Raw genomic sequence first — 72089 nt, forward strand, 5'->3', positions numbered from 1 at the left:
GGAGCCATCCCTCCTTCACACCGGGAGCACGTTTCAAAATTAATGCAATAGAAACAAGTTCGGGGAGAGCCTTAATCTGGCTGGATATGAAAGTATAAGGGCGCTATTTTGCAAACTTGTTGCGGCATCAATAAAACTTGAGAGTGAGTGCAGTGAAGGAGAAAATCTCTTAAACTAGAAAATGAGCCTCCGACTTATTGGGAGACTTGCCCCTGGTCCAAGCTACCGAACGCGTCAAGTAAAGTCGTCACTTCTCCACATGGCGTCAGAACATCACTTTGCAGGAAATGACCAGCTTGGCTTTTTTTTCTGCTTCGAGCAAAAATATATAAATTCTGCAATCGATCGACTGCAGAGAAGGAGGGACCGCCGTCAATCCGATTTCGAGAATCCAGCTGGGAAATCGACGTTAAAAGAAGGGCAATCGCCCTCAACCCGGTTGAAATTGAGTGGGCGTACTCTTTTCTAACTTGAGATCTCTCCCTACTTCAAAAGTGAAGCCTTTCGAGCAAAAGTCAAGCGGCGCAAGAAAGTCGAACTTTCCTTCTCCTCTCGCCTTGGACTTGGAGCAAGGTGAGTGAAAGAGGTGACCTGTGGATTGTTTGCCTAAAATGCATTGTTTGTATCAACTCACCAAACTACCCCTATTTTTAAAAAAAAATCAAACACCTGCCAGAACTTAAACTCCACTCTGTGCAATAAAGGCAGTAAGAAACCCCGCGGGGTTTCTTACTGCCTTTATTGCACAGAGTGGAGTTTAAGTTCTGGAAGACAGTGAATCTGTAAAATCCCCTTTGTGTTAAATAGCCGGTGATCTCCAGCCAGTCCCGCTAGTCTCTGGGCGAACAGGACGAACAAGTTGTTAGGCTCAGGGGGACGGTTTTTACAGTTTCAGTCTCATCTGGAGTCCCACTCTCTCACTTAGAAGAAGGCAAGGAAGTTAAAACGAAAGAGACGAGATTGGCGAGAAGAGAACCGAAGAGTAGAAAATAAGTAATTGCCAGCAATAGCCGGAATTGGCTTTGTTTTATTGAAATAATTTAGGTGACTGTATTGCGCGCTGGTTTCTGATCCTCGGCCAGCATGTAGAAGCATCCAATATATCAAAGGCTTCCAGTCTGTACAAAATACATTCTTTCACTGGTTGCCCCATCTTAATATGCAATGTAAACCATTCGGCTGTTGGGACCATGCTAATGTTAGGCTATATTTAAAAACCAATGCTTAAAATTATGTTTTTTTCTTTGAGGAACTCCAGAGTGTATTGGCACAGCGGATATCTACTTAATGCTAATATATGGTAGAGTTATTTTAGCACCAGGTGAGTCTGACCTCTTGATATCTTTATTCCAGATTGTGCCCATTAGGGTCTTAAAACCTCTTCAATCGGTTGGTTAAGATCGATCATTTCTCAGCCATGAGCCCCTTCCCATCCTGGATCATTGTCGCCGGAGTAATGGCCTTGGCGCAAGAATCGCGCTGCTGGATCTTGCCCAACGCGTCGCATTTCGAAAGTTTGCTTAAATATGAACGAGGCAAACCCTACTCCAGGAGCAAGCGAGCCATCACACAGATCGACAAAGATGAGATTTTGCAACTTCACAACCACCTGAGGGGACAGGTCTACCCTTCATCCTCCAACATGGAGTACATGGTGAGTGGATGCCTGGGGTTTGTGTAACACTCCTGGGTGATCCGGGAGACCACAGATCTCACCAGATCTCACCATCAATGGGTACTCGGGCTGGACATCACGTTAGTGTCCCATAAATGGAAGGGCATGGGGGGAAATTCTCAAATAAATTAATAAAAACAGAACACACCTTGGATACATCTGGGCTGAGGAAATGGAAATCTGTCATTTCAGTCTTCATTTTGTTTATTTTCTCCTTTCCTGGCGTCATTTTTTCCCATTTCAAGCTTGCTTGAAAGTTAAGACCGCTTGTGTGTGTGTGGGAGAGAGAATAGCCCTGGGTGGATGTCATTGTATGTTGTGTGAAGTACAGAATTACTATCTGAAATTCCCTTTTTTTGCTTTCCAATTTATTGATCATTACAGGAAAAGAACAAGGGACGGTCCATGCACTCCTGCACGGGACGGTCCATGCACTCGTGTATGGGATGGTCCATGCACTCCTGCACGGGACGGTCCATGCACTCCTGCACGGGACGGTCCATACACTCCTGCACGGGACGGTCCATACACTCCTGCACGGGACGGTCCATACACTCCTGCACGGGACGGTCCATGCACTCCTGTATGGGATAGTCCATGCACTCCTGCACGGGACGGTCCATGCACTCCTGCACGGGACGGTCCATGCACTCCTGCACGGGACGGTCCATGCACTCCTGCACGGGACGGTCCATGCACTCGTGTATGGGACGGTCCATGCACTCCTGCACGGGACGGTCCATGCACTCCTGCACGGGACGGTCCATGCACTCCTGCACGGGACGGTCCATGCACTCCTGCACGGGATGGTCCATGCACTCCTGTACGGGACGGTCCATGCAATCCTGTATGGGACGGTCCATGCACTCCTGCACGGGACGGTCCATGCACTGCTGCACGGGACGGTCCATGCACTCGTGTATGGGACGGTCCATGCACTCCCGCATTAGGGCTCGGCTGCACTTGTCCTGTCCCTAAAGCTCCGCATTAAGGGACATGACATCTTCCTCTCCATATATATATTGATGGGAGCGATGCTTGCACGCGTCTGATTTGCCCAGAGCAGCATGCCATCTTTCTGGTGATGCAAATCTAGTAGAATAAACACGAGGAAGTATGAAGAAACCATATTTTTATTGGCTTCTGCAACGCCAAGCCCATTAAATCCCGTTGTTTATCACACCTTTCCAATGTTTGCTCAGGAATTCCATCTGGCTCAAGACTTATTTTTCACGTCGTGACTGTTTCTAGTAGATTTTGGGTACCGTCAGAACAAAATTATAACCCACGTGAAGAAGTCACGAGTAAGCAATAAATAAAAGAGCGGGGGAAAGAATTGATAAGTATTTGTAGAAGTAACGATATAATTTTCTCCACTCTTTTCAGAACAGTTACTTGATAAAACTAAACATTTTAATATTAAATACTCAGTGAAGGCCCCTGATTTATCTTTTCCCCCACCAACTAAATGTATTCTTAAAGGGAATTTTATGTAGATTAGATGCAGAACTGAAAAAGTATAAGGAGACGGTTAAAAGGAACATTTAGAGGGGTTGGTAGAGATCTAAATTAATAACTCCATCACTCTCAGAATTACTGTGTTTCCACCTTTAATTCAGATAATTCTCAAACATTATTACTGCATTAAACTGAAATGGTATGTGGGAATGAATGAACAGTAAATGTAAAAGCCTATAATAAAACTGACTGACATTTATAAAACCATATGTTTGGGTTGTTATAGCGAATGTTTTAACTGTATCTAGGTGTTTCTCCTGACTCAATGAATCTTCATTTGTATATTATTCAATGTATGGTGTGTTGTTTTGTAGGAGTGGGATAATGAACTGGAGAGGTCTGCTGAAAGCTGGGCCCATGAATGCGTCTGGGATCATGGTCCTGCCCACCTGCTCAGATCAATAGGTCAGAACCTGGCAGTGCACTGGGGAAGGTGAGAGTCTTGGATAGGCACGTTATATTACACTTATATCAAAACGCATTACAACATGGCTTGCATGGATCAGATTGAAACAAGTACAGGGTTACAAACAATGACGTACAGGAAAAGACCCTCTGGTCCATCCAGCCTGTCCCACAAATTGTGATACCTTGTGAATCACAATATTATACACTCCCCATGTGATCTCCTGGGAGAGGCAAAAAAACATAAAAACCCAGGTCAATTGGAGAAAAAAATAATCTGGGAAATTCCTCTCTGACAACATCCCCCCACCCCCCTTAGGCAATCCAAAGAATCTTTATATGGAAAAATGTTATGGTCCAACAGTTGTTTTATAATATATTAAAAACCTTACATATTTTGTCAACTTATTCCATAATAAATTCCTGTGTCAACATTTGTAATGAAAACAACAAAAGTAAACTGTCATTCTGTAATTACATCCTCCCACCAATGGTGGCATAGTAGCACCTCAGTTTTACATCTCCTCAGCCTGTACTGCGGAGAAATGACTATGCTCCAACCAGCTCCACCACACTGCATCCCAAATTGCTATTTAACTATATATCTTATATAAAAAATTAAATTACACACACTTGCTGTCTTACAAAACCTTGTACATTGTCACACTTTTGTGTTAACTTTTTACCATTATAAATTTCTATGTCCACATTTATAATAGGTTTTGCTTGTGAAAACTCATTACCCTGTAACTGCACCATCTGACCAGCTGGTGGCTTCCCCCCACAAATTGCTCAAAATATTTTCTGAAAAATTATCTTTCACAAATTTGACTGTCACTCTTTCTTAGTAACTGAAATTTCTAATATCCAAAGTAAAGGTTTTAAAAAATAAAATAAAAAATATGTATTTCACAGTAAAATTATTAAATGTATCCATTAAATTGTCTCTTTAGTGCCTGCATTCAAGTTTTTACTTGAAGACCTCAGGCTCTTCCAAAAGCTTGGGGTTGGATTTGATATTTTTGCCCAGAGATGTGATGCCGTGAGCTGAATTTGGATTGTGTAATCTGATCATGTGCAGTGTACCTAATGTCCCAGGATGCATCAGCACTGTTCAGTCAGCTGCATTGATGGAATATTTTTCCTCAGCTTCTAGCACTATTCACCCTGTTGTTATTCTTCAAATACTTTTGAAAAACCAGAGGATAAATTTCAAAATGTTATTGAGGTAAAGTTTATATTGAGTTTTTTTTTAAAAAGAGAGGCTGTGTGTGTTTGTGTGTGAGACAGTGAGAAAAATGACAACATACAAATTGTAGCTTTTGTTTTGTATTCTATAAGACTCAGAAAGTGTGTTAAGTTGAGGAAGAGAAACTGAGGTCAGAAAAAATGAGAGACGGTGACAGACAGAGGGTAAAATAGTATGTCTTGTTCATGCTAATATTAGTTTAATCTTTAAAAAGAAACATCAGTTGATTGTTGAAGCCAACTAATTATATCAGCTGCGTTTTGTTGACATTAGGAAAGGTAGTTGCTAATTGCTAACACCTGTGAGTCAGGGAGAGAGAGCGAGAGAGACAGACAGACAGACAAGTGTTGAAATTTGAAAGCAAACAAAGCCATTTTGAAGGAAACAAATAGAATAGGAGGTGCTGGAGGAGGCAGGCAGCTTGAGAGTGAGGGGACTTCTGGCTTCTTGCCACCTGCCTTGGGATTGGAGTGGGAATGGACTGGATGGGGGGGTTAAAGATGAGGTGAGTGATAGCAGAGCAAGAGGGAGGGAAGTATACAGGGGCGGAATGGGTAGTTCAAAGGTGGGGTGGTGATGGGAGTGAGGGGTGGTAGGAAGGGGAAGATGTAATGGAAAAGTGAAGGTGTAGGAGACACGATGTAAACAAGAGGGTAGGCAAAGCATGAATGATTGGGGATGGGAATGTGAAGGGAGCTGCTGAGGAGCACGGCTTCCCTCCAACCCTCACCCCACATGTAGCTTGCAGCCATTGGTAGCTCCTATCCCTGCCACACCATGCCCTGTCATCCATGACCACCCATCCGAAAGAAAAGAAAAATGTCAGAAGAAAATGAAAAGAGGACAGAGAGAGAAGCATAGATTTAGAGTGAGAAGAAAAGAGTGAGAGTAGCAGAAGAGCAGAGAAGGAGAGAGACAGACAGACAGACAGACAGAAGCAGAAGATTGGTACAGTAGTGTAGGTGGTTATGTGGTTATGTTAGAATCATAGAATCGTTATAGCAAAGAATGAGCCCATTTGGCCCATTGAGCCCATGCCGGCTCTTTGTAAGAGCAATCCGGTTTGTACCATTCCCCCGCTCTTTCCCCGTAGCCCTGCAAATTTTATTCCCTTCAAGTATTTATTCAATTCCTTTTTGAAAGCCATGATTGAATCTGCTTCCTCCACCCTGTCAGTTAGCACATTCTAGATCACAAATACTCACTGCATAAAAAAGCTTTTCCTCACATCGCTTTTGGTTCTTTTGCCAATCACCTTAAATTTGTGTTCTCTGGTTCTCGACCCTTCCACCAATGGGAACAGTTTCTCTTTATTTACTTTATCTAAACTCTTCATGATTTTGAACACGTCTATCAAATCTCCTCTCAACCTTCTCTGCTCTAAGGAGAACAACCCCAGCTTCTCCAGTCTATCCACATAACTGAAGTCCCTCATCCCTGGAACCATTCTAGTAAATCTTTTCTGCACCCTCTCTAAAGCCTTCACATTCTTCCTAAAGTGCGGTGTCCAGAATTGCACTCAGTACTCCAGTTGTGGAGTTATTGGACTCCATGTTATTGGACTTGTAATGCAGAGGCTTGGACTAATAACCCTGAGAATGTGAGTTCAAATCCCACCATGGCAGTTGGGAATTTGAATTCAATTAAAATACATTTGAAAAGCTGGCATGAGCTAAAAGTGATCATGATTGGTCAGATTGTTGTAAAAACTCAACTGGAAGGAAACCTCTCATCCTTACCCGGCCTAGCCTATATGTGACTCCAGTCCCACACTAATGTGGTTGACTCTTAACTGCCCTATGTATCAAAAATTCAGGGAAACGAGGAATAAATGGCCACAACCTGAGATTAAATTAAAAAAAGAGAGACAGGTAAGCAAAAGACCATATTCTCTGACTTACTGTCTGTAACACCACATGAGATCAACTAGTAATATATTAAAAAATCTTACATTTGCATGCACTTATAAATTCTCCTTCTTATAATGGAAACTGCCTATGTAAACTTGTCACACTGTAATTACACCCTCCTGCCAGTGACGGCATTGTAGCACCTCAGTTTAGCTTCTCACAACTCCTCAGAGAAATGCCTTTGGTCCAAACATCTCTACTTCTCTGCATCCCAAATTGCTGCAAGTTTTGCTACTTAACTAAATAATAATATAAAATCAAAGTATTATTATATAAAAGTAAGGACAGAACTTGAGACTTTAAAAAGTGGATAGAATTATGTCTGCACACACCCTGGTCGAATTATACCCTGCTCTCTAACCCTGCTTCACCCGAAGACTACACATTATCTTGACTCACGGTGTAATGGGAGATCAACTAGTATTTAGATAAATTTAAGATGTTTTGAAACTGTATTTGAACTATGTGCGACAAAATGGGGCAACTCTTAACTTTGTGTGACAGTGTAAAACGGGTGATAGTGAATTAGCAGCCTATTTTACATCTCTCTCGATTTTTATTTCCATTGAAGTCGAAAATCACAAAAATCGGAAGCGATGTAAATGGGTTGCTGATTTGCTATCACCCGTTTTACGCTATCACATAAAGTTAAGATTTTTTTTTTATTCGTTAATGGGATGTGGGTGTCCCTGGTGAGGCCAGCATTTATTGCCCATCCCTAATTGCCCTTGAGAAGGTGGTGGTGAGCCGCCTTCTTGAACCGCTGCAGTCCGTGAGGTGAAGGTTCTCCCTCAGTGCTGTTAGGTAGGGAGTTCCAGGATTTTGACCCAGCGACGATGAAGGAACGGCGATATATTTCCAAGTCGGGATGGTGTTGTTCCCATGTGCCTGCTGCCCTTGTCCTTCTAGGTGGTAGAGGTCGCGGGTTTGGAAGGTGCTGTCGAAGAAGCCTTGGCGAGTTGCTGCAGTGCATCCTGTGGATGGTACACACTGCAGCCACAGTGCGCCGGTGGTGAAGGAAGTGAATGTTTAGGGTGGTGGATGGGATGCCAATCAAACGGGCTGCTTTGTCCTGGATGGTGTTGAGCTTCTTGAGTGTTGTTGGAGCTGCACTCATCCAAGCAAGTGGAGAGTATTCCATCACACTCCTGACTTGTGCCTTGTAGATGGTGGAAAGGCTTTGGGGAATCAGGAGGTGAGTCACTCGCCACAGAATACCCAGCCTCTGACCTGCTTTTGTAGCCACAGTATTTATGTGGCTGGTCCAGTTAAGTTTCTGGTCAATGGTGACCCCCAGGATGTTGATTGTGGGGTATTCGGCGATGGTAATGCCGTTGAATGTCATGGGGAGGTGGTTGGACTCTCTCTTGTTGGAGATGGTCATTGCCTGGCACTTGTCTGGTGCGAATGTTACTTGCCGCTTATCAGCCCAAGCCCGGATATTGTCCAGGTCTTGCTGCATGCGGGCACGGTCTGCTTCATTATCTGAGGGGTTGCAAATGGAACTGAACACTGTGCAATCATCAGCGCACATCTCCATTTCTGACCTTATGATGGAGGGAAGGCCATTGATTAAGCAGCTGAAGATGGTTGGGCCTAGGATACTGCCCTGAGGAACTCCTGCAGCAATGTCCTGAGGCTGAGATGATTGGCCTCCAACAACCACTACCATCTTCCATTGTGCTAGGTCTGACTCCAGCCACTGGAGAATTTTCCCCCTGATTCCCATTGACTTCAATTTTACTAGGGCTCCTTGGTGCCACACTCGGTCAAATGCTGCCTTGATGTCAAGGGCAGTCACTCTCACCTCCCCTCTGAAATTCAGTTCTTTTGTCCATGTTTGGACCAAGGCTGTAATGAGGTCTGGAGCCGAGTGGTCCTGGCGGAACCCAAACTGAGCATCGGTGAGCAGGTTATTGGTGAGTAAGTGCCGCTTGATAGCACTGTCGATGACACCTTCCATCACTTTACTGATGATTGAGAGTAGACTGATGGGGCAGTAATTGGCCGGATTGGATTTGTCCTGCTTTTTGTGGACAGGTAATACCTGATCAATTTTCCACATTGTCGGGTAGATGTCAGTGTTGTAGTGTACTGGAACAGTTTGGTTAGAAGTGCGGCTCGTTCTGAAGCACAAGTCTTCAGCACTACAGCTGGGATGTTGTCGGGACCCATAGCCTTTGCTGTATCCAGTGCACTCAGCTGTTTCTTGATATCACGTGGAGTGAATTGAACTGGCTGAAGACTGGCTTCTGTGATGGTGGGGATATCAGGAGGAGGCCCAGATGGATCATCCACTCGGCACTTCTGGCTGAAGATGGTTGCAAACGCTTCAGTCTTGTCTTTTGCACACATGTGCTGGGCTCTGCCATCATTGAGGATGGGGATGTTTGCAGATCCTCCTCCTCCCATTAGTTGTTTAATTGTCCACCACCATTCACGACTGGATGTGGCAGGACTGCAGAGGTTTGATCTGATCAGTTGGTTGTGGAATCGCTTAGCTCTGTCTATAGCATGTTGCTTCTGCTGTTTAGCATGCATGTAGTCCTGAGTTGTAGCTTCACCAGGTTGGCACCTCATTTTTAGGTACGCCTGGTGCTGCTCCTGGCATGCTCTTCTACACTCCTCATTGAACCAGGGTTGATCCCCTGGCTTGTTGGTAATGGTAGAGTGAGGAATATGCCGGGCCATGAGGTTACAGATTGTGCTGGAATACAATTCTGCTGCTACTGATAGCCCACAGCACCTCATGGATGCCCAGTTTTGAGCTGCCTAGGGGGTATTTATGAATCTGAATCATCAATAATATGACTTGTAATTAATGCCTGTGACCGATTAGTGTTTCTGTTGTTTCAGGTATCGTTCTCCAGCTTTCCATGTTCAAGCATGGTATGATGAAGTCAAAGATTACACCTACCCATATCCACACGAGTGCAATCCTTGGTGCCCTGAAAGATGTTCTGGTGCAATGTGCACCCACTACACACAAGTAGGTAGAACGTCCAATAACTAGATTACATTCCAAAACAAATGCACAAATTGTTTTTAAAAATGTGCTTTACAGCTTGTTGGCTGAATGGTTAATCTGAAGAGCAAAAAGTTTGTGGATTCTGGTTGGGAATTTTTATGGATTACATTACTTCTAATAAATATATAGTTCATTAGAAGCAACTGCATGTTAATCTGGGAAACACTCAGCGGGCCAGGCAGCATCTGTGGTGAAAGAAACAGAGTTAACCTTTCTTCAGAACTGGAAGAATTTAAAGATTTAACAGTTTTTAAGCAAGTACAGAGCCAGGCAAAGGGGGAGAGGGGGAAGGGAGGAAAGAGCAAAAGGGAAGGTCTGTGATTGAGTGGAGGACAGGAGTGATTAAATGATAAAAGGGATGATGGTGCAAGGCAAGGAAGGTGGTAATGGGACAAGTAAAGAAACAAGAGATGGGTCTAGAGGAGCTGTAAATGGCAACAGCAGAACCATTACCAGCACCTGCTGTCTGAAAAAATGTGAGCAGTGGTTATGATCTCAAGTTATTGAAATCAATGTTGAGTCCGGAAGGTTGTAATGAAAAGATGAGGTGCTGTTCCTCAAGCTTCCGTTGAGCTTCATTGGAACAGTGTAGCAGGCTGAGGACAGAGAGTCTTGTTCGTGGATCTTGGGAAGGAGGTAGAAACGGGCTGTGTGGGGTTGGGGGACCATGAGGTTGGAAGCCATGGGGGCAAGATCTCCAGAGGAGATGAGGTCAGTGATGGCCTGAGAAACTATGGCTTGATGTTCGGTGGTGGGGTCATGGTCCAGGGGGAGGTAGGAGGAGGTGTCGGTGAGTTGGAGTTCAGCCTCCGCAAGTTAGAGGTCTGTTCGCCAAACAACAACAGTGCTGCCCTTGTCAGCAGGTTTAATGACAATGTCTTACTTGTACTTCTTTCAATTTAGTATACTGTATTTGCTGCTCGCAATGTGATCTCCTCTACATTGGGGAGACCGAACGCAGATTGGGTGATTGCTTTTCTGAACACCTCTGCTCAGTCCCCAAGTGTGACCCTGACCTTCGGTCGCTTACCATTTTAATTCTCTATCCCACTCCCACTCTGACCTCTCCAACCTCAGCCTCCTACATTGTTCCAATGAAGCTCAACGGAAGCTTGAGGAACAGCACCTCATCTTTCGATTAGGCACTTTACAACCTTCCGGACTCAACATTGATTTCAATAACTTCAGATCATAACCACTGCTTCCATTTTTTTGGACAGCAGGTGCTGGTTATGATCCTGCTGTTGCCATTTACAGCTCCTCTGGACCCATCTTTTGCTTCATTGTTTGTCCCATTACCACCCTCCTTACCTTGCACCATCATCCCGTTTGTCATTGAATCACTCCTGCGCTCCACCCTATCACAGACCATCCATTTTGTTCTTTGCTCCCCTCCCCTTCCTTCCTCTCCCCCTTTGCCTGCCTCTGTACTTACTTAAAAACTGTTAAACCTTTAACTTCTTCTAGTTCTGACCAAAGGTCATCGACCTGAAACGTTAACTCTGTTTCTTTCTTCATAGCTGCTGCCTGACCTGCTGAGTGTTTCCAGCATTCTGTTTTTATTTCAGATTTCCAGCATCCGCAGTACTTTTCTTTTGCATTTTAATCTTTGTTGCTATATGTATACAGTGGATAAGTGAGCAAGAAAGATTAATCTTCAGAAGGAGATGAGTGAAATTGTCTGTGATAAAGATTTACAGCTAAAATAATGATTAGTGGGCCAATTACAAAGCAAAACAGTTTTGGTTTTGCCACAATACAAACTGTGTGGTATAAGTTGGACTTGAAGTTTCCTGAATCAAACTGAGGCAGGTGGCATTGGATTACATTGAAGAGGCAGTCTCGGGGTTTGTTTGCTAGTTGCAGTATTTCTACAGCTGTTATGAAACAAAGTTTTAAAATTTCCCAGGCAGTGCGTTGGACTTCCAGGGAGCCTCAGAAACATTGTTTTCAACCGTATTAATGTTAGTGGTCAGCTGACTGTCTGTTAATGTTAAAGTTTAATCGACATACAGATGTTGGTGACTGTGTGCTTGCATTATGTATTGTATAATTGCGCACAAACATTTTTGTGGTGTTTATATATATATGGTACACATGAGACACAATTGTTAACTATTTTTAATGTCGATCACTGGTTTGAGATATTTGGAGCAAAGAAAGTGATATGTGAGAATAAGGAGCACTATGTGGGACAAAAATTGTCAGTCTGGGGAACACAGCACACAATGGGATACAGGCCAGCAGACAATGTGGAGGAGATACTGACGGTTGGTCCATCTGGCACTAGCTGTTCTCTCCAAGTTGTAAAAGGAATACATGTGCAACTTCTCACTTGTTGCTGTGTCCAGGCTGTATTCCAGTTAGCAAGGGTTTTTTTTTAGGCAGTGACTTTAGTGCCAATATTTTAAATGGATAAACAACCTTCAGTAGAATGTGAATAATATTTTAATTGTCACAATATCCCATTGTAAGATGATACTTGTCTCGAGCCTTGGGAAGCAATCACTGGAAGCCAATCAACCTGGGCTTGGAGTTTACTGTGACTTGCAGCAAATTTCAGATGAAGTGATTTCTTATACGGCTGGGTACTAAAGCTTCAAATGAGTTTTTCTTGGATATCCTGCAGTCTCTCTTCAGTCAGGGGTGTAAACTTGTTTTGCAGGTTTCAGATTTTTGGAAACTAAATTTGCCTGAGACTTTTATTCTTAAATTCAAAAAAGAGGTTCAGACAGTACTGTCATGCTGTTCCTAGTGTTCTTATCTACAAACTATGATATTTACATTGAGTAAAGGTTATTGTACCTTGCAATGGGCTGTATCTCGATTCATTTCAGAATTACGAATGGGTTTCCCACCGGATCATCTGCATTTGATTGCGTTTCACCAACCCACTGCCCTGAACATCTGCAGACCATTCACTCACAGATCTGACCATTAACCATTCCGTTATCTTCCAACTTGGCCTTTTGCCAAAGAAGAATTCAGTGTTTTCCCTTTCTCAATCCTGTGTATACACTCTTGCTGATCCCTAATCCCATTTCCTCCTATAATCCCTTACTAGAGATTATGTGCTGTTGATTATTTTGCAATCTGTTAAATCAAACTTTTGGTCTGAATGAGTCAAGCTAGTCAACTAAGTTGCCTTTCCTTTTTAAAACCCTCATTGAAATTACTGGTGCTTATTTTCACTCAGTTAGCAATGACTTATTATCTATGCACACAAAGTACTTAGAGCCCGATGCTCTGTTTAACATCTATTTTGTATTTTTTCTTAGTTGGTGTGGGCAACAACTAACAGAGTTGGCTGCGCTGTCCATGTCTGCGGAAGAATGAATGTATGGGGAGAAATCTGGGAAAATGCTGTCTATTTAGTATGCAATTATTCACCAAAGTAAGCTATTTATCATCACTATATAATTTATTTTGATTTATGGTTATTTAATTGATAAATGGAGATGTAACATGAAATCCTTGGATCTGTCTAACACTTGTGTTTCTTTTACAATGCAATGGCAAATGCCTGCTTATTTAAGCAAATAATTAAAATGTATTTGTTATCCTGCATCAAGCGTGCATATATCAAGTTACACGATGCTTCATTTACTTGGTCAAAGAAACAGATGTGAGGGAGTAAATCCACCATTTTGTTTTAATCCCGATGCTGATGTACATGCTTGTTTTCCCCACTGCCAGTTTTGCTCATGGTGCACATTTTTACATTACCTCGTCTTTGGGACTCTTTGAAACTTTTATAGGTTATACAAACTGCAGTTTATAGCTTCTCTTCACACGCATCCACTAGTTTTTAAAAAATGTTTTTAGAACATTTCCTGTCAAAGACACACTGACATTCATTTGTGGACTCGCCCAATGGCCCAATTGCATGGTATGGTGCTGAGCCAAATAGACAAATAAGCTGCCAGGTTTGATGCCTTTTCCATAATGAGTTAGTCGGTCTAAACTGGAGCAGCACTGGGAGTGCCAACATTGGCTTTCAGCATCCTCATGTTGGGGAGATGGAAATCAGCCTGGAATCCATTCACAGTCCAGTGACATTGCTGGAAAATTTGCATATGTATACATCGGGAAAGAACCATTTTGGACTTGGCTATGATGCCTTTCACGGTTGAATAACCTGCCAACACTCACTGTCTATTTTGACATGACCAATGGCTGCTGACACGGAACCATAACCCAGCACGAGTCACTGCCCACAGGAGAAGAAGGAAAAAAAATGCAGGGGTGGGTGGATGGGGGGGAGGCAACATTTATTTTTAATTCATTGCTGCTGCCTTCTTTTGTTTAGGCATGGTTACATTTTTTTTGCTTGGACAAGTGTAGTAACTGATTTCCAGATAACTAGTGAGGTCCTTCTCTCACCTGTCACCTTGAACCACTCCCCTGTCAGAATTGAAAGTGGTGAGAAATGGCAGGTTCCCCTTCTGTACCCCTTACATTTATTACTGTGATTGATAAGTGGAGCATTGTATTGTATTACATGATGATGGCAGTTCTTGCTCAAGATTATACACAAGTTTGGAACCTGTATTTGGATAACATAGGAACATAGGAACAGGAGTAGGCCATTCAGCCCCTCTGTTCACCCCTTCATTTAAGAAACAAAGACATGCAGATTCATCACACAATTTTATGTTAGATTATTTCGTTTGAACTGAATTTGAATTAACTGGATATTTTTTCTGTTTTGAACTAACCAGAGGGAATTGGATCGGAGAAGCTCCTTACAAGCATGGCCGGCCATGCTCAGAGTGTCCACCCAGCTATGGTGGAGGCTGCAAGAACAATCTCTGCTACAAAGGTATATAAAACTATTGTACTGGTCCCAATAAAAGGAATCAGCAAAGAAACTTCTCACTCCCTCCTCTAAAAATAAACTATCGCTATCTTTAGCAAGGTACATGGATTATTGTATTTGACTGTGGATAAGTGTTCACTTATGTTTTGTTGAACATATTATTAGTCTAATAAGGTGGGTCACTGTGTTAGTATAATACTGTGCCTACAAACAGAACACAAGCAGGTGTAAGGTCTCAATCAAAGGGTGTCTTTCAGGTGAAAAAAAGAGTGAGTTGAAATGAGAAGGTGGAAGGAAAGGCCAGGGTTCAAAGATGATGGAGTCTGAAATACAGTGTTGGGAGTAAAGGAGACAAGCAAAGTGCTTAAGCAGAGGAACTGATAATTGACTTAAAGCCTTCAGCAAGGATATGAAAATAAGAACATAACATTTGGAATGAGAAAAGTGTAATTGGCCCATTAAACTTGCTTAATCCAGAGTCCATGTATGATTTTTCTGTCAGGGAATTAAAGCAGCCCCTCCCATACCAATATAAGGGAATCAAAGTAAGAGATTAGGACACAGCAATAATTGTAACAAAGGGAAGTTTAAGCAAAAGGAGAAGAGGACACCATTTTGCACTAACAAGAGAAGAAATGTATACAAAAATGAAGAGTTTTTGAATGGCATAATCTGTATTTTATTATTATTTGTACAAAAAAGACTGAAGGAAAAGTGAAAAATGGTGATCATCACAATAAATTGCTATAATCATTTATAATTTATTTATTCTTTCCACTGACAATTTAAATTTAATTGAATTCAACATTCTTACAATTAGTTTATTTGAATACCATATTTCTTATAAAGGTTCACTTTTGTAACACTGGAACAGCCAGCACAGCATTTTATATTGGCTACACGATGTCTGGTTTACTAAAGGGGTTTAAAATTTACTTTAGTGGCCAGACATAAATATGGCCTTTAGAAAAAAAGAACTGGTGTAGTCAAAATCACATTATGTGGTTTCCAATATATTTTTCTATTTGCTATAAGTAAAAGATTTCAATGTTTGATTCTTCCTACTCAGCCTAAATTAATATAATTTTTAGTCTACTAATTTTAAGTTCTTAATCCAGTTGATTTTGGCTTGCATAATCTACTTCTGTGATGAATAGCTGCTTGTTTCTAAACAGAACATTCCATTTGGAGCTGCCAGCTACTTTTTTAACAGTTGATTTGACACTAAATGAACTTTATGAGCAGAATTGGGAGTTTTTTTTCACCTAAGTTCATTCCTGCTAGGGACAAATAAGCTGGCATCCAAATGCAATGGAACACAACCAAATCAAAGAATCAGGAAAAGTACTCGAGGGCTCCCTCCATGACTCAGACCAGACCAGAAAGGTCCCAGGTTCAATCCCCATTTTGTGCCGAGTTGTCTGATGTGACCTAATTTATCTGTAGGGCCACTAAATTTGTCTTATAGAGGGGAAAAATTGGCCAAGATTCCTGCTCCATATCACAATGCAAAGACCACTGCTGGAAGTGAGTGCGTTTGCAAACATCGGGTGTGGTCAGGGTTGAGATTGGATGCAATGCTTCCTGTGGTTTGAATAGCCTGCTGCCACTGAGGCCAAGATTGTACTCTGTAATCCTATCCAACTGTGGATGGAACTGTGGTGGAGAATGAGAGAAAACTTGGGTGGTGAAGTCTACTGCCACCTCACTGACCTGACTTGGAATTCCTTCCCCCCACGTCCATCAGGAGTGCCGTGGAAGGAGAGGGCCTTGTACTGGTCTCTTCTCCCTCCAGTCTGGGCTGATGAACTCCGCCCTAAAGAGGTTAATTCCGGCCTTAATGTCAAAACTTGCATATTGATAATGGTCACTCAGGACAGGTGGGTTCTGGAGGGCAAGCAGCACTCATGGAACCTTATCTGAGGAATGAACCAATGGCTTCAGGAGAGGAGGGGAGAAAATTGGTGAGGAAAAAAAAGGGAAAGCATTCTGGGTGTAAATGGGGATAGAAAGAGGAATCTAATTATTGGAAGCTGGATAATGTATACCTTTATAACCAATGTAAGCTGGTATGGGAATCTGTTTGGTGATACATTATCCAGTCAGTTTAACTTTGATGATGACCAGGCCTAGTTTAATGCTAGTCCCAGGTACCCACTATTACCTATAAACATCTCAATACCTCAAAAGTATGCATGCAGAAGACTCTGCTAATATATTCAGATGCAGCATTTCCGTTCATAAAACTAGACTGTACATCTAGATGCAAAATATTTTTGACTTCAATGAGCTTAATTTACTCAGATTAACATTTGTATTTCCATACACAATGCCTTCGCTTTTTGATATGTAAAGTTAAATTAGGTTAGATTGAACTAGCTATTGTTTTATTATAACTATGCATGCTTTACTTGACACCAGGAAATCTGATGTATTTGACTTCTAAAGTATTTGAAACCTCAAAGATGTCCATTTACATTTGGAGGTGTTGTGGTGTGTGTCACACAGCATAGGGGCTAAGGCACTTATTTAACAAAGGTGTGGTCAGTGGTTCAGATAGTGTCTGAGGCATGTATCCAGCTGCTAATACTTGTGTGGATTTTGCTAGTTGTTTGCTGGTGTTATCAGATGAACTTCCAATCTCAGGGGGGAAAAAATTGACATTTCTTTGTGTTCTCCCAGAATATAGGCCTTTAATTATCTAAGGTGAGTTGTATTATCAGCAGTGGAAGTTGCATTGGTATCTACAGGCTACGAATCAAGCCTTCCAATTGCTGCAGGGCACATTGAAGTAAATGGGGTGGAAGCTGAGAAGTAGAAAAAAATACAGGAAAATAAAAAGTGAAAAAAGATCTTCGTTCTCTGCATCTGAATTAAATTCCTTGTCCATTTGTACAAAATATTATTTAACTTTATTTCAACATTTGTTTTTAGACAATGCTATGGGAAGACCACAACCCGAACAAACCAATGAAGTAGAGCCTCCCCAGATCAATATCGATGAATTAATCCCATGGACAGTGCCACAGCCCCAACCAAAACCAAAACCACAACCAAAACCAAAACCACAACCAAAGGAGGACACTGGCAGCAAGGAGTACATGAGTAAGGATGCATTTAAGCTATATGCCTAGTCCACTTAAATGCTACAGAATTCTTCAAAAGTTTTATGTGCCCTTAGAAAAAAAATTTGCACAGGTCTTGAGTGTCTCAGGAGCGCAGGTGAAGATAGGCCTTTGTTGGAATGTGGAATTCCAAATAAGATTCAGAAGCTGAGAGTGGGCTAATTAGCACTTAGTTAGTAGTTTAGCAATAAAAAATTTGCAAGGCTGGTCCATTTACTTACAAAAGGGATTCCCATTGGAGCTCTGAAAGATGACCGTAACCATGCACATGGTAATGCACTATGCTAGGAACCTTTACGCTCGCTGCCACAAGGCTTCTTGGAATAGGGATCTCATAGTCCCATGAGTGCCCCTCATATTTATAATTAGTACAGAAATGCATACATTATCATTATTCATTAGCGCCTAGGAATATTAGGTCTCCTTGTTTGTCTATACCAGTCTTTTCCAGTTCTTGTCTAGCTGTGGAGTTATATTTCTACCTTCTGGATCAGCATTTTCTCTCTTGTCCATCATTCCATCCCCCTTTCTCACAGGGTAATACTTCTTTGCTCCCCTAACATTCAGAATTCTTTGCTCATCCTCATTGTAATAGGTAACAGTTAATGCTTCCTAGCTACTATTGTCCAATAGTACTCAGCACTTTCCCGTCATGTGCCCAGCATGAGAACAGTGCATGTACTTAAGTTGATAAAGCCTTGAGAAGGTATACTGGATTCTGGGTTTTATAAGTAGAGGTATAGAGTACAAAAGCAGGGAAGTTATGCTAAACTTTTACAAATCACTGGTAAAGCCTCAGCTGGAATATTGTGTCCAATTCTGGGTACCACACTTTAGGAAGGATGTCAAGGCTTTGGAGAGGGTGCAGAGGAGATTTAAAGAAAGAAAGACCTGCCCCTATATAATGCTTTTCACGACCTCATGGCATCCCAAAGTGCTTTACAGCCAATGAAGTATTTTTGAAGTCTAGTCACTGTTGTAATGTAGGAAACATGGCAGCCAATTTGCATACAGCAAGGTCCCACAAACAGTAATGTGATAATGACCAGATAATCTGTTTTCAGTGATGTTGGTTGAGGGATAAATATTGACCAAGACACCAGGGATGACTCCTCTGCTCTTCTTTGAAATAGTGCTGTGGGATCTGTTACGTCCACCTGAGAGGGCAGACAGGACCTTAGTTTAATGTTTCATCTAAAAGACGGCACCTCCAACAATGCAACATTCCCTCATTACTGCACTGGAGTGTCAGCCTAGATTTTGCACTCAAATCTCTGGAGTGGGACAATGAACCCATGCTCAGAGGCAAGAGTGCTACCATCTGAGCCACGGCTGACATTTAGTGGAATGATATCAGGGATGAGGGACTTCAGTTATGTGGAGAGATTAAAGAAGCTGGGGTTGTTCTCCTTAGAGCAGAGAAGGTTAAGGGGGGATTTAATTGAGGTTTTCAAAATTATGAAGGGCTTTGATAGAATAAATAGGGAGAAACTGTTTCTACTGGCAGGAGGATCGGTAATCAGAGGACACAGATTTAAGGTAATTGGCAAAAGAATCAGAGAGGAGATGAGGAGAATTTTTTTTATGCAGCGAGTTGTTATGATCTGGAATTCGTGGAATGATATAGAATTTACGGCACAGAAACAGGCCATTCGGCCCAACTAGCCTATGCCGGTGTTTATGCTCCACACAAGCCTCCTCCCACCCTACTTCATTTAACCCTATCTGCATATCCTTCAATTCCTTTCTCCCTCATGTACTTATCGAGCTGCCCCTTAAAAATATCCGTGCTATTCGCCTCAACTACTCCATGCGGTAGCAAGTTCCACATTCTAACGACTCATTGCCTGAAAGGGTGGTGGAAACAGATTTAATAGTAACGTTCAAAAAAGAATTGGATATATTCTTGAAAAAGACCAATTTGCAAGGCTATGGGGAAAGAGCAGAGGAGTCGGACTAACTGGATAGCTCTAACCAAGAGCTGGCACAGGCATGATGGGACGAATGGACTCCTTCTGTGTTGTAAGATTCTATGATTCTATGGTTCTATACTCTTTACAGAAAACCACACATCGATTTTAACCCATTTGTTGCCACATTCCCCACCTCATAACCCTGGGATCTTTTCTAAAGGTTTCTCCATCTTCATTCCACCTCATGTTCCCTGAGCACCTGTAGCCTTGACGGTTCCGATCTATGAGCCTCACCTACTCCTCATTAACGCTGTAGTTTCCATGACACTCTTCCTGTACCTCACCTGTCTTAGGGTCTATTTAACCAAACAAACCAAGATGGTTAAGATTACTATCATAGCTCCCATGGTAAACGCTCTGTATTGCTCTATATCAGCAATCTGCTGCTTCATAAGCACCATATGTTTCTGGGAGGTGTTACTTTGCTCCAGGATAGATTTAACACTCAGTGATAGTGAGAGTATTGGGTGTCTGAATCTAACTACTGCCCTAAGCGCCTTTGCTTGGTGGGTCATGTTTACCTGAATTTCAGTTACATTGTGGGCCTGCACAGTCACCAATACTTTATCCCCAACTTGGAGACTTCGGCTGGTGTAAAGCAAAACAGTGGCTCATGGACTGGGCAATTGGCCACCCCGTACGTGACTGAGTAGTGGTGATGCAGTATTTTCCCTGCTCTGTATATGCAGTATTTGTTTGATTTGGGCCCCATTTCTCAACTTGTACGGTACAGCTGGGGGTTTCTTCATGCATAGTGAAGCCACAAGTTGGCGAGGTGCTCTGTAGCACATCAGAATGGCACGGCCAGCTCCACCTTTTGTGGTATCTGGGGCTTTCCAGACTCCCTATTCCCCTCTTACCAGTGTTGTTGGATGATTTACATATTGTTTCAGGACATTGGAGGCCCAGGAATTCTCCAATACTCCACTTTAAACAGGTTTATCATTCCCAGTCAGGAACAGGACAGCCACCACTATCTGCATTAACCCAATTGCATCGCTGATCTGGCTCCAAGCTTTCTGGGCATAATAAACTGCTCTGTACTGCCTTGTTTTACACCGAACTTGGGTCTGATTATGTTCATTAGTTATAACTTTTGGGATCCGATTGTTCCCTATGTTGTTTAACCCTTTTTGGATCTAGAGAAACCCTCCATACGAGCTGCACATTATGGCTTTTGATATGTTCTTGTTTTTCTACTCATTGTTGTTTAATAATCTCATTAATCTTATCCTGAACGTTCCCCATCTCAAGTGCTATCTCCTTCACCGATATAAACACATTCTGTTGTTCCCGGAATGCCTGTTTACTCCTTTAATTATTCCCTTCATTTGCTTTCTCATTGCGCTGTTATGTTCCCACAATGATTTTATGTCTATCCGGTTCTGGCTGCAGTATCTGCTGTTGCTCCTATTCCTAACCATTCTCCTAAATCACTCTTTTTTCCTTCCGTCTTCCAAACCTGCAGACATTACCAAAGGCTAAGGTTCATCCGCATTATCCTGATTAAACTCGCGCAGCAGTTCTCTAACCATTTGCAGATGCGATTGCTCATGCTTTTGAGTCCACAAGCCTTTAAGTTACAGCAGTGAAATTGAACAAAACTGGAGCAATTTCAAAGCAAACATTGTCATATAAGCTTCATGAGTTTTAGTAACTAAAGTCCATTCTTTGGGCCACTTTTGATATCATCCGGGCATTTCAGTTCATCTGGCTCATTCACCAATTTTGCTCACTGTGGTAGGGAACCATTCCCCACAAACTCACAGTTTCAACCCTTCCTTGTTTTTGTTTATTCTCCAAAATGTTATTTTATGGTTTTCCAGGTTATCGGTTCTATGCCTGTTAACACTACTGGATCTCTTCCTTGCACCAACACCTTTCTGGCAAAGGCTGCTCCATAACTCTGTGAAGCTACCTTCATGTAAAAGAAATACTCTCAGTTGTCCTCTGCCACCACCGAGAACCACAATCATCTGTAATAAAGAACAGTAAATCTACTGGGGCTCTTGTGGCGAGTCCTTGAATGGTTTAATCTTCATAGCATGCAATGCCTTTGACAATTTTCTGATTTCCTTCTGTCCCTTGGGGAGCGCAGTTGCTAAATATCCACTCAAATTAATTCCTGAAACTTAAAATTTATTAAAGCATGACATCTTTACATTCAGCACTTAGCAAATGTTGTTGCTTTGGGAATATTCAAGTAGAAATGATCTGATACTAGGAAATATTTTTAAAAATCATGCTGCCTGTGGAAGTAAAGAGTTTATCTTCTCTACAACACTGACAGTGAAAAGGGAGCAGAGCTAGCATCATGGCAGCATCTCCAGACTCACACAGTTATCAAGTGAATTTAAAGAAACTTTGCCAAATTGAAAAGGGAACAATCAATTTAGATTTTTAGTAAAGGCACAAAAGTTTTCACGATTTCTAACATTGCCATCTTAAGCGACAGTACCACGGGTATACTGTATAACTAAATAAGTAGAAGGATTCTAAAATTAAAGAACTTGCATTCTTAAAAAATGCAGAACTGTTAAAACAATTAGTTAATTGACTACATTATCACCATCACTATCGTTAACCTTCCTGTGTAACACAATCCTGTTGGGGAAGACAGGATTTTAGTTTGTTCATCTCAATTAAAATAAAAAGTGATATTTCCAGCCCTATCTCATGCATACATGAAGATTTGAGACAAAGCAAAATCTCCTAAGATTCTGGGGGCGCTATATTAAGTTGAAATGAATGTCTTGTTCCTTAACTAATTTTTCTCAGATATTCACATTGTTCAATACTTAACATAAAAACTCCAGTTACCTTAATCACACAACATTCAGTCCTTATTTGCTCTTATCCACCTTAAATTATTGATTCCCTGCCATGGACGATGAAGTTAGAAGTGTCAATTGCTACGTTACAATCCCAGGTCATGAACCAGAGACTGTTCACATAATTTACTTAACCAGTTTTCTACAGTGGCAACCATAAAAAACACTATTCATAATTTAATAATTTGATCAGACATTTGGGGTAATTGTGACTTTGTGCAATAGTGTAAAATGGTAGATATCTGATCAGCCGCCTGTTTCCAGCTCAAATTGGAAGTGATGTATAATGAGCGGCTGATCAGATATGGCCCGTTTTACACTATCACCCAACGTCAAAATTACCCCCTTGGTCTGTAAACTCAGGTCAGTTAGCCTTGATTACTCCTAAACTCAGGTCAGTTAGCCTCGATTATTCCTAAATTCAGGTCAGTTCGCCTCAATTACTCCTAAACTCAGGTCAGTTAGCCTCAATTACTCCTAAACTCAAGTCAGTTAGCCTCAATTACTCCTAAACTCAGGTCAGTTAACCTCAATTACTCCTAAACTCAAGTCAGTTAGCCTCAATTACTCCTAAACTCAGGTCAGTTAGCCTCAATTACTCCTAAACTCAGGTTAGTTAGCCTCAATTACTCCAATTCAGTTCAGACCTAAAAACGGAGAAAGTCAATATCTCAAAATAACTCATACATGTACACATATATCCAATGCAGACAAACAAAGATTGAAATTTGAAATATTTGTCTTGTAGGAAAAACCAAGTCTCAAATATTTGTAACAGTCTTCATGTTAACTAAACTAAGGTTTACGAAAGGGTTAACACTGCAGACTGAGAAAGGGGCGGAGCTAGGTGCAACCAGCAACTCCAAGAAGCAAACAGTTTCACACACATTTTTAAAAAGACTACGCTGAAAACAAAAGAAGTTTTGTAGCCTATTAATTTATTCTTTTTCTCTCATTTCAATTTTATCTTTCAATTTATGACATTTGCTACACTCGGTAAAAGTAACCAAGGGTCCTTTACATGATTGCATTACAGCCTTTGTCTGCTGTGAAAGAGCTACAATTAACTCCTCATCCTGCTGTCTAAAATGTTTCACCTTCTCCGTTGGTGGAAAGAAGAGGTATAGTGATATGAAGTACAGGGGGGAAGGGGACGCTGGGGAGCCAGTCGAGAATCTCAGTCTCTTTCTTATTCAACCTCCAGAACTGCCACGACTGCCTCTCTCCCTGCTGGTTCCATATTCTGCCCAAACATGCCTCTGAGCTCTTCTGCTTCCATTTCCCATTCCTCCAGTGTTTGAGCTTCTTATTTTCTGTCTCCGCCTCCTCTATTCACCATTTAAGTTTCTCATTTTCAATTTCTAATTCCTCGTATCCTCACACTTCTTTAATAAGTGCTTCGCCCGAGGTAGAACACTGAGCTCGCAGCTCAGCCACCTTTCCTCTTAATTCCTGAACCTCTCTCTCACCCTCATCTAAGAGGATAACTCATTGTTGTGTCTCCTACACTCAGATATCAGGCACGTAACTCGGTCTGGAAAAGTGTTTGCTACCACAAACAGGCCCTGCACCATTGCGGCCTTTGTCTTGCTCTTCCCTGCCTTGAGCTTACTGAAGAAGTCACTCTCTAGGGCCTGGGCAAGTTCCGTCAGTGGGTCTCCCTTCTTCATCAGGGCCCCTACATTTAATGAACCTCTGCCATGTCTGGAGAAGTACTTGTCGATATATCCTCCTGACTTCTCGATTATGCATCCCCCCCCACCCCAGAACAATTACTGCGCTACCAATATACCTGTAACTAGGTTGCAATACCTGATATCGGATACACTTTTCGTGTCCTTGTCGTGGTCACCAGCTGTTGGAATGTAACAATCTTTAAGCCATTTGTTGCCAACAGCCTTCACTCCATGTCACTATAGCTTAAGGTTTGAGTCCAGGAAGGGGCTGATATTTGTGTGAAGAATCATTTTAGTTCGCAGCAACATACAGCATTCAACTTTAATGAGAGGAAGATGGCTGTCCAGTCCCTTTGCTTATAGATGGAACCTTGTTGTTGGCTGATACTCAGAGCAGCCTGTGGTTTTGGAAGCCACAAAAAGAGCCTGATCGTCCAGCTGCAAGAGACTAGTGCAGAGACAAGAATTTGTAAAACCCTGAGAAACAAAAGCACAATAACTTTTCTTTTAAAGTCATGAGTAAGATAAACAAATCCTACACTCAAAAATGCTGACTGAGGGGGGAGCAATTACTTCCCGAAAGTTATTGCAGCCCAATCATTTTGCATTGACTTACTCATGTCATGCACTTGGGAGGCACCATCCTTGGCCCTTACTGGGGTCTTGGAACAGCTCAATTCGGGTTCTCAGAAGGAAATTTTGTTGCACAATTCAAATAATGCAATACTTTCAACTAGAACCAGGCTGTTCTGCAGAGAACAACAGACTGGCTGATACCATTGGCTTTGTTGGAATGGATTCCCTTATTTTGCTCAATGTTGAAGATAACGCATTTGTCTTTGAGTGTGGCAGTTTGATGACCTAATACTCTGCCTGACCTGGCCTCTCCAACCCAACATGTATCTCCGTTCCCCTGACTACAGCTTCCCAGTGTGTAGCTGGAAGGTGGTGGTCCCAGTGCAGAAGGCTACAAGCGGACCCAGAAAAAAACTGGCAAATCAATTATCTGCAGAGCAAAACCTACCGCAAATTATGTGACTAGACTTGGCATATTTTCCTGGTATTAAAATAGACATAGCTTGTTTAAGGCACTATTTACATATGGGTTAGCATTTTTTTAAATAACTATTGTATACATATATTTACTTATATTTTCTAGCCTGTTTCTTCATAAGCAAACAACTATTCTAAATCATTTGTTTTCAATCTAAATATATTTTATTTAATATATAAAACATGGAATTACGTGGAGGTTTTTTTGGTGTGAATTATATACTATAACATATAGTAAAAAGGCACTCTAGAATCCACACTGTGGATTTTTTGCAGGTCGAAAGAAGCTGTGTGGAAATGAATGCTATAGAATGAATGGCTCATTTTGGTCAAATATAAGTTATGTAAGGATCAATTACTTGAACAAAACAGGTAATTTGATTGACATATTGAAATACAGTGCCCCCTTCACATTCCCACTGTCTGCAGTCAGAACAGATGTAATGGTTTGCGAGTGGCTTTTTGTTTACAAATGGCCTACTCGTCTGATTTTGCACAAAATGCACCATAATTATACCCTTCAATCTTTTCCGCAAGTTGGTGCCGATGCCAACACCTATCAAAGTTACGAAAATGGTGAGGTTCAGCAACCAATGTTTTGGAAAGAACCCGATGATGGTGGAGATTTTCGTCTCTCTACTGCACCATTTATCAAAGTGAGCAGGGCAGTAACGAAATGGAAATAGTAAAAATAAACTAACTGTCTTTTGTTGACTGCCCGTTTATAAAAGCTGCCCAATTTTCGTTCCATTGATTTCATGCCATTGGGTTCTACAATGGGCAGGCAATTCGCTCTGCCAGATTACTGCCCAGGTGGTGAAGTTGAAAATTGCCCGCACTGTCTCTTTAACTTGATGCTTTCTAGGTCTGTTGAATCAGTCAGACAGCACTCACTGAAAGACAGATCTAATTTCTCCTCGGGGGCCACTGCATTTTATAGAATTGATTTTGTTCCAAGAAATCCCCCAAAATAAGATACATGATCTGATCAGCATAATCCTGACATGTGTTGGTGTTTATCTTCCATATGAGCAGTAGTTCTAAACCCATGTGCCCGTCATCTTCCCATATCCCTTTATTCCCTTTTCCTTCGATCATTAAATGTTGACATGGTCTCTGCTTCAGTCACTAACTCTGGTAGTTCATTCCATAGCCTCACAATCATTTGCTTTCTGTCCAAAATCTTTTACATTTAATCTTATATCTATATCCCCTTATTCTAGACCTTGCAACCATAGAAACAATCTATTTCTATCTACCCTGTCTCATCCCTTCATAATTTCAAACACCTTTATCAATCACCTGTCATCTATTCTTCTAATGAAAACTGCCCCAATTTTTTCAAGTCTTTCTTTGTATTTGTATTTCTTCAAACCAGGAGCATTCTAATGAATCTGCATTGTACCCTCTCTATTGCCTCAACATCCTATAGCGTTGAGCCCAAAACTGCACACGGTACTCCACCTATGCTTTTACTAAGGTTTTATATAGATTCACCATTACATCTCGACTTTTATATGCTCACCATTTCCTTTTCTGTTTGACTTAAATTGCTATGCTTTTAGGTCATTACATAAAATTTGTCTGTCTTCCTACTTTTCAGGTCAAGTCATCAAGTGTGAAACTAAAATGAGAGATAAGTGCAAAGGGACAACTTGCAACAGGTATCATTGTTACCTTCTACATCTGTATTATTTATATTTGTGAGCTTTCTTGCATTTCCAATGTATGACTTTACAGGGTACCATATAGCCCTGAATAACAAGAATAAATGTATGTGACTAGAATTCAGGTGAAATTTGGTAGAATTCTAGTTCAGCAAGTCTGCACTATACGAAGCCTGGAGCAGACAGTGTCACATAAAGATCTGCAATCCTGGAAAAAAATGGCCAACTAGACTCTGAACACTTGAAGTTGAGTCATCCCCATTGCATCTTGGTAGTCTACAGCTATTGGTCCAATATGTTGCATACATTCTGCAACAGCTTTACCTGACAGTTAAGAGAACTTGCTTTGGAGGTCTATATCTAATCATTTGATTAGATTTTTATTCAACCTTTGTTGGATCATATTGTTACAGGATGTGGCAACATTGTAAGGGATCCTGATGTAAAGGGGATTGTCCTCTGATGGACGATTTATCAATCATGTGATACAAGACACAATTATATAATTAGTAGTGTCATGTCTGCCATTCTGCATTACTTTATTACAAATCCCCTGGTTTAGTATCATAATTGTAAACCTTTCCTGTCATATGACGCAAAGCTGTGCAGCAAAACTTGGCAGCCATATTGGCACTTGTGGTTTGAGGAAAATTTGGTAGTTTAAATGGAAGATACAAATTCCATAGTAAAACTCAAAGCGAAAGCTTGGAAATAGATGGAAATAGATGGCATCCGAATCTTTCAAATGTGTTACAGCTTTGTAACACATGCTTAATAAATCTTGACATTTCTACTTTGGTTACACTGATACCAAACCTTTTTAAAAATTGACTGTAGAGCAGTTGACATTACTGTTAATTGTTACTGCAGCCTTAAATGTCAAAGCTTGACATTTGTTCTGTTATGCCAATAGCATATCAATAGAAGTTTTTATGCAGGAGTAGAGGCCAGAAAGCACACATTGTTAAATAAATAGTGAGAGCACTTATTATAAGTAAATATTTTAAACTTTTTTTTGAATAGTTCAGACTTTTGAATTTATCTTCAAAATGTTCTGTGACCTGTTGTGCAGTGAGTGTAGAAATGTTGACTAATAGAGTGCTTCTTGTTGATTAGGTATGAGTGCCCAAGAAATTGCCAATCCTCAAAGGCTAAAGTAATTGGAACACTCTATTATGAAACGGTAAGGACGTGGCTGTCTCGCAACTTATTTAGATGTGTTAAGCTCCAGGGCCCACAGTGATCCATGTAGATCTGCTTCCCAGCATAAATTCTGGGATGTGCCTGCCTGCACCTGCTGACCTCGCCAAAGTTTATGAGGTTACAGGTGGGGCCAGGAGAAGCAGGCCTTTGGTGGATGGGGAACAGGGGGTGCATCTGAGGTGTCCCCCCCCCTCCTCCAACAGAGAAGGTTGCATAAAGCAGCAAAGGGAGCCGGCTTGGGGGGTTGCCAGCCTTCCCCCCACCCTGCCTCCCCAGGAAACAAATATATCATGGTCCCCCCTCCCTCCTATGTAAAGGGGCTACTTTTAAATTTTAAAAAATAATTTGAGTCCTCCTTTTCGGGGTCCAGTCCTCATCTCAGTGCTGGACCTCCAGGTAGGCCCCACTTCTGCAGGGGTCGGAGAGGTAAGACTAGTGACGCTGACTCTGCGCAGCCCCCAACTGAGGGTTAGGGAGTCCCCGCCTTTCCTGATGGCCTTTTAGCAACAAGCAGCGGCTGTGTCCCTACTAGGTCATCCTGGAATTTCTGATGTAATACTAGGACTCCATGTATCAGGTTCCTGGCTGAGTTTGTGGCATTCCAGCGGGCTCCCGTCGGACTTACGGGCTTAGTTTGCTGGAACCATCGTGGATGTTTAGGGACCTGCCATTTTCTAGTGCTTTGTCCTGTAGTGCAGCAGACTTACAATAAATTTATTTTGCCTATTTACAGCAATCCAGTATTTGTCGGGCTGCAATTCATCAAGGGATTATCAAAAATGAAGAAGGTGGGCTTGTGGATATCACTCGGAAACGAAAAATCCCATTTTTTGTCAAGTCTAGAAGAAATTATATTCAATCTCTAAGGTGAGAGTCTCCCCTATATGGGTAAAAGTATTCAATGCTAAGGAGACTTTTCCCCTATTTATTGACTTGGTTCTGTGCTGCAGTAAAATCTTAATGCTTATGCATAAATTAACCGACATGGCTTTTCAATTTTCCCAAACTTTCATAAATAAAAATTAAAATAAAAATTCTAAAACAAAATGGATTAGGATTACTGCTTATGTGGAGGATAAACACCATCATGGACTGGTAGGGCCGAACGGCCTGTTTCCATGTTGTAATTTCCATGTAATGCTACGTAATTGCTTGCCGCTGTGTATTGATTTGTTGGGTGTCAATGTGTGCAGTCTAGACGGGAATGATAAAAATAAGCATGTGTGCACCGTGATCCAATTTCCATCAATATGAGATGTGAGCACAAAGCGCTCTCTATATGTGGTACAATATGGGGAGATACTCACTTTGAGGTCACAGGACAGAGATTGAGGGGAATAGTTCTTACATCCATCATCATGAGAGTAATATAGAGTAGAGCAGAAAAGAAAACCTCGCTCTTTCACTCATAGGGGGCAACCTTGGTAACCTAAAATAACGCTTAAAGACATGAGGGGGAGAATTAGTGTGTGGTTCTCACGATCTCTCACCATAACGTTGGCAGAAGATCATTGAAAACTGTGTAAATTGTTGTTGTTAGCCGTTTATGTCATTTCTCCGGGGATTCTGCCGATGTCCCACTGGAGAACCTCTGTGGAAATTTCAAGTAATCATGTAGAACATTTCTGGGCAAGTGGTCACTGAGTAGACTGATCAAACAAATGCAGCTAATAAAGCTGGTAAATATCAAGAATTCAGGCATGCCAATTACTCCTTTTTAGTGATCCTTTTGTTACAGGTTTACAAACCTCTCTCTCTCTCTCACTCATTCACACACATAATGTGTGGGATATGAAGATCGAGTACACGCGTGTACTATTAATCTGTTTGTTATTAGCTAATTGTGATTTTCTTGGCAATAGCAATTCACTGGGAGGCAGAATAACACATACAAATGCAGGTGGGAGTAGTCAGCATTGGATTCAGTGGTGTTTCATTTTTGAGTGTGTTCCAGTATGGTACATGATATCTGATTGATTGATAGGTAGAAATCATGACATTTGTTGTGATAACTGTGTCATTCAAAACCATCACAGATATTCACTTAAACCTCAACGATATTTGTTTACAGCAAGTTCAAGCCAGCCAATGGATTTAGTGTTTCCAAAGTGACCAGTAAGTTTAATTCTTCAAATCTTAATACATTTCAAAGAGTTTTAGTTTATCGTGTATAAACAGTCTTCCTTCAATTTAAGTGGTGTCATTGCACTGAATGTATTTATATGATTTTGTTTTACTAGCCCGGACAGTTGACTGTTATACTACAGTGGCTGAACTGTGTCCATTCAGAAAGCCAGCTTCACATTGTCCCAGGTAAGACAGTTACACTGCCCATTCATTTCTTGTTTCCCTCAAAAATTCAGATTAACATTGTAGGTTGTTATGAAGAAATGTTATGAAAAACATCATTAAAACTAACAGAATACGTGATGTTTTGTTAAAACAGTCAGCCTTTTACACCTGAGATTTAAATTTAGCTCCAAATCATGGGTCTCCTTTCTTCCTCAGCAACTGTCTATCGTAACTTGTTCAGACAGGTCTTAAGGACAATGAAAGGATACTGTAATGCCAATTCAATAGTGGTGTTTTGAAGCTTGGATTGAGAGTAATGAGGAGGATTATCTGTGATTCATCTACTCCCTATTGTACTTGAAAGTGCTCAATGTTAATAATGCCATGATCAAGAATCCTCAGTGTACTCATCTCTTATCCAATGAAAATATCTTTCTTTCTCTCTCACACTCACACATGTTGTCACTCCCACACAATGAAAGTGAACTGAATCTGACCAGAACACTCTGGCAGGTGATGAATAGTCCTGCTTTATAACTCACTTCCCAGCATCAGCCACAGCCGAGTGCATTGCTTCGAACAGGTTATCTGTTCCCATCTTCCTGCAGAATCTATTTGTGTTCTTTATCATTTAGTTGCTCTGTGTAGTATTTCTACTCGAGGTTGAGCACACTGCCTTCCTCCATTGCCTCTTCCCCACCTTCCAGCTCTGTGGGATTGCCTGAATGTGGTTCCACTTCTGTTTATCTAGTCCCATCATAATTTTATATACCTCAATTAAATCTCCACTCAGCCTCCTTTGTTCTAAAGAAAACAACCTCAGCCTATCCAATCTTTTCTCATAGCTAAAATTCTCCAGCCCCAGCAACATCCTCGTAAATCTCCTCTGTACCCTCTCCAGTGCAATCACATCTTTCCTGTATTGTGGTGACCAGAACTGTATGCAGTACTCAAGCTGTGGCCTAACCAATGTTTTATACAGTTCTAGCATAACCTCCCTGCTCTTATATTCTATTCCTTGGCTAATAAAGGAAAGTATCCCGTCAGCCTTTTTAACCATCTTATCTATCTGTCCTGCTACCTTCAGGGATCTGTGGACATGCACTCCAAGGTTCCTTTGTTCCTCTACACCTCTCAGTATCCTCCCATTTATTATGTACTCCCTTGCCTTGTTTGCCCTCCCCAAATGCATTACCTCACACTTCTCTGGATTGAATTCCATTTGCCACTTTTCTGCCCACCTGACCAGTCCATTGATATCTTCCGCAGTCTGCAGCTTTCCTCCTCACTATCAACCACATGGCCAATTTTTGTATTACCTGCAAACTTCTTGATCAAGCCCCCCACATTCACATCCAAATCATTTATATCACAAAAAGCAAGGGACCCAGTACTGAGCCTTGAGGAACCCCACTGGAAACAGCCTTCCTGTCGCAAAAACACCCGTCAACCATTACCCTTTGCTTCCTGCCACTGAGCCAATTTTGGATCCAACTTGCCACTTTTCCTTGGATCCCATGGCTTTTACTTTTTTGACCAGTCTGCTATGTGGGACCTTGTCAAAAGCCTTGCTAAAATCCATGTACTATATTAAACGCGTTACCCTCATTGACCCTCCTTGTCACCTCCTCAAAAAATTCAATCAAGTTAGTCTGACATGACCTTCCCGTAACAAATCCATGCTGACTATCCTTGATTAACCTGTGCCTTTCTAAATGACGATTTATGCTGTCCCTCAGAATTGATTCCAATAATTTGCTCACCACCGAGGTTAAACAGACTGGCCTATAATTACTCGGTCTATCTTTTTCTCCCTTTTAAACAACACTACAACGTTAGCAGTCCTCCAACCCTCCGGCACCACGCCTGCAACCAGGCGAGAATTGGAAAATGATGGTCTGAGCCTCTGCTATTTCCTCCCTTGCTTCTCTTAACAGCCTGGGATACATTTCATCCGGGCCTGGCGATTTATCTACTTTCAAAGATGCTAAACCCTTTAATACTTCCTTTCTCACTATGTTTATCCCATCTAATATTGCACACTCCTCCTTAACTACTATCTCTGCATCATCTCCCTCTTTTGTGAAGACAGACGCAAAGTATTCATTAAGAACCATACCCATATCTTCTGCCTCCACATATAGGTTACCTTTTTGGTCTCTAATAGGCCCTACTCTTTCCTTAGTTATCTTTTTGCTCTTTATGTATTTATATAACATTTTTGGCTTTTCCTTAATTTTAATTGCCAGTATTTTTTCATGCCCTCTCTTTGCTTTCTTAATTTCCTTTTTAATTTCACCCCTGCACTTTCTATACTCCTCTAGGCTTTCTGCAGTATTGAACTCTCGGTGTCTTACATAAGTTTCTCTTTTTTGCCTTATCTTACCCTGTATGCACCTTGTCATCCGAGGGGTTCTAGATTTGGCAGTCCCACCCTTTTTCTTTGTGGGAACATGTTTACTCTGCACCCCTTGAATCTCCCCCTTGAATGCCTCCCACTGCTCTGACATTGATGTATCTTCAAGTAGCTGTTTCCAGTCCACTTTTGCTAAATCATCTCTCAGCTTAGTAAAATTGGCCTTTCCCCAATTTAGAACTTTTACTCCTGTTCTATCTTTGTCATTTTCCATAACTATGCTAAATCTAACTGAATTATGATCACTACCACCAAAATGCTCTCCCACTGATACTCCTTCCATCTGCTCAGCTTCATTCCCTAAAACTGCCCTTCCTCTTGTTGGGCTTGCTACGTACTGGCTAAAAAAGTTCTCTTGAATGCAATTTAAGAATTCTGCGCCTTCTATACCTTTTGCATTGATTGTATCCCAGTTAATATTAACTGGCCTCTATCAGGTCCTTAATGTAACATACCTTGTTTCTGCCTGTTACTTTCAGTTATTTATTTTAAGTCGTCCTTCTGTTCTAGTTGGCCTCTTTTAAAAACTGGCCTCAAGACTTCCCATATGTAATTAATTTGAAGAATTTTTATATCCCCCATTATATTTGCAATTACAAGCTTGTATTGATTAACCTATATTTTATTTCTACTAAATATTTTATTGTGCACTACCCAAATTATAGACTAATTTCTTTGATTCATAGAATTAAATGTCCACCCAACTGTTTGGAGGAATTTCCCTTCTGGGCACGGGTCATCGGCAACTACATTTATTCTGATGTAAGTTCACTGCATTTTCTTTTCTATGACTGTTATGCATTATCTAGGTCCTGTTATCAGAAGTAAATGTTTGGATCAACATTACTGGGAATGAAAACACTTTTTACAATATAGCAGTAGCATAGAAGCTAGAAGCCAAGTTCCCACCTTTGAATTATGTGGATGGATAGTGCAACTTGTATGTTCTAAATGTTAGACACCAATCCAATGTAACATCTCATGTGAAAAGCAAAACTGTCCACACAAAATGTTTCACTGAATATTCTGTTGTTCATTATGTACTATACATAAGAATAGAACTGGCCGGACCACCCAGCATCAGATCACTAGGCACCGGACACGACAAAGGCAAACCAAGCCCAGTCGACTCTGCAAAGTCCTCCTCACTTACATCTGAGGACTTGTGCCAAAATTGGGAGAACTGTCCCACAGACTAGTCAAGCAACAGCCTGACATAGCCATACTCACAGAATCATACCTTTCAGCCAACGTCCCAGACTCTTCCATCGCCACTCCTGGGTATGTCCTGTCCCACCGAGTGGTGGTGGACAATTAAACAACTAATGAGAGGAGGAGGCTCTGTGAACATCCCCATTCTCAATGATGGCAGAGCCCAGCTGGTGAGTGCAAAAGACAAGGCTGAAGCGTTTGCAACCATCTTCAGCCAGAAGTGCCGAGTGGATGATTCATCTCGGCCTCCTCCCGATATTCCCACCATCACAGAAGCCAGTCTTCAGCCAATTCGATTCACTCCACGTAATATCAAGAAACGGTTGAGTGCACTGGATACAACAAAGGCTATGGGCCCCGACAACATCCCGGTTGTAGTGCTGAAGACTTGTGCTCCAGAACTAGCCGCGCCTCTAACCAAACTGTTCCAGTACAACTACAACACTGACATTTGGACATGAAATTAGATTTGAGGTTAGGATCAGATCAGCCATGATCTTATTAAATGGCGGAGCAGGCTCGAAGGGCCGATTGGCCTACTCCTGCTCCTATTTCTTATGTTCTTATGTTCTTATCTACCCGACGATGTGGAAAATTGCCCAGGTATGTCCTGTCCATAAAAAGCAGAACAAATTCAATCCGGCCAATTACCGCCCCATCAGTCGACTCTCAATCATCAGCAAAGTGATGGAAGGTGTCATCGACAGTGCTATCAAGTGGCACTTACTCATCAATAACCTGCTCACCGATGCTCAGTTTGAGTTCCACCAGGACCACTCGGCTCCAGACCTAAATACAGTCTTGGTCCAAACATGGACAAAAGAGCTGAATTCCAGAGGTGATGTGAGAGTGACTGCCCTTGAAATCAAGGCAGCATTTGACTGAGTGTGGCACCAAGGAGCCCTAGTAAAATTGAAGTCAATGGGAATCAGGGGGAAAACTCTCCAGTGGCTGGAGTCATACCTAGCACAAAGGAAGATGGTAGTGGTTGTTGGAGGCCAATCATCTCAGCCCCAGGACATTACTGCAGGAGTTCCTCAGGGCAGTGTCCTTGGCCCAACCATCTTCAGCTGCTTCATCAATGACCTTCCCTCCATCATAAGGTCAGAAATGGGTATGTTCGCTGATGATTGCACAGTGTTCAGTTCCATTTGCAACCCCTCATGCAGCAAGACCTGGACAACATCCAGGTTTGGGCTGATAAGTGGGAAGTAACATTCGCGCCAGACAAGTGCCAGGCAATGACCATCTCCAACAAGGGAGAGTCTAACCACCTCACCTTGACATTCACCGGCATTACCATTGCTGAATCCCCCACCATCAACATCCTGGGGGTCACCATTGACCATAAACTTACCTGGACCAGCCACATAAGTACTATGGCTACAAGAGCAGGTTAGAGGCTGGGTATTCTGCAGCGAGTGACTCACCTCCTGACTCCCAAAGCCTTTCCACCATCTACAAGGCACAAGTCAGGAGTGTGATGGAATACTCTCCACTTGCCTGGATGAGTGCAGCTCCAACAACACTCAAGAAGCTCAACCCCATCCAGGACAAAGCAGCCTGCTTGATTGGCACCCCATCCACCACCCTAATCATTCACTCCCTTCACCATCGGCGCACCGTGGCTGCAGTGTGTACCATCCACAGGATGCACTGCAGCAATTCGCCAAGGCTTCTTGGAACAGCACCTCTCAAACCCGCGACCTATACCACCTAGAAGGACAAGGGCAGCAGGCACATGGGAACAACACCACCTGCACATTCCTCTCCAAGTCACACACCATCCCGACTTGGAAATATATCGCCGTTCCTTCATTGTTGCTGGGTCAAAATCCTGGAACTCCCTTCCTATCAGCACTGTGGGAGAACCTTCACCACACAGACTGCAGCGGTTCAAGAAGGCGGCTCACCACCACCTTCTTAGGGGCAATTAGGGATGGGCAGTAAATGCTGGCCTTGCCAGCGACGTCCACATCCCATAAACGAATAAAAAAATACCTTCATTAATGTCATAACAGTGTTTCAAAAAGTAGAAAACAGCAATGAGAAAAGTCAAAGCCAGACCAGAAAATTTCTGCTGCAGTTACTATATTCAGTAAAGCAAGCTTGAAGCCTCTTAGGGGTTAAACTTTATCTCAGTTTTGTTTTCTATTTGATGGTCAATTGTGGTTTTGAGGCTCGTTCATTCCAGCAGATGGTGTTCTGTTTTCTAGGTCCCTTTGTTCTTAATTTGTTGTTAGTATAATTTTTCAGAGCAAAAAAAAACTGAAGCCATTCTTCACTGATAGCTGTATCCAAAACAGACTAGATAATTATTACTCACTGGTTGATACAGTGGATTTGAACAGTACTCTCTTTTCTCTAAGCTTTTGGCTTCGAATCCAACTCAGGCTGATGATGTATAATTCCTAATAGCTGTTACATGTCCTCAGATGATTGTTAAATGAAAAAGGAAATAAGACAGAAAAAGAGATCTGAGACAATTAACATAAACTGATAATAAGAGACAGTGACTAAAAGAAAACAATCAATTTGCAGGCATACAGAGAGAGAATTATTGAACAAGTTGATTCAAACCAATAGGTAAAGTGTCTTTATCCATATAATGTGAAGTGTTTATGTACAGTATCCCTTCGTTCTCCGTAATTGTAGGAATTGGGCTCAATGATTGCATCCCTAGGCTGTAGAAGGAACAAAGCCCGGAAAAGCTCATTAGAGAATAGGATGATTACCAGTGAAGCCTTTCAGAGTGGAAATAAGAGTGACAAATTCAGTTTGATGCTTTCAGAATTTAATGAGTATTTATTTGGGCAGTAATGCTAATGTGCTTTGAATTTAATGAACTTCTATCCAAATTTCTATAATCTCTCCATCAGCATTTTTGTCAATTCCTTTTGAAACATTGATGGAAAAAGTTCATTCTGCAAGATTACATTGTAGACTCTTTAATTTACCTTACTAAGCAGCTTTTGTGGTTTCTTCTCTGGTAGCCCTGGATTTAGAGTCAATCAAGTCAAAATCCAGAATTCAGGGTTTAGAACATAGTCTGTTTTAGTTTAATAGTGATCTGCACACATTTTAGCCTCTGTTCCACCTGTATTACCTGCATGTGAGACAACCAGAAATGTTAATAAAATAATTGGTTGAGGATGAAATCCACTACAGATTCTCATATATTCTGATAATGTCAGCAGGGTACAACAGGGCAGTTTTGCTTTAAGAGGGCCAACTGGGGTGGCATGGAGACTCAACTGTAGATGCAAAGTTGTAGAAATTCCTAGAATTAATCCATTGTGCTCCACTTAATGAACAGCTTTTACAGGGCTTTCCTAATTATGTGTCAGAACACATTACTGATCTAGAAAGAGATGAAAAGAATGATTTAGCGTATGTAGGACACACAATGAATAGTGATGGTTTGCCAAAAAAAATCACAGACCAATGTCAGACGGCACAACTGTGAGCTGAAAGGGAGAGGAAGGGTATACTGTCTGATAATCAGGCTGAAAGGGAGTTAGTGTGACTGGAAGGAAAAAGAAGGAATGAAAGAAAGCAATAAAAGTTTCATATGGACAGACTATGGCAACATAAGCATTGCTATGAAGGAGAGAGAACGAAATAACAAGAAGGAAAGAATTGGAGTTATAGTTTATGAGTGGGAGAGAGGGGTGATAACATTTATGGGAGAGAGTTGAGTACAGGTGTGTATTGTCATTCTTTGAAGTTCACGCTGTGACAAAAAATGTTGCTGGAAGAATAGTGTTCATGGAAATTAGCCTGCAGAATATATACATTTTAAACATTAGTTTTCCTGTAAACACCTTGTGAATTTTTCTCCATCAGTCGGAGATGAATTCCAGTACATCTTGTTACACAGTGATTTGACAAAATAAAGTACACATCCTTAATGTTTCCTACACTACAACAGTGACTACACTTCAGAAATACTTCATTGGCTGTAAAGTGTTTGGGACATCCTGAGGTCATGAAAAGCGAATACTTCTGCACAATAGAAATACAATGCTGTTGGTGGACAGGTTTTGATTCTGTCGTGTTAATGCAGCACACAAAGCTAGATGTTTTTATGATTGCGCATTGTGTGATGGTGCATGATGTATATATGAATGAGAAAGATTAGAGTTTGTTAGTGATTGCGTTTTTTCCTGGAAGCACTTTTTTGGCATAAGGATCCATTAGACAAAGGTTACAAGATCATATGACACTTATGGTTAAGGAAGGCCATTTGGCCCATCTAAATTCATCTATCCATTGAGGTCCTAAAGTTCTCCCATTGCAGCATCCAAGGGGGTGATTTTAAACCCCAAGAACGGTTGGGTTGGGGGCAGCTGGAAGCTGAAAATAGTTGTTTTTTTGAGTCACGACTGCAACCCAGCTTTATTTCCGGGTTTAACGTCGGCGTGTAAAAGTACAGGCTTCCCACTGGGAATGCAAAGTCCGAAAATTTTGCGATTGCGACCCAAAAAAACAACTATTTTCAGCTCCCACCCGCCCCCCACCCACCCGTTCTTGGGGATTAAAATCACCCCCCAAATGTTTCCTAAATAATTTTGGGGTTTTCGCTGTCACATCTGGAAATCTATTCTAAACATTCAGCACTCTCTGTGTGCAGAAGAATTTCCTGATATCATTCCAAAATTTACCTTTTATTAATTTGAACCTGTGCATCCTTGTCCTAATTTAAAGTTAAATTCCAGAATTACTTTCACCATTCATAGAATTACACAGAAATGACAGCATAGAAACAGGCCATTCAGTGCTGGTGTTTATGCTCCACACGAGCCTCCTCCTACCCTATTTCAAATCACCCTATCAGAATAACCTTCTATTCCTTTCTCCCCCATGTACTTACATAGCTTCCCCTATGCTATTCACCTCAGCTACTCCATGTAGTAGCAAGTTCCACATTCGAACCACTCTCTGGGTAAAGAAGTTTCTCCTAAATTCCTTATTGGGTTTATTAGTGACTATTCCCTTCACTATTTTATATAACTCTATAACGTCATCTCTTAGACACCTCCTTTCCAGACTGAAAAGCCAAAGTATCTTCAGTCTTTCCTCATAACTCAGACTTATGACTCTAGGGATCAGCCTCGTTGCTCTTCTCTGTACTGTCTTCAGTGCTTCAATGATTTTCTTGTGTCGCAGTGACCAGAACTGAACACAGTACTCAAAATATGGTCTGACAAGAGCACTGTACGTTTGATCATGGATATCTCTGACTTATATTCTACTGTTTTGGCCAAGTAGTCTAACATTTGTTGATTGCTGTGCATTGGTTGGACATGTTTAGCATTTATAGATTGCCCAAATTGATATGTTTACCTACAATCTGGATGAATTGGAAAAATTTCAAGCCCAAGTAAAAAAAAAGGCCATTCCGCCATTTATTGTTGCTAAATCACCACTGTGTTTCTTGTTACCTTCCTGTTCACAATCAGGATAAGTCTCCATTTTACTCAGTTCAATGCTATTTCTCTCCTTATCACAGAGCGAGCATACACGTTAATTTTCTGAAACTACACTAGTAAATGTGTTATAAATTCAGAGTAATAAAAAAATGTAACCATCCTTGCATGTACTCTGAAGCCAAAAAAACATCTAATGTAACATTTGAAATAGATCATTTTAATGATCCCAGATTAATGGAGCACTGCGATATAAAATTAAAATCAAAATAGGTTTGTCCTTTTTCGAAACAGCTAAGCCAAGAGCTTGAGTTAAAATTCAATTCATTTTGTCATACGAATTCTATGTAGTTCTTAGGGAAAGGGCCAGGATGTGATAAATCCTTGTGACTCTTCAACAAACCAGTTTCTGCTAATGTATGGAGACACTGTGTGATTATGACTAAAGTAAACGCATTCCTGCACATCTCCAGAGTGCTCTGCTGTACCCAGCGGCAGTAAATCGAGGCTGACAGGTGGAGCATTGCCAATGACTGAATACAGCTTCTTCACTAGTGTCCAAGATAGAAAAAGAACAATGAGACATTAATGTTGTCTAGCCTGGGTGTAATAAAAAATTTTAAGGTTACGACCAGTTCTTTTATTTCGGTACATGTAGGCCTGTGTCATACTGACCGAAGACTATGGTTGCTTTATTATTTTACAGTTGGGAAACTTGACTGCTCTATAGTGATCTCTATTTAAGTACATTTGTTACGTAAAAACAAGTTTCCTTGGCTGGTTTGTAATCCCAGAGGTAAATAAATACTTCCTATTGTTAAATTGCTAGGTGGTAGTGTTAACAAGAAATGTGACTTTATATTCAAAGTGGGACATTTTGGACTTTTTCATGAATACTTGAATTTGGACATGATGTTCGACGACTCTAAATAATCATATCAGGTGTGCCCAAGATTACCCCTTTCATTTTCCTCATCTTCCCGCTGCCCTTTGGTGACATCATCTGTGGGCATTAGGTTAGCTTCCACATGTATGCTCATGGCACCCAGCTCTACACTAGCAAGACTGTTCCGCTCCCGCCAAAATCTCTGCATATTGGTCCCGATTCTGTCCCTCTTACGGATGGTCACTTGGGCTGAACCAGATAGTGCACATCCTCAGTGTGTTGATTGACCTTGAGCTAAGTTTCAAACGCCACATCCCAGCCACCACTAAAACTGCTTAATTCTACTTTCGCAACATTGCTCGCCTCCACTCCATCTCACTCTCACTGCCGCTGAAACTCTGATCCATGCCTTCATCACCACCAGAGTTAACTGTTTTTAACTTTAATGATATCCTTGTCAGCCTCTTAAGTTCCACTTTATGTAAACTACAACTCATTCAAAACTGCGCTGTCCACATCCTGTCTCATGCTAAGTCTGAGTCCCTTATCAGCCCTATCGTTGTCCACTGGTTCCCCATTCCTCAGCGTGTCAAAATCAAAATCTTTGTTCTCCTCTACAAATTGCTTCACACCCATACCCTTCCCTAACTCTGCAACATTCTCCAACCAACACGGCATCGAAAACACTCCACTCTTTCAACAATGGCCTTCTCTCATTCCTCCATGTTCAGTTGTAGAGCCTTCAGTTGTCTTGGTCCCACACTGTGGAACAGTCTCTTTAAACCCCTCTGTTTGCTACTGCTCACCCCTCCTTCAAAAGCTTTCTCAAAACCTATCTCTTTGGCCACCACTTTTCCTAACACTTTTTCCATCACTGTTAGGGTTCTGTTTTCACCTCCGTGAATCTATTGGGGATGTTTTATTGCATTGAAGGTGCTATATAGATGTAAGTTGTTTAACAATGTAGTTGTGTGAATCTCACAGGGACAAAGCAGACTGTATATAATTGTTTTTCATATCTTGGCCTTAGTTGTGGGGCTAGGGAGGGGAACCAGCAAGTGGCTGCTCTCTGAGGCAAAAGAAGTCAGTGGGTTGAGACCATTTGAGTCCTGTTGATTTAGCAGGCGTGTAAAGAAACCTCTTATCCCTGCCAATCTAGTTGTGAGGGGGTGAAAAGTATGATTCTTATTGTTTAGTATATGTGGAGGAGGTTCTGATTTCATTTTTCTCATGACAGAGTATAGCTCTGTGTTACCAGTCATTGGTGGGCTGATCAATTGAGATGTATCTGCATCCAATCCCTATTGGTATAGTGGTGAGCATATACCTGCATTGTTAGACATTTTACCAGATAGTGGGGAAAAAAGAGTCTGGGTTCCCAGTTTATTTAGGGAGAATTAGGTATTATGCTATGGGATTAGGATTAGTCTCTTGCAATAGATTTTGTAGAAATGCAAATTTTAAGTGTTCCAACTTCCAAAAGTTTATGCTTACGAAAGTAGCTACAGTGGTTTGTTTCTTCTGCCTTTTGTGATCAATGAGCTGTTATTTGCACTGGGAGTATCTTTAATAATTTAACTGCAAATGTGCTTACTTTATGGTCAGGATCATATGGCAGGCTAATATAAATGGATTAGAGTGTATATTAATAGCAACCTTAGTCAGCCCCAGCCAGACTCACACTGTTCACTGTAGGCAGCGGAAGGACTCCAGATGTATAAAAACTATTTTAATACACACAAGTGGAAGCCTAAACAAATTAATTGAGCTGGCAACCTGTTGGCGCAGCAGTTTAAAAGAGCTTACATGCTGTGGATTTGAGCTCTGCAACAGTTGACTTGTCCATTAGCTAGATCTTGTGGTTCTTGACACTGCATGGTACACATATGGTACCATGAGTCAGCTAGAATGTAACAGGTTTTGGGGAAGGAGTCATGCCCATTGTCCTTGCAGTAAGGGAATGTTTGGAAAGGAACAAATAGCAAATGGTGAGCAGAATTAGTTTGATTTGATCCAGGCTTATCACAACGGAACCTATCAATACCCTGTAAAAGTATTATTCCCTTCAACTCAATGGCAATGGAAAAACATGACATCTAAACCTCATTCCTGAGTTCTTACATCATCATGGCAAAGAAAAATAACCGGTAACTCTTCAAGTTAGATTGGGGAAACCTCAGTTTTCTTTTACTCCCCCTCATTCTACCACCCAAGTTTAAGAAGGGTAACAGTGGATTTTCCTTCTAATTTTCTGGTACCACCCCAACCACTCAGACGTGGCTGTAAGTTGAGTTGAGAGGATAAACTGTAGAATAGTACTTTTGAAAAAAAAACTAGCTGCTGAAAATGAGGTTAGAATTTACATCTAAATGCAAACTGAGCGAATAAAAATCCCATCCGTTTTACATCAAAACTGATAAACGTCTTTCTTACTCAGTTAATAGTGAAATAGATATCTTAGAGGCAAACAGCATGAAGGGCATTTCTTCCCTGAGAATGCATTCTAATATAAAAGCTAGTTTTATCTTTGCCATATATAGATGGGATTTCTAACTGCAAATGTTGCCAAGAGTTGAGCTGCACAGAGCACTGAAGGATTCAAATCATTTTTCTGCTAATCTTCTAGAGATCCAGTATCTGTCGATCAGCAGTACATGCTGGTGTGATTAAGAACCACATTGGCGGACTTGTAGACGTGATGCCAGTGGAGAAGAAGAATCGATACGCAGGAGCCTCCAAAAATGGAATTCAGTCAGAGAGGTAAGCTTCAGAAAAGGGGAAGAAAAATATATTGTTGGCCATCTCATCCTGTTACAAGTATGGCTGTTGTCAGATGATGATAGATGGCTGTTTAGACTTGGCAGCTGGAGCAGGTTGAGGTGCAAGGAACTATTTGGGGAGAAATATTCTTTTATTAAAGAAACAAAATGAAATAAACTAGTAGATAGTGCGCAGTCATTATTTACTGGACCAGTAAAACCTCAGTTAAAGCTCCATATGCAAATATGATCTGATGTTGGAATTTTTTCCCTTGCTCCATTAATAAATTCTGATTACAAGTCTGGTTACAAACATTTTTTTTGGGGGGGTGGGGTGGGGGGACAGGACTGTTTGTCCTGACTGCATTAATTGTGTTGGTTTTTAAATTTGGTAATTGGGGAAATGTTATGCTGTGATAGTACTATTTTTAAAAATATTATGCCTAAGTCAGGAATTCAGTTTAATAAATGGGAAGTGATTTTATACATTAGGACCTTATGTTTGATATATTTATGACATCCAGTTATCTGGAGTTGACTTAATTCAATGTATTGTCAGGCCAAAAAGCAACATTAATTTATTTAAAATTACATTTTTAGGATTTTATGGAAAAGGTGGATTTCATGAGTTTCTATCCTTTTCCCCCACTGCCAACAAGTTTCCTTCTTCAATCTGAAGTGCAAGGGAGGTGCTGTCATACATAGCCACCTCCCTTCCCTTCTAAAACAGTGTGGGTGTGATGCTTTTTTTAGTCTATCCCCTCCTCTTCTAAGATGGACTGCCTTCCTGCTCAGCAGGGAAGTGATGAGACTCACACAAGGAGGGTTTTGAAATTTTGATCTCAGTTGAATGTCTGGGCTGAAACGTCAGCATTCTGCCACAAGAGCTCATCCAGGTCACCCAGGACTATGAATGTCATTCTCATCTTAATAAACATTACACTCTCAAAACACAATACATTTCTTCAGAACTTTAAGGGCTGGAAAACAAATGTCAGCTGGCTTTCTGCAGTTGCTAAAAATAAGTAGTGGTTGACCAGTGAAAAATGAAACACTTCATGTATTTTTTTTAATTGGTCAATATGATTCTAATTTCAGCTTTTTAATAGTTGCATAATGAATCAGGGCCAAGGTTTCAAAAATTAAAAGTTTAAAAAAATAAGATGTTGGGACCAATTTTAGTATTGTTTATGCCCCAGAAATGGGCGCAGATGGGACACAAAGGATCTTGTGGTTCTTCTTTCTGATGGGGCTTGGGTCAGGTGGCAGAAGCTACCATCTGAAACAGGTGGCAGTTCCATTTAAATATGGCATAGGGCACTTGCAATTTTATGATGTTCATGAATGAAGGAACTCTTGTAAACAAAGTTGAAGAAACTAGGGGGTATAAATTTGTCTTGGGCGGTGGTGCAAAACGAGCGATAACGAATCAGCAGTCCGATTTTCTTTTTCCAAAAATGCCAGGATAAAAATGAATCTTTATGTTTTTAAAAACTCAGTATTGGCCCTGAATTTCCTCGGACTGTAGCTTCTCTGGAAGTGCATCAGAAACTCCCTTTACGCATAAACAGGGTTTCCGCTCCACTGCGAAGTTACTGTAGTGCAGCGGCAGAAAGTTCGACATATTTAGAGATATTACACTAGATGCTAACGTGACATTGATCATCTCTGTCATTTGTTCTCTTCCAGTATAAAAAACCCTCCTGATGGGAAAGCCTTCAGAATATTTGCTGTGGCGTGAGTGAGAAAATAATTGTGACAGAACTATTCTGGGTTTACCAGACTGGTTTCCGAGGGCAGGAAGCATTAGCATAAGAAACATTTAACAAAAACTGTGCACACTTGACAACAATGATCATCTTCATCAAGAAGAATTAAACAACATTCTCAGACTACAAACCTTGCATCTCATCTGCCAAAAAAAATCAAATGGACTCTGGTTTGAACATTCCTATCATTATTGTACATAATAAATTTGATATTTTGTTTAAAGGCAGAAATATAGTTATTTACAGCAGTGCTGGTAAGTCTATAAGTTAAATTGCTCAGTATTAATATAGTTAAGTATTTACTCATTGTTTGATATATATTTCAGTGCAATCTATTGGAATTAGTCTCTTTACATTTATTTGCTTCACTGCAAACTGGTAAAGCACCATGTGTGTACATTTTAGGAAATGGATTCTAGAAAACAGTTAAAGGAAAAGCCTTCAGGACTTCATGAAGGTCTTGGCGCCATGGCAGCTTTTCCTTTAGCTGGATGTATACATGGGTCTGAACACTGGTAAATATTGGTGGACATCCAGGCTAATGTACCAAAATGTTAGCAATCTGCTTCCATTTGCACAACAAAACATTGGTGACTTTTCTTTGAAGATACTTGGTACCTGAGTTTCACCTCAAAAGTTATTAGCATTTGGCTTGAATGATTGGAAGTTACAAATATCCGTTTTGTGCTTGGTGCTGCAAAAGTTATTGTCTCGTGATTGTTACATTATAATGTGTGCAAACTCCTTTCTCGTTCTTTGTTCCCCAAAATTATATCCTTGTAATCTGTGCTTACATCAGAATATGCAGATTCTTTTCTGTAATTATATCTCCCTCTCCCCATCAGATGTCCACAGGCTCATTCTTGGAATTGCCAACCATAAGGTCATTACACTAGCAAAATCATGGCCATGGTACATGACTTGAGACAAAAGGAAGGAATTTGTAGATTTTACACAAATTATGGTGGACAAGGAATGAATTACACAGATGTATAGGTGGTGCCTCATTGAGTTGGAGTTTGTAAGTGCCTTGTGGCTGTGCCATACATGTTAATCCTGGCTCAAGCTAATTGAGGACCACACAAAGTCTGTATTTCACCCTTGTTCATCTAACATTCTACATATAAACTCGATTAAAAGATAAACTAAATCTCAGTGAAATAATTCCTTTCACAAATATACTGTCATAATTCCCTTTTCATGTAATTACTCTCAGTGCTGGTCAGAAGTTTCTTATTTACCTGGTTAGAGCATTTTGTGCTCAGTTACTTAGACCACATGACCCTGCTATACCATTTTCCTGCTAAAAATTATGGGTAATTGATGTCCTTATGGACTTAACAGTACATGTGCATTACTGAAACTATTGTCATGGCTGGAGGGCTAGGAGTGAGGGACGAATAGGAGGAACTTTATTTCACAACTCACTCCTCAGTTACACCAGTAATTCATAGGAAAATACATGATGCCAAAGAGGTGACAAAAACACGCAATATTTAAATGAATAACTGTAGTTTAGATTTCTTTTAATTCTTCAGTGTAAAAAGTTAAGTTGTTTTTTCTCTATTACATACCTTCAAATCATCAGAGATAGTGGGAAGACGTTCCCAGAATTAATTTTTGCATGTGCAAATTCTGATTATATTATTAAATATAATTTATTTTGCTACATCGGGCCAATAGGGATGAGGGTAGCGGCTCGAACACTTTGATTTTTCTTATGGCATTACATTGTATTTTTTTAATATATATACATATATACCTATATATATCTATATATATATAAACTATATATACAACCCTCATCAACTTTTCTTAATACAGTATAAAACAAAGTGCATTATTTCATAGTAAAATGTTATTTTTCTGTCAGCTGACCCTATTGTATCTTGGTTTAGAGTTATAAATTTTTAAACCTCTCCCTCTCATGTGAAGTGAAACTGAATGGACATATTTGGAGGCTATAATGGAAAAGGAAGTTCCAAGCTGATCAGAAAGTTCTAGTAGGGTAAACAAAAATGAAACTGTGTATATTATAAAATTATGCTTGGAAGGGTGCTCAAGACATCTGGTTATGTAAACTTCATTGCCGTGTTTATGTAGTCAAATCCCTTCTATTGTGTACATTCCCAAGCAATGTTATTCTCTAATTAGTACCACCTGACAGAATCTGCAAACTTTTTTTCTGTAAACCCCTCATTAATAACAAAGCTTGTTCTTGATCTCTGGGACATGCACCAACTGTGGCCAAGGGAATCAAGAGAAGATCTAATGCTACGCCATAGCCACTGTGAGGTGCACAGGAGCATATAAGGAATTTGTCTCTGATTTTCCATCCACCTGTGGGGAATCTCCCGAACTCCACTCCATACAGCCACAATTAGGGTAAAAAAAAAACTAGGATCCATCACTCTGTGGTACTGTGCATTGATGCTTAAATGAGCTATGCTGCTCCATCACTACAGCCTCTGCAAACATTTAATGTAACTGTTTCAAAAGTGTACCATTTTCAAATATTGTGGTGTGATCCAATCCCTATAAATAGGTTTATGCCAATGAAAAGGGTCTACATGATAAATTATTTTTTGTATATTTATTTGTTTTGTAGCTGCTTTCTTACAAAGTATAACATTATATTAGGCCGAAATTGGTTTTATATCTGACTGTGGGCTATATGATTTCCCATAATATTCTGCACAGCTTTGGAAAAATTCTGGAGTATAAAGGAAATTTGACCAAAAACACTTTTTATCTTTCAATATTTCCCCTTATTTTCTAAAGTTAGTACTTTTCCAGAGCTCATAGTGATTTGCCTCCCGACAAAAAAAAAATGTGGAGCTGGTGTTTCCTGTTTAATATTAATTCCATTTCACACACCTAATGATATTTTTTCAAATTGTCATATAATTAAAATCCAGGCACTGGTTAAATAGGTGTTCTTTAAATTAATATTAATAGCTTAAACAGCAGGTAAAGTAGGACTCGGAATACATTAGGTATCCACCCATCTGCTTGCTCACAGATGCTGAATGGAAGATTCACGTTAAACTTGCCCACAAATTACTGCTGGAAAATATTTTAAAAATCACCTAACATCTTCACTGAACAGTTAATTTTTAAATTTGCCAGAAGTTGTTTGTTAAACTTTAAGCAGAGGCAAATTAATCATTTTTTTAAAATAAACCTTTTGGTATAGACAAGAAACTTCTCAGTGCTCTAAATTCAATGTGCACTGAAAAATGAGGCCATGCATCAGTTGCATGTAATTGCTCTCTATAAGAACATAAGAAAAGTCCGGGATGAAGAAAGGCCCCATCGAAGCTCATCCCTCTTTTGTATGAAACAGTAAACTAAATTAGAACAAAACCAAAATACTGCAGATGCTGGGAATCTGAAATAAAAACAGAAAATGCTGGAAAACAGGTGAGGCAGCATCTGTGGAGAGAGAGACAGAGTTAACGGGCTCGATTTTCGCACCCGCGATCGGGTGCGTTCGTGGCGGGGGGGGGGCTGCGAAAATCGGGGATTCCCCGGGTGGGTCGTGAGCCCGGCTCCAACCCGCCCCATTTCCGGGTTCCCTACTGACGTGCTGACATGCGCGCGCAGCCCCCGCATGTGGGACTCCCGCCTGCAATTAAAGCCGGCGGGGTGCCACTTAAAGTACTTGAACAGGTACTTCAGGTTGTTTACAGACCTGATTGACCTGTTATTTTAGCAACTGACTGAGACTGTTTCCCGTACTTGGGGAAACACTCCCAGTTCAAATGGACGTGTTGCAGCCATCAGCCTGTGGCAGCTGCAAAGGTCCATTTGACAGGTGTAGGGGGGAGACCCTCACTCAATGCAGGAGGCCACTCTGTCACTTTGGACAAAGTTTGGCCTCCACCACCATGCTCCTAACAACAAAATGCACCAACTTGCACACTTACCCCGGTGTCCAGACACATTTACCTACCTTGCGGACCCTCTCAAATGTACATCTTCCGGATGGGGGCCGCCGTAGCTGCAGTCATGACCTCCTCGGAGGGCGAACAGCATCACCAGCCTCGCCGGCCACGCCGTCTACCTCTGACACGTGGAGCTCCACAACACAGTGCTGTGACACATCCACCTGCACAGCAGGAGGGAGGGCAACCGCAGCAAGAGATGCGTCACAGAGGGCACTACCCTCCCCACAGGGTCCACAGACCGAGGCTCAGCTTCCTGGACCTCTCTGAGCAGCAGTGCACACGGAGGCTCAGAGTCACTCGACATGTAGTCGTGGACATCTGCAGCCTCCTTCATGCCGAGCTGTTTTGGGCTGGCCCGAGCACCATCTTCTTACCTGTCGCTGTCAAAGTCACCACTGCCCTCAACAACTTCTCCTCCGCATCCTTCCAGGGTGCCAACGGGGACATCGCCGACGTCTCTCAGTCGTCTGCACAAAAGAGCCCTGCAAATACAACTACACCCACTTTGCAGTGACACAATGGGTGGCATGAGTTGTGGGTCTTCATAGTGATCCTCAGGAAAGGGCATTATTGCACAAACCAGACAAGACAGTAGTGGTGCCAATATAATCAGAAATCAATTTTAAGTAAAAACCATGACAAACCCTCAAACACCCTTGTGCATCCCCTTCATGCTCACGACACGTTTGCCTTACACTGCCTACTGCACATATGTGATGCATGCCCTCTGGCTGCAGCACAGGTAGTGGCAGGTTGAGTGAGGCTGACTGTGAAAGAGATGCATGAGAGGGTGAGTATGAGATAGAGCCATGAGATTGTATGAGGATTGGGTTGAGTGGTAGTGGCAGGATGAGTACTGGCGAGGTGAGTAAGTGCAGGTAAGATGAGGATGAGGTTTGAGTGGGTGTGAGGAATGATGTGATAGAATAGTGTTGGCTGTGCAGAAGGAGATGTGGGGTGGGGGTGGTGATGTGGCAGACGGAGTGTAGGGGAATGAGTAAGTGTACTCACTTTGGCTGACCTACTTAGGTCATTGCAGCGCCTCCTACACTGTATGCAGGTGGGCGATATGTTGGTGGTGCAGGTGACCTCCTCTGCCACCTTGAGCCAGGCCTTCTTGGTAGCAGAGGAGGCCGCTTCCTCCCACCCGCCATGGGGAAGATCTCTGTCCTCCCCCTCCTCCTCACCCCGTCCAATTAGAGCTGGAGTGAGGCAGCATTAACCTGGGAGCAGCCTTCCCCCTGGGCTGCTCCATGCTGTAATTTTTCCTATTTCTTGCAGTATCAGTCAGTGGAGGACTGCCCCTTTAAATAGGGTTCCTCCAGCTGACAGACCTTACTGCACATGCGCAGTCCGCCCGTCGCGCAGTTTAGCAGTGGGGAACCCGGGAGAACAGGTAAGTGGATCCAATCAGCCTGCGATTGCGTGCGGAGCAGACTGATTTCACCAGGCACGTTACCCACGCGCCCAATCGACCCCCCACCGCGAACCCGCCGCCATGGTAATATCGGGCCCAACGTTTCAGGTTGATGACCTTTCATCCGAACTGGAAGACGTTAGAGATTAACAGTTTTTAAGCAAGTACAGAGCCAAGGAAAAGGGTCAGGGGCGAGGGGGGAATGAAAGAACAAAGAAGAAGGTCTGTGATAGGGTGGAGTGATTAAATGATAAAAGAGATGATGGTGCAAGGCAAAAAAGGGTGGTAATGGGACAATAATTGGGCCAAGAGGAAGTGTAAATGGTTGCAGCAGAATAGCAGAGGGGGAGGGAAGTGTGAAAAATCTGTCAAGGAGGTGAAGGCTCCCATGGCCGGGGAATGTGGAGGAGAAAGGTAGGTAGACCCCAGGGGTGGGGACTATCCTGCCAACCATATATTGATAAGGGATCCACACTCCAAGCACCAACCCACACCTCCTCCACTCCCAGTGGCCCTTCATTACCAGCACCTACTGTCCGAGAAAATGGGCACGGTGGTTAAGATCTAACCTGCTGAATGACTAGTACAACCTTACTTCAGGAAAGTATACATTTTCCAGGAACAATGTAAACTAAGACAATAAATTCTGAACTGTGTTTAAATTTCATTTTGCCATTTAGGGATAATTTTACCTACTGTTGGGGCAGTGTAACACCCAGCCAAAACTGTAAATGACTGAGTGCCTGAGGCAATCATCGGGTGCAAAAGAACGTTCCAGTACTTCATTCCTTTGGATGAGTGTAAAATGCACTAACATCAAAGAGAAATATCTGTTTTAAGAGTACCGACCGTAACTGCTCGTCAATAAACTTATCACCTCCATAATTGCATTTGGGTTAGTTTTTAGTTGTTCATCAACAGATTTGCATTGTTTCTTCTACTCTGCTAAGTGCTCTGATATTCTTGAAGTTGCTGCTGGATCTGTCCCAAGCATTAAATGCAACTTATAAGTGACATTACCTTTTACTTGTCCTATGCAAATGCTTGATTCAATTCCATTAACATTGACCCTTTAAAAGCAACCACTTTAATTAGAAATCTCCAGTTTTCAAGCAGTGGACAGTTTAGAAGTACCAGAAATGCCAAGCTACTGCAATTTTTAAAATAAATATGTTTTTCAACATTTTAAAAAGGATACTTTTTGATTGACAAGCCTTAACATGATTCATTACAGATATTTTAAGTCATCCATACTATGGTCATGAGCATGTTGTTGGAAATAAACTCTCTTAATTTAAACTACCAAAGTATTAGGATTGAAAGTACAATCCTGCTCCTGGTATGAAGTAGGGTTTATGTAAACTGAAAAGAAAAAATGAAAAAACAAGAGGCACTGTAGCTTTGTGTATGTTACTTTTCTATTCCGAAACACTTACTGGGTCCTGGTTAGTGTTGGCCTCTTTGCTACCTCAGCCTGCTGTTCTATTATTACTTGTATGGGATTACTTTCTATGGAAGAATTTGAATACATTGCTATTATCTTTGTACAGCAAATGGATAAATAGTGTAAATACATTTTCTGCATGTTCTTTATTTAACAAATGTATTTGTAATCATTTTAAAGTGTTGCCAAACATAGAAATTTTGAATAAATTAATCATTTATATTGTCAAGAACACCACAATGACTGGAACTGAATGTTTGCTTATTTTCAACCAATAAGAAAGTTTTATGATTTACTTCAGTTGTATGAAGTTATCAAATTATTGCAAAAACCTAGTTGGTTTGTTAACCTCCTTCAGGGAAGGAAACCTGCTGTCCTTTATCAGTCTGGTCTATATGTGACTCCAGTCCCACATCAACGTGGTTGATTCTTAACTGCCTTCTGAAGTGGTCTAGCAAGTCAGTCAGTTGTTTCAAATTTCAAGAAGGTGGCCCACTATCACCACCTAAGGGCAACTAGGGATAGGCAATATATGCCAGCCTTGCCAGTGATGCCCACATCCTAACAATGAATAAAAAAAGTAGTTATGCACACATATTTTTCCTACTCAGAATTCTAGAAGTCTGGTACTATCAAAATTATATTGGATACATAAGCAGTTCTGAAACCAAGCTGTGTCTGCACGTTGTATTTAGAACACCACGGCTATGAAACCAAATCTGTTTAAACTCAACTGTTCAATCAACGCAAGCCCAAACCCAGACTTTATAAGATTCGATTTGGATCTGTTTTTATTTTAGTTTTAACAGTGAAAATGAATGGTTGAGCTGGAGCAGAGAGCTGCTTTCTCAGCTCGCAACAGACTCTGATTAAATAGATCTGCTTCAGTTTGGATTGAACCAGATGAACCTACTGGTCTCAGGCCCCATTCAAGACATTCAAAATCATTGTAGCCACAAAATAACTAAAGGCTAGTTCAATTTTTAAAAAAATATTGATTTTTTTCAACGATTCTGCAATAGATTTTATTTTTCCATAATATTATCCATAATACATGTAGCAAAACAATTAACTCATTACCACATTGAAACTCTGGGACTGAAATTGTGAAAGACTGCTACTATGTTTTTAAGAAATTGGTATTTGATAAAGTTTACTGTGATTAGTGATAGATGAACACTCTAGCAGCAGAGACTCAATTATTTTTACAATTAAGCCTGGATTTGGGATGACCCGATCACTTTTCTTTTACAAGCTCTAGCATTTTCAGACTTACTTCAGAAGGGCTAGGAAACCGATGTCATTCAATACGTGTGGTGTCTAGCGGGCTGGTGGTATGGAACACTGGTGTACCAATGTGGTGTGGCATGGACTGGTCAAACACAGGCTCACAGCCGCGACTCTTTATGTGATGATTTCGGGATCTCTGCTCTGCCATCAGGGGGAAGTGCCAAGTACAGGCAAAGCATTTCCTCACAGGGGTGGGAGAGGGCAAGGAAGGAGGAAATTTCTAAGTGAGTCAAACCTCACTGCTTCCCTGAGCTTCTGTAAGGAGTCTTACAACACCAGGTTATAGTCCAACAGCTTTATTTGGAATCACAAGCTATCGGAGCTTTCCTCCTTCCTCACCTGACAAAGGAGGAAAGCTCCGAAAGCTTGTGATTCCAAATAAAGCTGTTGGACTATAACCTGGTGTTGTAAGACTCCTTACATTTGTCCACCCCAGTCCATCACCGGCATCTCCACATCATCCCTGAGCTTCCTAATAGCTGATTAGAGTCTCAGCACTGCGGTTCCCAGAGGGTTGGAAACAGAACATCTACTCGCCCTGTTATCTGGGGGATAGTGTATGGTACAGGACGATACAGGGAATGACATTCTTTTTGTCAACAACATCACCCTTTAAAAGATGGAAAACATTTACTTACAAAATGGATAACACACATTCATGCATACGTGTGGGGTTCTGATATTATACCACGAATGCATTTGACTGAAATTTTTCACTCCAATATTTTGGCAAAGGTCTTAACTTACTTATTTGAAATAATAGATAGGAATCTCTGCACGTGTTAAATGTTTGTGCACTAGTATCCCACAATGTAACTTCAGGAGCTAAGATTCTGGGAAGAGGAAATAAACTTGTCCCCTGGAATCACTTTATTAAACTTACTTATTCCTTTCCAATGATCAAGATTTACTATGAATTTCGAAATCTGCCATAATCTTTTTATGATGTGGAGATGCCGGTGATGGACTGGGGTTGACAATTGTAAACAATTTTACAACACTAAGTTATAGTCCAGCAATTTTATTTTAAATTCACAAGCTTTCGGAGGCTTCCTCCTTCCTCAGGTGAACGTTGTTGGAAATGAAATCCTTGAAATGAAATCGCATTCATAAATCACAGAACAATGCTTGGTGATTACAGACAGTTTTTTCAACTGCCCGTTGCCAAGGCAATCAGTGTGCAGACAGACAGGTGTTACCTGCAAGGTCTCCGAATATACAAATCACCAAAAAAAACCAAAAAAAACAGAAATAGAGAGGTAGAAACATAGAAAAGACAGCAACTGACCCGTTATATTAAAAACAGATAACATCTGTTCGCTGGTGGGGTAACGTGCAGCGTGACACGAACCCAAGATCCCGGTTGAGGCCGTCCTCATGGGTGCGGAACTTGGCTATCAATTTCTGCTCGACGATTTTGCGTTGTCGTGTGTCTCGAAGGCCGCCCCGGAGTACGCTTACCCGAAGGTCGGTGGCTGAATGTCCTTGACTGCTGAAGTGTTGCCCGACTGGGAGGGAACCCCCCTGTCTGGCGACTGCTGTGCGTCTGCACGAGTAGTGGAGGTGTGGGGATGGCCATAGCGAGGTGTTCGTCGTCATTGATGACATGTTGAAGGCTGCGGAGAACATGGCGTTCTCCGCAGCCATCCCCACACCTCCACTACATTCCTTTAAACAGCCACCCGGCCTCGAGCAGACCATCGTTCGCAGCAAATTACCTAGCTTTCAAGAGAACAGCGTCCACGACACCACACAACCCTGCCACGGTAACCTCTGCAAGACATGCCAGATCATCGACACGGATGCCGCCATCGCGCGGGAGGACACTGCCCACCAGGTGCATGGTTCGTGCTCCTGTGACTCGGCCAACGTTGTCTACCTCATACGTTGCAGGAAAGGATGCCCCAGAGCGTGGTGCGTTGGCGGGACCGTGCAGACGCTGCGACGGCGGGTGGACGGACGCCGCGCAGCAGTCGCCAGTCAGGGGGGTTCCCTCGCAGTCGGGGAGCGCTTCGGCGGTCAAGGACATTCAGCCACCGACCTTCGGGTAAGCGTACTCCGGGGCGGCCTTCGAGACACACGACAACACAAAATCGTCGAGCAGAAATTGGTGGCCGGGTTCCGCACCCATGAGGACGGCCTCAACCGGGATCTTGGGTTCGTGTCACGCTGCACGTTACCCCACCAGCGAACAGATGTTATCTGTTTTTAATATAATGGGTCAGTTGCTGTCTTTTCTATGTTTCTACCTCTCTATCTCTGTTTTTTTTTTTTTTTTTTTTGGTGATTTGTATATTCGGAGACCTTGCAGGTAACACCTGTCTGTCTGCACACTGATTGCCTTGGCAATGGGCAGTTGAAAAAACTGTCTGTAATCACCAAGTATTAATCTTTTTAATCTGTTCTAACAAATTTCCAGTGCAGTTGCAAAATTGGATCACTGTAAAAATAAACACCCCTTAAAGTTAATTTAAAAAATTTCGTAACAAAAAGACTTGCATTTTTATAACTTTTTATCACATCTCTCAGTGCTTCATATACAACAAATTGCTTTGCAGTGCAATGACTGTTATATAGGCAAACACAACAGCAATCTTGCGCACAACAGGATCTCATAAATACAATCAGATGAAGGATCAGTTCACTGCCTTTGGTGGTGTTGATTGAGGGAGAAAGGTTTGTACATTATATCAGGAGAATGCTCTTCTCTACTTCAAATAGTGCCATGTGATCTTTAACACTTAATTGAAGCACCAGAACAGGTAGTTGGGGTCTTCCTTTATTAACACCTCTGAATTATGGCACCTCCAACAATGTAGCACTCCCACAGTACTGCATTGAAGTGCCAGCCTACATTATGTGTTGGAATGAGGATCAAACCCATGACTTGCTGAGTCAAAGACAAAAGCATTACAAGTCAGCCAAGCTGACAACCAGGATATTTGAAAAACTGCTCTGAATTCTGACTTAAATTAATTCATATTCTCGACTTGGATGGTGTTTTGTGGAGGCATAGTAGTGCTTTGCAGTGTTGGAGTAAAAATGTCATAATCCCACCTATCTTGACTTGAATCTTAGAATTCTCCTGGTTGAACAAGGAAAGGCACTGTGTCAGCAGTGGAGGCTGATGCCTGTTTACCAACCTTCCTAACTGGAGGAGGTGTATGAAGGCCTGGGGTTGTAATGGTGAAGAATCAAAGTAGAAATCGTTTGGATTAAAAAAATAAACTACAGCGGCTCTAGACGACACTGAGCCCCGCATGATGCTGCTGTGGACTCTTGGACTGTGGGTAGAGTTTAAACATACATACTGTGTGTACAGGTTCTGTCTGTGTGCTTACTCTTTACTCACTGTACAGTGACTCATGTTTTCAAAGTAAAAAATAAATACAGATTGCCATCAATTGAGTGGGCTGCTGTTCAACAGCAAATAAATGCACTGACCCTCCTACTAAGTTTCAGCCTAAAGATGAGATGTTCTAACGTTCTCTGTTACTGATCTGATAGACAAGACATGAATCCTTCCAAGTAAACTATGTGACCAGCCATTGTGTGTGTGTTGGTTTATCAAGCATCCTTGGCTTGGACATTGCCCTCTGCCACCAACTTTAAGATTGAATTAGACATCTACCGGCCTAGTGAGATTGTCTGATCTGTGGCTTCTAAAGCTATTTGGGTGTAAATGCAGAGTAGCCACCCACATTTACCATCCAGGCAATAATACACAATTTTGTGCTGTTTTTGCATATATATTTATCATTGAACATCAATCTGCCTGACTGTCTATCTATCCAATACAGTCTAAAACCATTTTTGCAAAACATAAATTTCTCTCACTTTAAAAAAAAACTCTTAAAAAAGAGAAAGAAAGGTAATCATATCGTGCTGGTTTCTTCTGACCTCTAATTCACCTCAGGATCTGCCTAATGGCAATTAGCTTCTAATTGACATCAGGAAGCATAGTAATTGGACTTCTTGGCCTCAAAGGGACATACTAGATTATGCATAGATGCACTTTAGCAGTAGAATAATATAATGTGCATTGCATGGTATAATGCTCCTGTTCCTATAAACAGTGCATCCTCAGTCTCAGTGTGAGCAGTACTACGAGAGATCTGCTCATTAAATAAATTAGGTAGCTCAGGAAGGTCCTACATTCAATCCCAGGTCTGTGCTGAATTAATTGATCAGAGCCTGAGTGCAATAGGGCTGCTACAATTGGTCTCAGCATCCTCAGGCTAGGGAAGGAAAAAAAAATCAACCAGGCTCCCCACTCCTGATCCAATGACCTCTGCTGGGAAGTGTGTGTGGCCAGGTGTCAGGTGAGTAGAGGATGGGGATGTGACGTCTATCATAATTGGATGGCCGACATCCATTGTCAAGAGTCACACACAAGGACTGGCTTCTTGAGCGGTGTATCTGAGCCTGTCAGTACATATGGAACTGTACCCCATCAAGAGTCGGTGCCCTTAGGCGAGAAGTGGAGAACCTTGGAATAAATATCACTTAACAACTGAAAAGCCCCAGTGAAGGGAGATGAGAGTCTCTGAATACTGGGTTGACATCCAGTGGGACACTCATATCTGATGGGAGTGGAGTGGTCCCCCTCTTCATAGCTCCAGTGAGTAGATCAGAGCTCTGGCCTTTGAATACTGGGTTGACATTCAGTGGGGTACTTGTGTCCATAGAACCATTGAAAAGATACAGCACAGAAGGGGGCCATTCGGCCCATCGTGTCCGTGCCGGCTCGAAGAACAACCAGATGCTCATTCTAATCCCACCTTCCAGCAACCCGGTCCATAGCCCAGCAGCATTCAGCACTTTAGGTGCAGGTCCAGGTACTTTTTAAAAGAGTTGAGGGTCCCTGCCTCTACCACCAATTCGGCCAGTGAATTCCATACTCCCACCACCCTCTGGGTAAAAAAGTTTTTCCTCATGTCCCCTCTAATCCTTCCGCCAATCAGCTTAAATCTATGTCCTCTAGTTCTTGAACTCTCCGCTAGGGGAAACAGGCACTTCCAGTCTACTCTATCTGGGCCCCTCATAATTTTGTACACCTCAATCAAGTCTCCCCTCAGCCTCCTCTGCTCCAAGGAAAACAACCCCAGCCTATCCAATCTCTCCTCATAGCTGCAATTTTCAAGCCCTGGCAACATTGTTGTAAATCTTCTCTGCACTCTCTCCAGAGCAATTAAGTCCTTCCTGTAATGTGGTGACCAGAACTGTGCATAATACTCCAACTGTGGCCTTACCAGCGTTTTATACAGTTCCATCATTACATCCCTGCTTTTGTATTCTATACCTCAGCTAATAACGGAGAGCATTCCGTATGCCTTCTTCACAACCTTATCTACCGGTACAGCCACCTTCAGGGACCTGTGCACATGCACTCCAAGGTATCTCACTTCCTCTACCCCTCTCAATATATTCCCGTTTACTGCGTATTCCCTTTTACTGTTTGCCCTCCCTAAGTGCATTACCTCACACTTCTCCAGGTTGAACTCCATTTGCCACTTTTCCGCCCACTCCACTAACCCATTGATATCTTCTTGGAGTCTACAGCTATCCTCTTCATTATCAACTACAATTTTTGTGTCGTCTGCAAATTTGCCAATCATGCCCTCTACATTCAAGTCCAAATCATTAATATATACCACAAACAGCAAGGGACCCAACACTGAACCCTGTGGCACACCCTGTATCCGATGGGAGTTCAGTGCGGGACCCCCATCCTTTCTAGCCCCTTGTGTTAGGGCATTGTGAGTCAGGCTAACGACCTGCCCACATAAAAAGGGTCTTCATTATGGAAGAAATGGGTTGCCTCATGCGCCACTAGGGACAGAGGAGAAAGAAGAAGAACTGTAAACAAACATTTTATTTAAGTTCTGTTAATAATACTGATGCAATTTGCTGTGGTGGTAAGTGCAACAAAATGGTTTACCAAATCTCATTACCACAACCAGACATTTCACAGTGTACAAGTTGCATCTTTTAGTGAAGGAATTAGTTGAAGATGAATTGCGAAAAGCAATTTAATGACCTCAAGAAGGTGACAAAGGTGAAGATAGCTCATAGTAAAGTAAGGGTTCTGCAATGTCTTTATCATTTGGGTTCGTTCTCACTTCCTTACTGTGTGTAAACCATTATTACCATCTGACTAAAACTACCGACAATAATAGGTGGAGATGGAGATCCTTAACTAAAGAACTGGGGTCTTTATTGGTGCCATGTTGTAGACTGTCTTCTCATTAACTGACACACACACTTTGGGATCACTTGAGCAATATTCAGAATTAATTAAAATATAGCCTTGGTACATGATTGTGTACATCAGGATTATCTGTCACTAAACTCTTATCCAGTAAAGAAAAAAGAAAGAACTTGAATTTATATAGCACCTATCATGATCTCAGAATGTCCCAAAATGCTTCACGGCCAATGAATTACTTTTGAAGTACAGTCACCACAGCAAGGTCCCACAAACAACAATGAGATAAATGACCAGATCATCTGTTTTAGTGATGTTGGTTGAGGGATTAAGTCTTGATTAGGACTTTTGTTCTTCTTCAAATAGCATCATGGGATCTTTTACATCCATCTGTGAGGACAGAGAAGGCCTCGGTTTAACATCTCATCTGGGAGATTGCACCTCCCGTAGTGTGACATTCCCTCAGTACTGCACTGAAGTGTCAGTACAGATTATGTGCTCAAGTCTCTCGAGTGGGGCTTGACCCCACAACCTGCATGACTTAGAGGCAAGAGCGTTACCACTGAGCCACAACTGGTACTTTATAGGACATACACCTTCTCCCAAGCTCTGGCCACCCTGCCATCATCACTCATAGTTTCGATCACAAGTACATTTGTGGATTCAATCGTGGGTGCGTTACAGGTACACTTGCAGAAGGTGGCTTGCTTTGTATCATATAAATCATTACTATAGTTTAATAGAGTGATGTTTTCATTTCTGTAGCATCGATAAGCAATCCTTTTAAGTAACCTGTACGGACAAAACAATATAATGTAATCAGTATAGCTAGTTTTAGAAAAATCCTACATTATTTAAAAATTGTAAAACTTGCCTGTGATCACAGTGATAACGAGTTCCAATAGTTCTGGAAATTTAAAGCATTTTCATAACCATCTCAATATATGCAGCAGATCCGTTTGGTGTTTGTGTGATAAAGGATAAATTAAACTTTACTTCAAGTTTGCCTTAAAACATACCTTTAGCACAGAAATCCCAATTTTTCCTCTCTGCTCTAATTTTAACAAATCCATTAATGTGTTGTTTATAAATGTATCTCAGATTTGTTAAAACTAAAGCAGAGAGGAAAATATATGTCAAAAAATGTTGGGTTACATTAGTCAGTCACAGATCCTAATTAGTATAATTGAGCCATTTATTACTTGTTACTAATGCACAGAGCTTGTGACTAATGCTGCAAAATGAGGGGTTGTAATGAGTATACTAGTGAAAGTAGGGTTAATGCCAAAATAGCCATTCCAGCGTAAGTGCTAAACAGATGCCAATTACACCCTAGGTTATTTAAAACAACATTCTCTTCAATAATTAATGGTTTGAGTAATCACATTAAGATGTGCTATGACTGAGTGAATTGTTTTCATTCGACTTGCTCTCGTGTCAACCTTATGGAAAGAAGTGGAAAATCTGCATAAATGACCAGTGATAACAGAACTGTAAGCATTTGGGAAAAACATCAAAAGGACTACAACAACAGGGTCCTTAAAAGAGACAATTCAGATCCGAGGAACTCACTCATCATTAATTTTCAGAAATCCTTGTCTGTACAGATACTAGTGAAACTGAAGCCTTCTTCCCAGAATATAGTTTGACTTTCACCTTAACAGATGTGTTCTGTTTCCAGGCTGGCTGTTCTCCAGAACAGAGAGAAGAGGCACATTGTAAGCTCTTGTGTAAACTTACTGTCCTGACCCAGTTGTGAGGACTATTGGCACAGTGATGTTACCATTGCGCTGAAACAGCTGGCCTCCACTTACCTCATATATTTTGTAGTTTTATTTGATAAGATGCTTGACTACATATACTTCTCAAATTGTGATGCAGCCTCTAAGCAACACTGCAGCCTTGGGTGTAACTCAGTTGTTACAACCCAAGCTCTTGAAAAGTGGCAATATTCATTTCGCTGCAGTTAAAATTGATTCTTGTCAGCCAGTCAAATGCCAGCGCTGATGTCTCAAGTACTCTTATTTTACTGGTACAAATAGTTGCATGCCTCTTCCATTGAATTGAAATAAGTCACGTACTCTCTTTCCCTGCTGGCTAGAGCTTTGGTTGGATTTGCTGTGCTGTTGTCCTGTAAAGCTGAAAACACAGTACAGATTATCTGGAGACCAGGGACTTTCAATTTAAAGAGGCACTGGGCAAGGCATTTTCTCCGGCACCCACTTCCCAACCTCTCACCCTTTTATGGTTTTGTAGCCCTATCTCTGATGGCTGCTATGTGAGAGTGTCAGGGTTTGATTAAATGTGGCAAAGAGTACAGTCATAACAACAAGTTTAAAATTTATGATTCACAATTTAATACATGTGAAAGCTGGACTAGTTGCTGGAATAATCTTTCCCCTGGCATTTGTGAAAAGAACTGATTGTTTTGTGCATTATTATTTTTTCATGAACCAGTGCTTATGACAAACTTCCTACTCTTGGAAGAACTAATGATTGCAGCAATTAGCATGAAGAATCCATAATGTTTCTTGATATGGAATTTTTGTGGGGATATGAAATTCCGTCAGTTCTTTCCTCTCCCTGGTCGGCAGCTGACAGGGCAGACTGATGATTTACTTGAAGCCTCCGCAGAGTCTGCTTTATGGCCAGCTATGAGGAACTGCATCAATGTTCACTCCTTCCTGTGGGGAACACTGAACGGAGATCAGACACTCAGGGCAGTGGAGTGGTGTAACCTGTAGCACCACACATGCACACACAACTAAAGGACTTGAATTTCAATATTAAAATGCATAATAATACATTTTTACGAACACAGTTCACTTCATTCAAAGAGGTGGGTGAAATGTATGATTTACAATTCTTTATATTTTGTTACGAGTGTTTATAATGCTTCCATTATTATGGATGTATATTTTATTCCCACTCTCAGATTCTGGGTGACTAGGACTGGCTCCTGATTTTTTGAATCCAGAAAGTGAAGCAGTGTTAAGAGCAGCTTGAAGCTGTCCTCTGGCAACTTTATTTTATTACTTTTTTTTTGTTACAAGTGTCTTTCATAACCACAGTGCGTCATTTCCTCAGCAAGGCAGTATTCCAGGCACGTTGAATAGTAGCAAAGTGAGACTGGATGGGGGGAATGTTTTTGTTGTTTCCATTTACTGCTGCATTGGCCATGTCATCTCTCCTTTAATGATGTGCTAAGAGTATGGATTTTTTTTTAGGTGCTGAACACATTCCTTGTAACTTTAAACATTTATGAGTCCTTACTGCCCTCAATAGACAACAGCTGGAGCAGAGAACCTATCTTACTTTGGAAGATGGTAATGTCTTACACCCACCCATCTGGATATTGGCCCCATGAAGTCTACATTGATGAACTATGGGGACACACCTCAAAACAATTGATGAGGTGTTGAAATGCTGAACTTTCCTGAAACAGATTCTCTATAAAATACAGGAAATTAACCTAATCCACTGCTTGAATTCTTTCCTAGTCCTCTTTTCCTTTTAATTGAACCTTTCATATGAAAGGAAAGTCCCATCTGCCACAAAGGGGGAATCTTGGGGGCATGGGGTGGGGGTCGGGGAGGGGGTGCAGAATACAGTGGATGAGGCAGAATTCAGTCCTCAATGAACAGGTCAAGAACTGAAGCTGGAGACTGGGGAGGTGAACAAACAATTGTATGAAATCCCTGAGGGCACGAGACATAAATATGTCTTCACAGGTCTTCATATCTCAATGACTGTAATTAAGAAATTGCAATGTTGGCTGACAAAAAGAATGCAGTTGATAGCCAGGTGTATTACTATGCTGTATTTAAAGCTCCAACGTTCTTAAGAATTTCTTGCTTGCAAGCAATATACTTCTGTTGGCAGAATCTCTCACTATGGCTATGAAGTACATTGGGATTTCCTGAGGGCATGTTCAAAGGTGTTATATAAATCCAAATTCTTTCTTTAACTAAATGTTAACCCTGTTAATACCTTTCTTAAAATAGCATTTATTGTTAACAGGTGTTACCTTTGTTGAAGTGGCTGCAGAGGAATTTCACATGAATACATTAATATGATTGTCACTTAATATTGCACAGGACAATTTCAGTCCCATAGAGCAGCATTTTTAATAGTATCAAGGATGATGGCAGCTAAAACCATTCAGCTGCAGCCTTACAATATGCTTCATTCTGAACAATTCTCTTTTTTTCAACATTTTAATAAAAATATGGGTATTCTTCTTAAGTTTTCCTGTGTTTTCTGCAACTGATCCCCCTTCTTTGTCCACCTGATCTCGTGCCTACAGCTGAGAGGACAACTACAAGGTTTATTCCCAAGCTGCTGCTAATGACCCCTGCAGACAGCCTCAAGGAGACACTAGGTCTGTCTGAGATAGATTCTCCCCTCCAATTATCTTTATTCAGTGGCTTCCCACTTGACAGGGCTCAGGTCAGGAACTAAGCAGAACAGGACTCAATGCCGTCCAACCATATCCTGTGCCATTGACCATTAGTGCTCGAACATCCAAGGTCATCTATTTGAACAATGTTAATAACAAGGCCTTGAGAAACACATTTTTATGTGAAGATTCCACTATTTAAGTAACATTAATAGTAAAAACCCAGCTGATTTGTGCCATGTGCACCCAATCAAATCTACTGGGAGTCAGCATCTGATGTTGTGATCATTTCAATAATATAATTTTGTACAAGAACTGTCTTGAAAAGATATAAAAGGTAAGAAATTCTTAATTGCACTTGAAATTCAGTTGGTGGATTTCTTCTGAACTCCTCTTCATTTTGTCACATTTTTGGCCAGACGACCTGAGATATATGGCTTTTCTTTGCCAGAGTAGCATTTCTGTTTGACTGTAATGGCAAATGACTGTTTAAAGTTCAATTTTAAACTTTAGGAACAAACCTGAAGCTGCGAAAACATACATGAGGATGTTAACACCTTAGTGATTAGAAAAAGAGTTGAACATAGGAATTGCTACGTGAAAAAAGATCAAGGTCCATCAGGTTTGCCTACTGCCATCCTGGTAGTTACATGATACAACGATAATAGAGTTGTTGGCTAATCATAGCAAATAATCTCTATCAATTAGTCTACAACAGACCCAGACATGAGGCGAGGAAATCCTCAGTGGTGGAGAGCTTTCGAAACCAAAGTCATCTGTTCCTCCCACACAGGCGTATACTTACCACATGTCTTGTCTCGAATTAGGAGCGCTGAGAATGAAGAACTCCCCCCACCCCACATTAAAAAGCCCACATGTAACTCCATACTTTTCCTTCCTGATAATGTGCAATGGCACATCTTTTTCCAAAAGACGTGCCTTTGAATCACCTCAGGATGTTTTTCTTAATTATTTGAAGAATTTCCAGCTTGTCTGCACTTTAAGCCAATATTATTGCTTGTCTGTCCAGAAACCTAGAAAAAGAAGCAGAAACTGTGAATTTGGCCATTTACCTTAAGAAGGCCTGGCCTTCCATTCATACAATCAGATGAATTTATTCATGAGCCCAGCTCGGGGGACATCAAACTGCTGCAAGATTTGAAACCACTTACTCCGGGGTAGAGGAATTTTCAACTGTTTCTCACGTTACTTCGATTTTGATTTAGCCCTTTCCCCTTACTGTTTCCTATAGTCTCAAACAAGTGGAAGTTTTACTTAGATATTGATTGGGGGGGGGGGATATCCTGCATACCATTTCTGACATTTGGGTGTGCAAATCATGCCCATGTGAAATGGACACCCAAGGTTGGTAGGTGATGGTAAGTATATGGAAGGGCATGAAAAGAACCCAGCAGCTGGTCAGGTGGTTCAAAGGTACTCTGTACCACACCTTGCTACCTGTTCTGTGCCCATGAGCTGCTATCTGTACTCCTGCATCTGCAGGCAGAGGTGACCATATCTTGCTTTAGTAGACAATTAGTGAAGGCAGAGCTCCTATTCCCAAAGGAAGCTGGGACAATGGATCCAGTGGCATCACTAAGATATGTGAATGTCTCAGAAACTGTAATGTTGATTGTTTCCTTGGCAGCATGCCAATCACAGTACACCATGCTTTCAGTGGCACTGTATGAAAGAAGGCAAGGGTGTAAGGATGATCAACTGCCAGTATGTCGTGATTGTCCAAATCTGCCAAGATGCTACCAACCATAGCTGTAGGCCTTACCTGGTAATGACTGTTGGGAACTGTCTGCTCAGCGTCCAGGTCACTAGAGAGCCAGATGCAGAGCTGTATCATCCACAGCAAGAACACCTGCAGCTACCATGAAGCACAGTGGTGATACATCGAAAGGCAAGAACAGGTGGCTTCAACTTGACTCCACCTCCTTGCTGGCATGTGTCGATGCTGACCTATGGAATGGAGGGCCACAAAGGGCAACCATCCTCTCAACCACCTCATACAGAACCAACTCCACTTCACCAACCATCATGCCTACACCATGAGTTTCCCTTCCTTTTAATTTTGTCTGTCAGTTCTTAGTTCTCCCCCACTTCAGCTTTGGCAAAGGCTGACAATGAGCTGAAATGCCTTCGGAGCCATTCTTAAGGCTGTAACAATGTTTGTCACACTATTCTGATCATTTTCTTTAATTGTCTGCATCCCTTTAAGTTTTACTGACATGCAGTTTTCACTTCCAACACTAATGTGCTCTCTGCACATGCCCAAAGCTGTGCTTGAAGTTGTGTATAATTATGATAATATGCTGACCATGGAAAATTGAGTCCAAACCGGTTTGTGTAATATCTATTTGAAATCATTTGGGTGTAAGTTCCACCCATATCAGAAAACTCAGACTTCACTTGGTATACACAAATTAGATTATTATTACAGAGCACTAAAATAAGTTAGTTAGCCACTGCACACTTGAATACTTTGGGTACATTAAATTTGGAATAATAATTTTAACAAACTCTCATAAATTAGGTTTAAGTTGGAAGATCCAAATTATACAGTGCTCAACAGAGAAAGGCGAGAACATTAATTGGGACTAGCCTTTTCAAGTATAATAATTATTAATTGATGTGAGTCCTCCAAAGCTCTGTCCTGTTTAAGGACCAATTCAAGTCTTGCCTGAAGCCAATGGTCATCTTTTGTCACAGACCTATCACCACTGCCGTCCAGACATTCATTATTGGCCTCAAAGAAAGTTTGTGATTGGGACAAAACATTGAAAATTCAGAGATTTTGGTTATCCCTTAGCTTGACAGGAACTTGATACATCAACATTGTTACTTAGAAACCTTTTGCTATTTGTTCCAGCAACTTCAGCTTGTAACTTCAGGTCAATTGTTGAGCTTCTTCTACTCATGGAACATGTTCTCTGGCAGAGTGCCCAACCAATGGGGAGAAAAAAAAGTCAGGTCAGGCTTTTCAATTGCAGGTTGAAATAATTCCAAAATCTTGCTTGCATTTTGGAACAATGGTTGGATTCTTTACATATAATAATTTAAAATTTAGATGCAAAATACTGTTTTCAAAATATGGCTATAAAGAACATCAATTCACTTGCTAAAAATATATATTGGAAGAAGAACTGACTGATAAGGCTGATGAAGATCTGTCACTCCTTGATTTTCTTTTATAGAGGAGCCATCTGCTGCAAATTCACCCAAAACCCTGCATAAAATGTGTGGTCCAACGAAGTAGTGTCAAAATTCAGTTGGTTGTGAGGTCAGAGAGACAGAGCGGGGGCCTTCTGCTGCTTTGTTTGGATCCTTTGACATTGGGCAATTGTAATTGGCTAAGTTTTCAGACATGAGGAAGATAACATTTCCTGAACTGGTCATCAAAGGAATGTCTGTAGAGGCACAACATGGTGTCATACACCACAAGGATGAAACAACACATAAATAGACATAACACTAGCCTTTCTGCAAAATGGACTCTTCACTTCTCAGTTCTTTCTCAGGCCCCTGAAGTTTTGAGATTCTAGCGTATGATACATGTATGCACTCCAAATTAAAAAAAACTTAATTTTAAATAGTGATTTTTTCCATTGTTATTAATGGCAAACAGCTTACTAGTTTATAAATTCTCAGTGAGCCATGTTTAACTTTTCTTTCCATTTGATCTCCATTCTGACAGTAGAAACCTCTTAATGGGAACACCCATAGAAAGCACAAAGTTCCTTCTATCCAGCTGTTGTAAGATAAACACTGTAGATGTATAGTGGATGAATTGCTGCCTAAGAAAATGTTTCCTTCAAATAAATACCCCCATTGAGATGGTGCCCACTCACTGGCATGTACTGCATAACCATGTTATTCTTTATATCTGACTCATAATCAGTGCCATAACCAATGTGCAAACATACAATCAATAATGGAATAATACCAATTAGAGAAGAACAGCTAACTTAACTTGGCCCAATTTTAGTAACTTCCATCACAACTCCATCTGTCCCTTTTCCACACTCTCCCATAGTCACTCATATGCACTCACTCACATAAATTCTCATTACACACACAGAGCAGAGAGAAGCAGTGGAATATCTATCATTCTTATTGTGCCTATGTCAAAATCATTCATATAAATAGAAAATAAAAGAGATGCTTGCACAGATTCTTGGGGCACATCACTACCTACATCCTCCCAATCCCCCAAAAAAACCCTCCATCACTTTCTTTGCCCTAGCATTCCACTATCCGGCTGGTTACATTCCCCATAATGCCTTTGTTTTCTCTAACAAGTCTTTTATGCGGCTCCTTATCAAACACCTTCTGAAAATCCATAAAAGCAACCTCCAAAGGACAACCTTTTAACCATACACTTAAAAAACATTAGACAAGCAAAATCTGCTCTTTACAAATCCACATGCCATACTATCCCTGATTAGCCAACACTATTCTAAGTGTTGACTAATTTCATCATTAATGAACAGAAATTTGTTCAGGATCTAAAAGAAAAAAGACAGATTAACATTTTGAGTGTAACTCTTTGTCAGGAACTGAAATGTAGTTCTGATGAAGGGTCACACCCAAAATGTAAATCACCCTTTTGTCTTTCAGGGGCTGACTGGCCTGCTATATGTTTTCCATTTTCTGTTTTGTTTTCAGGATTCCAATATTAACATTTATCTTCTAAGAAAGCGTTCAAGAAATGTCATTGTTTCCAGACTTCTTTGTGATGTATTGCAAATACAGGCAAAACTAATGGAAAACATTTGAGAAATATATAAAGGAAAAAGTGTGGCTTGCAGTAAAAGACCCCTGAGAGGAGAGGTTAGTGAATTAGCAGAAGAATCAATGTAAATTGGCAGGGATACTTAACAGAAAAATATTAAAAAGAACAGTAAAGTAAAATATACACAAATATATCAGTAAAAAGAGAATTGTTAAATGTGTTGTGACACACCTGAGAGGAGAGGATAGTGAGTTAGTAGAGGATAAATGGTAATTGAAGGGGATACTTAACAATTACTCTACATCAGTGTTTACAAAAGAGAAGGAAACTTCCTAATTTGTAAATCCTAATTTGTTTAAATCAAAATGAGAGATATAATACATCAAAGGAAAGAATTAGAGAAATTAGCTAAGCTAAAGGAGAACAAATTGTCAGGACCTGATGGGAACATTCAAGGATCCTGAGGGAATTAGGGGAAGAAATAGCAGAGGCCATAGATATTATAGGCCTGATTCCAACTCAACATTTGGGAGTCGTACGGACGGGAGAGGGGCCAAGGCAGGCGGAAAACCGTTCCGCCCTGTGCAACATAAGGCCTGGGAGATTTAAATTACTGGGCCTCATCTGGATAGGCTCCTGTGTCTCCCGCCTGAATCGAGCAGGAAGCGATAGCTGGCTGGCAGGCGGGAACAAGCTATTAGGTGGCAGGATGCTGCCACTGGGGATCTGAAGAAACGGTCCTCGGCACTCAGGTTGGAAGGACGGTCGGGTTGGCCTCACAGTAGGCTGAGGGGGAGGCAAGCCCAGGGCAGGGAAGCCCCAAGGTTTCCTTGTGGGGCCCGGAGGAGCACTCCTGGTTCTCCTGGCCCACAAGGAAACTAAAAAACAAATAAATACACTTACATTTTTGGGCCTCATCTGGTCCTGGTTCCTCTTGCCACCAGTTTGGCCTGACGGGGAAGCAACAACGGCTCCCCTGCGCAGGCCTTCGGGTAAATTTGCAGTCGGGCCCCAACGACATAATCGCAGCCCTATTTGCATATCTACAGAAGGACCCCGCTACCTACTGGTGGGAGTCCCTCTCGCCTGCTCATAGGAATAGGAGTAGACCATTCAGCCACTCGAGCCTGCTCTGTCATTCAATTAGATTATGGCTGATCAGAAGAGCAGGTTTAGATCACAACTGGGGGAGGTAGCGGGATTGGTGTGGATAAGTCGCATGTGCCGTTTTAACTGCCTGCCCACCTGGTTACAGTCAGGCGGACAGGGTTAAAATTGGCCCTTATATTTCAGAATTCTATTGAGAGTGGATGTGTGCCAGAGGTCTGGAAAATGGCCAATGTAATACCCATTTTCAAAAAGGGAGACAGAGAGTAATTACAGGGCAGTTAGTTTAACATCTATGGTAGGGAGAAATTTAGAATCATTAATTAAAGATGAAATTACTAAATATCTAGATGAAGAGAAAATAATTAGAAGCAGCCAGCACAGAAGGAAGGAAGAAAGAAAGGAAGATTGTACTTGATAGAATCTAGTATTGTACCTGATAGAATCCAATGAGGGGGTGACAGATATGACAGATGGGGGAAATGCAGTGGGTGTCATGTACATGGGCTTTCAGAAAGCCTTTGACAGGGTACCACACGGGAGATTATTGAAGATTAATAGATATGGAATTAGGAGGAGGATAGCAAATTGGATTATAAACTGGTTAGGAAGGAGGAAAGAGAGAGTAGGAGTTATTGGCAGTTTTTCAGAGTAGTCGGAAGTGGGTAGGATGTCCCATAGTGTTCTGTTCTGGGACCACTTCTGTTCACTGATAATCTGGATATAGGGCAAAAGGGAGCAGTGTCCAAATTTGCAGAAGATACTAATATAGGAAGCATAATAAATAATGCTGAGGACCAAAGGAATTTACAACGAAGATGGTGGAAAAAAGTGGCAGACGGAATTCAATGTTAGTATCTGTGAGGTGGTACATTTTGATTTAAAAAAAATAAAAGTAATATTTATACTTTGAATAGGGGAAAACTGGGTGATGTGGAAGAGGAGAGGGTTTTGTGGGTTCAGGTTCACAAGACATTAAAATTAGCAACTCAAGTGGATAAGGCCATTAATAAATGCTAATGGGATACATGGTTTTATGGCAACAGATATGGGTCTCCATTTTAGCACCCGCTATCGGGTGCGTTCCTGGCAGGGGGGCTCCGAAAATCGGGGAATCCCGGAGCGGGTCAGGAGCCCGGCTCCAACCCGCCCACTTCCGGGTTCCCCACAGACGCGCCGACGTGCGCGCGCAGCCCCCGCATGTGGGACTCCCGCAGGCAATTAAAGCCAGCGGGGTGCCACTTGAGAGTATTTACCTTGCTATTTCAGGTCATTAACAGACCTGATTAAGGGAATATGTCAGGAGGGGTGGGATTTTAGAAACAACTGGGACTGTTTCCCATACTGGGGGAAACACTCCCAGTTCAAATGGACGTGTTGCAGCTATCAGCCTGTGGCAGCTGCAAAGGTCCATTTGACAGGTGGGGGGGAGACCCTCACTCATTGCAGGAGGCCACTCTGTCACTTGGGACAAAGATTGGCCTCCACCAACCTCCTCCTGACAAGAAAATTCACCAACTTGCACACTTACCCCGGGGTCCAGAGACATGTACCTACCTTGCGGACCCCCTCAGATGTACATCTTCCGGATGGGGGCCACAGTAGCTGCAGTCATGACCTCCTCGGAGGGCGAACAGCATCACCAGCCTCACCGTCCACGCCGTCCACCTCTGACACGTGGAGCTCCACAACACAGTGCTGTGACACATCCACCTGCACAGCAGGAGGGAGGGCAAACGCAGAGAGAGATGTGTCACAGGGGGCACTACCCTCGTCACAGGGTCCACAGACCAAGGCTCAGCTTCCTGGACCTCTCTGAGCAGCAGTGCACACGGAGGCTCAGAGTCACTGGACATATAGTCGTGGACATCTGCAGCCTCCTTCGTGCCGAGCTGCTCCCGGCTGGCCCGAGCACCATCTTCTTACCTGTCGCTGTCAAAGTCACCACTGCCCTCAACAACTTCTCCTCCGCATCCTTCCAGGGTGCCACCGGGGACATCGCCGACGTCTCTCAGTCATCTGCACAAAAGAGCCCTGCAAATACACCTACACCCACTCTGCAGTGATACAATGGGTGGCATCAGTTGTGGGTCTTCATTGTGATCCTCAGGAAAGGGCATTATTGCACAAACCAGACAAGATTCGCAAAGACGTGGCAGTAGTGGTGCCAATATAATATGTGATGTGAGTTGGTCAGAAATTAAATAGAAGTAAAAACCATGACAAACCCTCAAACACCCTTGTGCATCCCCTTCATGTTCACAACACGTTTGCCTTACGCTGCCTACAGCACATATGTGATGCATGCCCTGTGGCTGCAGCACAGGTAGTGGCAGGTTGAGTGAGGCTGACCGTGAAAGAGATGCATCAGAGGGTGAGTATGAGATAGAGCCATGAGATTGTATGAGGATTGGGTTGAGTGGTAGTGGCAGGATGAGTACTGGCGAGGTGAGGAAGTGCAGGTAAGATGAGGATGAGGTTTGAGTGGGTGTGAGGGGTGATGTGACAGAGTAGTGTTGGCAGTGCAGAAGGAGATGTGGGGTGGGGGCGGTGATGTGGCAGACGGAGTGTAGGGGAATGAGTAAGTGTACTCACTTTGGCTGACCTACTTAGGGCATTGCAGAGCCTCCTGCGCTGT

The 72089-nt window shown here is 41.6% G+C and overlaps 1 protein-coding gene across 1 annotated transcript; it reads left to right on the top strand.

Moving 5' to 3' along the window:
- The first annotated feature begins 353 nt into the window (after nt 1–353).
- Nucleotides 354–51938, top strand: crispld2 (cysteine-rich secretory protein LCCL domain containing 2). The gene is made up of 15 exons (XM_067998119.1): nt 354–573; nt 1354–1654; nt 3508–3626; nt 9614–9746; nt 13064–13179; nt 14507–14607; nt 17539–17709; nt 26866–26926; nt 28046–28112; nt 28866–28999; nt 30204–30247; nt 30373–30445; nt 33527–33602; nt 42994–43127; nt 44816–51938. Exons 2-15 carry the CDS (start codon nt 1418–1420, stop codon nt 44865–44867), a joined length of 1518 nt encoding a protein of 505 aa, XP_067854220.1. The 5' UTR covers nt 354–573; nt 1354–1417; the 3' UTR covers nt 44868–51938.
- Nucleotides 51939–72089: the final 20151 nt, after the last annotated feature.

The sequence above is a fragment of the Heptranchias perlo genome, chromosome 16 (assembly GCF_035084215.1).
Source record: "Heptranchias perlo isolate sHepPer1 chromosome 16, sHepPer1.hap1, whole genome shotgun sequence".
In the NCBI taxonomy this organism is placed as follows: Eukaryota; Metazoa; Chordata; class Chondrichthyes; order Hexanchiformes; family Hexanchidae; genus Heptranchias; species Heptranchias perlo.

Excerpts from the sequence above, each read along its gene's own strand:
- crispld2 (XM_067998119.1), top strand. The coding sequence starts at position 1,418 with ATGAGCCCCTTCCCATCCTGGATCATTGTCGCCGGAGTAATGGCCTTG. Across the intron at positions 29,000-30,203 it reads AATTATATTCAATCTCTAAG|CAAGTTCAAGCCAGCCAATG; the intron begins GTGAGAGTCTCC and ends ATTTGTTTACAG. Across the intron at positions 30,446-33,526 it reads CCAGCTTCACATTGTCCCAG|AATTAAATGTCCACCCAACT; the intron begins GTAAGACAGTTA and ends TTTGATTCATAG.